The sequence below is a fragment of the Erigeron canadensis genome, chromosome 8, assembly GCF_010389155.1.
Source record: "Erigeron canadensis isolate Cc75 chromosome 8, C_canadensis_v1, whole genome shotgun sequence".
Classification (NCBI taxonomy): Eukaryota; Viridiplantae; Streptophyta; class Magnoliopsida; order Asterales; family Asteraceae; genus Erigeron; species Erigeron canadensis.
This window is the reverse complement of record NC_057768.1, coordinates 48,687,777-48,759,865: the sequence shown is the minus strand read 5'-3', so window position 1 is coordinate 48,759,865 and position 72,089 is coordinate 48,687,777. Positions and strand designations below refer to the sequence as shown.

The window sequence follows — 72,089 nt, the reverse complement described above, 5'->3', positions numbered from 1 at the left end:
GAATTAATAAATATATAGTATTAATAAAACAGATAATAATGCTAAGTGCGTCAGCAAACAAGTTATCAAGGTTACAAGAACAAGCGGAAGAATATGCAGCTTTGATTATGGAAGAGCTGGATCCTGAAAGACTTGGCTACATTGAGGTATTTGTGGGTTCCACCTTTTTCAAACTTTTCACTTTTGTAGCTTTCCTATTCCCATTATACAAAAGGCTTTTTCTTCTTAATTCTTTTTCACATTACTTGGTTTCTCATTAACATCCCAAATTAAAGTGTGTGTTGTGTATATCTTTACATAATTATATTGCACGACAACTTCTATATTGCATATAATCATGTAGATATAATGCTATAATTGTTTAATATATGACGTGTAAAAAGAATTAGACTCAAAGCAATGCCTGATTAGTTATTTATTTATGTTTAGTACTTTTTTTTCTTTTCACTTTGTTACTTTATCTATCCATGAACATTATAAAATGTTTAAGTTGATAGATCCCTTATATAATAATATACATTCTTCGGTTTTGTTTAGTAAAATACACAATAGCCATCGTGAAGTTAACACGTTTCCCCTGTATTATGTTATGACATGAGGGTGTTTAACTTAAATGTACATGTACGTACATATAGTCATTAATAACTATATATAGTTTTAAGAGCAGCCAAGGAAATCAAGAAATTTGTTTTGTGCTTTTGTTCATATCTTACTCATTATAATAGGAGTATATAATTACTTAAAAGTTATCCAAATAACATTTTAAAAATTGATTATATAACCAATATGTACTAATGTAAGGTCTTAACTCTTAACCAAAAGGTCCAAAGCATAAACAAGTATATATAATAATAATAAAATGAGTGATTGAGTGATAGACAGCTTGCTATGCCGTATGCATGAGCGACATTTGACTTGGAAATAAGTTGATGTGAGGTGTCCTTGTGTATCAGTTTTTTCTTTTCTCTCTAGAAATTCAATTAACAAAGAGTAGTTAAAATAAATTTTATAATAACATGTTTTGTAGTTCATTAAAACCAGGGCAGGTCGTCGTAATCTTTATCTATGACACATAAGTATATTTCTTTTTACTAATTTAATAAATCAAGTGGTGTGTGTTAGTTTTGTCAAAGTGGTTAGGCCATAAAGCACAGGCTAAGATCAGGTTTATAAATTGTTGTTCAACTGTCCCTTAAGCTAGGAATACTAATATTAGTTAATATATATAAAAATTTGGAATGCACAATCTCTTTTGGTTGTTCAACTGCTGTTTATAGCAAAAGAAAAATGTTGGAAGATTTTGAATTTATATTAACCGTAATCTCATCAAATAATACAGTAGTCAGGTTATTTGAAATATAAATAAAAATCAATATACAAACATATGTAGCATGTGATACAGACCAATGAAAAAAAAAAGAAAAAAAAAGAGTGATAAAAAATAAAATGATTTGATTGGTGGAATAATATGTTTTTAGACTCTTGTTTGTATTTAGTTGTAAGTCTACCATTTCTCATATATAAAAGTCTACGCAAATGGTATTTGCGAATATATGTATTTTCATTTTCAAATCGTGTCATATATCTAGTACTCGTAGTATTTGTATTCACAACTTTACGTGACAATTTAACTATCAAGTGTATAGAAAAGTGTTTTTTTTTTCTTCTCACTCCCAAGCAAAATAAAAGCAATAAAGTTTATTAATTTGGCTTACACTTAATATTAAGTTTAGGATATTTAATAATTAATGTGCTTAAAATATAGGCCTAAAAATATGACTAATAAAAAAAATTGATACATGACAAAATCAATGATAAAGATTAAAAAAATTAAAAAAATATATATAGAATCCATGTGTCAAAAATTGAATGGTTAGACATACTTTTAAACATATTTTTTAAGCATATCTATCATTACTCGTAAGTTAAAATTGACTCAAATAACGACGTATAGTGAACAAGATGATTATTTTTTGAATGTTCGTGTCACGGGACGGCTAGCCGTTATAATTATACGGACAGACAGTCACTAGCGACCGATTTACGAAGTCAAGGATCACAGGGGAGGAAAAACCCACCAATTTAACCGCTACAATGTCCAATGATGATAATGTTTTGAAAACATTGTATTTGGTTAGGAAGAAAGGTTCAATTAATTTTCCAAATATATAGATGAAGATAATGTGAATTTATTTATGTTCCAGAAGCTAGATAGGAATATTCATATTCATAATAATCATATTCCTGTTTGTAATTTCCACTTGGCTCCCATATGCATGCCTCACATACATATATGTTGAAATACAGGTGTTACTATCGATCTAGATAATGCACATCATTATGTTCCCATTATGGATTTGTGTCGTTGTATAGATGCTAGTCCCTCATTTGCGCGTATTCTCCACTATCCCCCCATGTGTCTCAAAGTGGTCAACCATCGATATTCCTATCATGAATTAATACCATATATATTGAACCATTACCAAATTATATATATATAAGTCTCATTCAGCGTAGATGTTCACTTTTCATATGTATGGAGTCAAAACAGATATTAACTAATGTCACATTTGTTAACGGTCCTACTATAATGATTAAACATCTCCGGTCTTATATTCTTGTTAAAATTGATAGACTAATGGTAGGAACATGTAGCATAAAAATAATTGTATAGGATTTAAATCGCGTCTCGTGTCTTTTTAACCATAATGTTACGTTGTATGTATACTCTCTCACATTTGCTATGAGACCGATAATGGATTGGTTATGTTCTTATGTTTTTTTTAGTTAATTCGATTTTAGCATCTTACTATTTTAAAAGATTATGTAGAAATACAAAGGTCCAAACATTAACATAGTTGTGATTGTCCAGTTATGGCAACTCGAAACACTTCTTCTACAAAAAGACACTTACTTAAACTACAGTCAAGCTTTGAGCTACACAAGCCAAGCCTTGAGCCAGAACTTACACGGGTTGAGAAACCGGAGCCCAATAAGGAGAATGAGTTCAAAATTCATTTACTATATACACGAAAACTGGAGGAGACTTTGGATTATTGGCTTATGGATTTTGATCATGATTGGTTTATTTCTTTGGAAATACTTCCAATACAAACAAAGGGCTGCATTTGATGTCATGGGCTATTGTGTTCTTACAGCAAAAGGGGCAGCTGAAACTCTAAAATTCAATATGGCTATTGTTCTGTTGCCAGTATGCAGGAACACCATAACTTGGCTGAGGTCCACCAAGTTGTCTTATGCTATACCATTTGATGACAACATCAACTTTCACAAGGTTCGAGTTATTATAATTATACGTTTTTGTCTAATCCATGCAATATTACCCGTCAGACAAGTGAAACGGGTTGGATAAAAATGTGTGCTTTTTTGAATGGTTCAAATGGGCCGGGTTGGGTTGAGCCGAAATACTCCAAACTTTTCAATTTAACTGGTACGAGTAATGTTTATTAATAGATGTTATGGGAATAGAAGTTTTTAATTAAAAAACAAAGTGATTTAGGAGGTCATATGACCCAATTGATGCAGTAACTTTGTAACCATCTTATAGTTTGATCCCCATTTTGACCTGCTAGAGAGCGACCCAAATCAATTTTAAGTTTAATATGTCACATCTGCCATTAACTATGGTGTTTGGTAACAACATTAACTTAAGCTTGTTTTTTCAGACCATAGCTGCAGCTATCGTAATTGGAGTGATACTCCATGCGGGTAATCATTTGGCATGTGATTTCCCAAGGCTTATAAACCAAGATGAAAACAGTTATGGTCTTACCATGAGCCAATACTTTGGTGAATCTAAACCAAGTTATGTTGACCTTGTTCGAGGTGTGGAAGGTGTAACTGGAATTATAATGGTGGTATGCATGACAATTGCCTTCATACTTGCCACTAGATGGTTCAGAAGGAGCTTAGTGAAGTTACCAAAGCCATTTGATAGGCTCACTGGCTTCAACGCCTTTTGGTATTCACACCATCTCTTTGTTATCGTCTACGTTTTGCTTCTAGTCCATGGATGGTTCCTTTATTTGGTCAAGAAATGGTACAAAAAGACGGTATAGTACCTTTCTTCTTGCTTCTTAGTTGGGCTAATTGCATAAATACGAAACAAGTTTGATTCAATTTCCTTTTGAGCTACAGATCATTATAAGCGAGAAAAATCTAAACAATCTCCAAGGTTTTATTTGAGGTCATTTGATATCTGAAACATGTCAAAATAATGACGTGACAACTAATGTTTAGAAAACTTTTGGCTATGTTAATCTTATTTCTTCCAGAAGTTTTTGAATGCCAGTTATCTTTCGTTATTATGAGTTGTTTAACCAAAACATAGGACCAATACTTGGTTGCTTGTTATGTACTTGGCCCTTCTTATTTTAACAGCAAAAGTTACATTGTGTGTAATATGGCTACAGACTTGGATGTACCTTGCATTTCCAGTTCTACTATATGCAGGGGAAAGGACACTTAGATTTTTTCGATCAGGCTCCTACACTGTACGGCTTAAGAAGGTTCGCAAAACCAACCAGCCTCTTAGTAGTTTCAAGTTTACTACTGTTATATGGATCTGTCATATTTTTTCTTCTTGTTACCATATTTAGGTTGCAATTTATCCGGGTAACGTTCTTACATTGCAAATGTCCAAGCCTCCTCAGTTCCGGTACAAAAGTGGACAATACATGTTTGTCCAATGCCCGATTGTATCTCCATTTGAATGGTAAATGTCATCTTATAAATGAGAGTAATTTTACTTAGAATTATGCTAAACGACATTCGCATTCAGGCATCCATTTTCAATCACATCTGCTCCAGATGATGATTATCTTGCCATTCACATAAGGCAGCTAGGTGATTGGACACAAGAACTAAAAAGGGTGTTCTCAGAGGTTTGTGAACCACCAGTGTCTGGTAAAAGTGGGCTTCTTAGAGCTGATGAAACTACCAAAGCAACGTATGTATTTATTTACCTACCTTTGTAATGACTAGGGATGGAAAGATGGACAGGTTGGGTAACGGGTCAAAACAATTCATTTTTATTAGTATAGATGCAAACGGGCTAGGCCGGGGTCTGGCTGACCCACAACCACTCTTTGTTCATTTTTAAAGTTTATTGAACAACTAATTTAGTAATTATTACGGAGTAGAAAATTATATTACTCGTATTACGATAACAATCCAATACTATTAATAAAAACTAAAGATGTTATATGTATTAGAAGTAGACTTTAGATAACTTTCATCAATTTGTATTATGTTTTTAGCTAAAAAAAGGTTTTACTTGTCTGAGATAAAACATATTCCAAATTGACTCATTTCTAAATAAACAGGCCAGATTTCCACCTTTGACTACGACATGACTCGGTTGTATATCTGTATATGTTTTTATTTGGAATTTTATACATGCTTTGTTATCAGGTTGCCACGACTGTTGATTGATGGGCCGTATGGTGCTCCTGCACAAGACTACCGTAAATATGATGTTCTCCTGCTTGTTGGGCTAGGCATTGGAGCAACACCTTTTATTAGTATTCTTAAAGATTTACTCAACAACATTGTTAAGATGGAAGAGCTTGAAGTAAGTCACTTTCTAAATGTTACATATATAGTCACATACATTCACCTTTATGTTTTTATGCGTTGATTATTTAAACATAATTTTGTTTCCAGGATTCAACATCTGGTCATAGTAGGCGATCCGACCTGAGTTCTGGGAGTGCTGATTCATCGTCGCATGGTAGAACTTCTCCAAGAAAGAAGAAAATTTTGAGGACCACAAATGCTTACTTTTATTGGGTAACTAGAGAACAAGGTTCATTCGATTGGTTTAAAGGGGTCATGAATGAAGTTGCTGAACTTGATCAACGGGTATAGATAATATCTTAAGCCGTGAAACATTTGAAAAATTCTGTTTGATTTCCATAAACTATATCATATGACTTATGTGGCAGGGTGTGATAGAGATGCATAACTATCTGACTAGTGTCTACGAAGAAGGTGATGCTCGATCAGCTCTCATCACTATGGTTCAAGCTCTCAACCATGCCAAAAACGGTGTTGACATTGTGTCTGGCACACGGGTAATATGTCATTACAATATTATTCCTAAATCATTTACCTATCGTCATTTAAAACTTTCATTAAACAATGTCATACAAAACTTTCATTAACAGGTGAGAACCCATTTCGCAAGACCAAATTGGAAGAAAGTTTTCACCAAAACTTGTACAAAACATGCTGGTGCTAGGATAGGTGAGTGCAACCATCTCCATATAGGCATATATACTTGTTTAATTTTCAAAATCATCATTATTTTGTTATAAACAAGTTTTTTTCTAAAAAAAATAAGTGTGTTTACTTTTTTTTGTGCATAGGTGTGTTCTATTGTGGTGCACCAGTGTTAGCCAAGGAACTAAATAATTTATGTCATGAGTTCAACCAAAAAGGGTCAACCAAATTTGAATTCCATAAGGAGCACTTTTAAGGTATTTAGGTGGTGATCATATACACACCAATGTACATGTATAGTTATAGCAAGAAAGGAGGACAATTTTGTTTCAAGGTAGGCAGAAAAGCATCCTTTGTTAATGAGATGAATGAAACCAAGAAAGCAAATATAGTAAAAGGGTATTGTCTTCTACTGATACATGTGGCGTAAACCGAGAGGCGACAGTTGGCACGATGGGAGTGGCGGGATCCACCACCATCAAACATCTAGAAGGTTGACTTTCGAAAGGATTGCAGTAGGACAAGTATCGAGAATTGGATGGATATGATTCTTCATTCTTCGAAGATTGATTGAAGGTGTTGTACGTAGTGAAATCCACCTTGAATTATAATTGGCTTATTATACTTTTTTGTCGTCTCTATATACAAAGCTTGTGTATAGACACATTTATTATACGTTGATCATATAATTGTATTTATGAGATCATTATATGAGAAAGCAAGAAATATTACTTTTTCAATATGAATAGATTGTAAATCTACATGGTTAAAAAAAAACCCATGAAAAAAGGACTCGCAAAGTCTCAAAAAGGAAATTTAAACCAGTTAAGGCGATGTTATACAGTACATAGTTACAATAATGAAGTTTAATACAACATGTATTTGACAGTATTCCATTACCATATATACCTCGTAGTACGAGGCTCGTACAGTCGTACCCTATCATTTAAATTGACTTTCTCCAGCATATTTCTTGTAGAACATTTCGTTTATGCTTTATGGTGTCTGCATAATATTGATTTCAAGAGTGTTGAGCCACGAACGGAATAATTATCAATTCATCAGCAAGCCGTACAATAATAACCGGATTTTAAAAAATTTTAACGACATATTTGGGGTCTCGCTACATTACGCATGATCCATTTATTATATGATCGTAGACAAACGCTCAAACGATGCAGCGACGGCGGTGGTAACGGTATATGGGTATTAATGTAAAAACGATTGATGTAAAAGGAAGTAGTATATATGTTGTAAATAATTTATATATATATATATATATATAGATATTTTAGTACAGATGTTTAAATTAGTGACCAAACAAAGTGTATTTTGAGGTTATCAACTACTTACTTGAAAAAATTGGACAAAAAATAAAGATAAAAGATAAAATTAAAAATAATGATAAAAATAAAGATATCTCAAATCTCAATAGATTAACCCGTAGTAATCCTTGCGAGGGGCTAATAAAAGTTTTCTCTCCTTTATTGGGTTCAAAAACTACATTAATCCAAACGTTTTGTATTAAATCTTATTCGTAAGATACCCCTACCCATTGAATTTTTACTTGGCTTATCTTCAGATCTTCTGACTTCTGTAATTAACTAAAGTTAAAGGCAGTTTTTTTTCAAGGAGGCCTATTGGGCTCATTAAAACTTTGGGTTTTTCTAATATATGGTTCTGGTCTATAATTTCTCAGTGAAGATCTCCATACTGTTTCTATACATGCGGTAGTCAGATTCCTTGTAAGCCCACAAGTCCCGGCCCAATCGGGCAGAAAAGCAACCAAAGAACATTCAAACACTCGTACAGTCGAACTAACTTGGTTTGGTTCAGTACGATGCATGGCATGCCTGGTGAATATTTTTAGTTAAAAAAATCAGTATAATTTGATGAACATTTTTGTTCAATATGCTTGATTATTCCCCATATGCAACTTGATTCAATTTGAGAGATCTTTTAAATATATATATATATATATATATATAAATGAATATATTAAGGCTAATAGAAAAGTAGTAATAATAAAAATAAAATAGAAAAAGATAGGAGGAGGCACGTGGAGAGACCCAAAAGTTGAGAGATTATAATTTAGTATTTTGAGGGGACAAACTTCTTCCCTTTCGCATCATCCCCACCCACTTCCGATCTCATTGTCTCAATTACATACTTTTATATCATTTGAAATTATATTTAATAGCAACTTACACAGAATCTAGTAACAAGTTCTAAGAAAATAAAATGTCGACTGAGACAAACTACAATAAAAAACTAAGATTATCTTGTATAGCAAGTTAGCAACTACAAATTTGAGGTCAAATTGAGTAAATTGGTAATCTTGAACTCCAACAATTAATCATGAACTCAAAAATAATGATAAACCAATTTAATTTGTGTGTAAATCAGATTACCCATCGGGTATTTGAAATAGGAAGGAGTAGACCTCTGCTGTCGAATCGTGACTTGAAGTTTCCAGCTAAATTCACCTTTCAAAAAAACAAAAAAAAAAAAAAAAAAAAAAACAATTGATAATCAACTCATCTATATGGTCTGGCTACTAGTTTGCCTTAATGTATATCAGGGGGAAATGTTCCTCAAGGTCTCAGTTTCGAGCATTGGTAAGCATAATTTTTTCTTTCTTTAGGGATTAAACCAGGATTTACTCGTTGAGAGAATTTCGGTTAAGATGATATATGTTAGACTTACAACAACAACAATATGACTTAGATTCCTAAATACCTAATATTAATTTTATACATTCATAATGTACAAGTTTATATAATATAGATGTCAAATAATATCTTCATTTCGTTAGACCCGAAAACATGCCATTGAGTCTCTTAAATCTTAAGAGCCAAGTTTTCTTCGAAGTGGTTGAAGCTACTCAATCATGTATGGCAGTCATATGAACCTTTATTAGTTTTTCTTCTTTAGGTATCATACAAGTCAACAAATACAGTAGATATATGTGGGTATATAGTTTAACTCCTTTAAGCAAATTCTAAAATGTTCCCTTCAAAATATGTTAATTAACCACACTTTTTTTTTTCTACCTGTTAGAATATCGATGTTTGTAAGTTATAAAAAGGCCATTTGCACCAGCTAGTTAAATCAAAGTTATTCAAAGCAAACGTAGTAAAAAGAGCTATTAATAACTAGACATCGAATTGATGGTCATAATCTTAATTAATCTAAATTATTTGTCTTATTTGATAAACTAACAAGAACACCAACATTTGATCTGGGAAGCAGCGCTTTGGTTAAACATTTATTTCAGAAATAATCTATAAGAACAACTATGATTTGTGCTACTTACTAAAAGATTGTTATTACCCACACCAGCTAGTGAGTGAACTTTCTAGTTGATTTCAGCGGGCAAGTAAATGGACCCCTTTGTTTAACGACGTGCGTACACGGCCCGTTAATTGCCACACGTATTATTATTATTAATAACATACCGCTAATAATAATAATTGAGTTCTATAATTTTCTCCAAATATAAATTAAATTATTACTACATTCATTGTCACACGACAATTTCGTGAAAGGAATGTTTTAGATATATATATATATATATGTTGGGATAAACTTTTCGTTCTAATTATGCGGAATGGATGTCGTGATAAACCTTATGTATTAAGAAATCTTAAGGGTGTTAATATCCACATAATTAAAGGAATGAATGAAAGAACCTTATGCATATAAACGTGCTATCAAATACCAATACACAAGATCAAAGGACAATTAGCAAAGTAAAAAGATGGCAAAGGTGGGCGGATCTATATATATAAAGTGGGTTAATGGACTTTGATCCGATTGAAATAAAATTTAGTAAATTATGAAAACTATGTTTGGATATGCGTTATCCAAAATTTAAAACTAAATAAATCATGAAGTAAAGTTTTTAAATTATTTAAAAGGAGAATGATTAATTCTCTTAATTCATTAGCTTAAAATTCTTCTTAATTCATGGATAGTGACACGTGGTCACATTTATATAATTTTAGGAGGATTTTTATGCTAGTTTTTAGAATGATTAATCATTTTGTTATTTAAAATACATGAACTATAATAGCATTGTACCTACGCGATGCGGCGGTTTGGTCATGACGACGACTGGTGGTGGTGACGGCGGTCGTGGTGGTGATGAACTATTGTTGGTAGTGGGTGTAAGTAATTGATGTTAAGATATAATGGAGATATTTTAAAAGATAAGAGATTGATGATGTAAATTAATTAATCAAAGATAAAGTGGTAATTTTACATCTAACACTTTTATGAAAGAAAAAGTGATAATTATTACTCCGTATAAGATAATATAGATAATCAACAAATACAATATATATTAGGTTAATGATAAAATAAATATCTTAATATTCTTGTTAAAAGGCTTAAATCAAGACAAATATAATTCACTCTTTTTCTCTTAAATTTATCCTTTAATTCCACCAAATGTATTATATTTTTCAAAAAAGATTTTTAGAAGAATTGGTTAGAATAATTAATCTTTTTCCTTTTTATTAAGTAAACCCAAAGTTCGTGGAACCTCATTTACATATTTCCTTAACCAAAACCCAAATCCGAACCAAAACCCTATGTATATAAATATTACCAAACCTCAGCTTCGGATACAAATAAATGCCTTTCTTTCTTTTATGACCCACCTATAACTTACACAGCTCTCTTTCACACACACATTCTTTGCGTTACTCACTCTCATAATAATTCTTCTTCTTTCTGAAATTTGAACTTGTGAAATAAAATAATCATCATAAAATGTCAGATCACGAAGAACACAAATCTGAATCTCTGATGGATAAAATTTTACCAGCACATAAAAAAGATGATTCATCTTCATCATCTTCTTCATCCGACTCAGACGATGATAACAAGATTTCAGCTATCAAGTCCAAGGTGTTCCGTCTCTTTGGTCGTGAAAAGCCTCTTCATAAGGTCTTTGGTGGCGGTAAACGTATGTTTCCTCTTTATTTTTATTTTTTTTTAAACATATTTTTTTTATAGTAGTTTAAAACCCTAACTTGATGTTTTCAGGTATTTTTAACTTAAATTCTACTTGATCTATATATATATATATATATATATACCAATCAGTTTGTAGCTGTAGCTGTATGTATAGATTTTTTATACTATTTATGTCTGTCTCTGTAAATATACATACACACATATATCTATATCTATATAGTTGAAAAGGAAAAAAGGCATTAATTAGTTGCAATTATGATACTAAGAGGTTTTAGATGTGATTACAAATAGGATTTTATACATATATAGATTAGTTTATGTAAAAAGTAATAGGATCTGATTACATGAAGAATTTGGCCCACTTTGTAAGGTGTGAAGGCCTAAGCGGAACCATTTATGTTCGGCTTTCTGGATCTAGAACTTGATGTGTTGTTATATCCGTGTGTCTTGTTTTATTGGTTTGCATAGTTTGGTATTTTTTGTTATTAATTGTGTAACGAACCATAAAGCGAAACAAGTGGCTTTTTTTTGTTAATTGTTATTGATTTTAAATCGTTAATGATGGTTTTTCCAGTTTATATGTTACTTTATTGCTTTATAAAGGGTTAAAGCGTTGAAATGATCTTTTCTTAATGAATGATTATGTGGGATTGTAATAAAGTAAAAGGCGGTTTTCTCTTTTCGCTTTACAAGCTGTCAAAGTCGGTGGTTTTTAAATCTTTTTTGTTGTAGGATGTATTATGTTACTTGTTCCGGGCATGCTTTGGCAATGATTTAATTTTATGTTGTGGGTACAGCGGCCGATCTGCTGCTGTGGAAGGATAAGAAGGTTTCTGGTGTGATCCTTGGTGGAGTGACCATCATCTGGTTTCTTTTTGAAGTGTTGGAATATCATCTGTTGACCTTGGTTTGCCATTCTCTGATCCTTACATTGGCCACACTCTTCTTGTGGTCAAATGCCTCGACTTTCATTAACAAGTGAGCGTTTCTTGTTTTGCAGATTGTCATCTGGCTTCATATACCTATATAGCTTTTACGTTCAGTGGTTATGCTTATGTTTGACCAAATGTTTCTATATATAGGTCTCCCCCAAAAATTCCTGAAGTTTGCATTCCAGAGAAACCGGTTTTCGAAATTGTGTCCGCCTTAAGGATCGAAATCAATCAAGGTTTAGCAGCTATTCGAGATATTGCTTCAGGAAAAGACCTAAAGAAGTTCCTATCTGTAAGCTGCAATCGTTTATAGTCACTTCCTATGTTCTTTTATATCCTTGTGGAAAGTTTTGACGGGCATGTGTGTCATTTTCTTATATAAGGTTATTGCTGGTTTGTGGTTTGTCTCGATCGTCAGCAACTGCTACAACTTTTTGACATTGATCTACATATGTAATTTCCTAACACTAGCTACTTCATATTCCCACTATAACATAATTATCATAGCCCAATTCTGATTTCTTTTTTTTCTCAATGTTAATATAGTGGTCGTGCTGCTCTTCTCGGTGCCCGTGACCTATGATAAATTCGAGGATAAGATAGATCCACTTGCAGAAAAAGCATGGATTGAGATCAAGAAGCAATATGCGGTATTTGATGCAAAAGTACTTTGTAAGATCCCAAGATCTATGAAAGAATTGAAAGATAAGAAGGTTTAAGAATGCAAGTTGGCTAGGTGTGTCTTATGTTTTACTAAAAACTGGTTTATAATTGTTTTTCAGTCTGATATGTGTTTCATGATCTAGGGTTGTGGGGTTGATTACACAGATTGATATCTAAACCCCTCTGCCCATATAGTTCCTTGTTTTTAGAGTCGTTGTGAAGCTGTTATGTTTTATACATGGTGTTACAGTTTTTCTTGATGTGGCACTTGTCTCGAAAGTAATACAGTATGATGTAGTATGTTTGCCTTTATGAGAAGACAATTCTGTTAGTTTGACCTTTATTTTTGACCTGATGAAAGTTGCATTTTGAACTGCTTTTTGGGCTTAGTATATCAACAATTTTAGGTAGACACTATTTGTTCACCCATTTCTGTGCCGTTGAATCTAACAACCAAGTTATCCTGGACCTCTGCATTTTTTTATTATGGCAATACAAGTATATCCATACGTTTGGTTGATGTTAGACTACAAAATTGACAATTGTCTAATTTTTGATTTTCTAGAATCTTACATCCAGATTCTGCTAGTTAACATCAACAAGGTTGATCAATGGAATCTATCTTCATTTATTAATAACCACGAGCACACTCATAAGAGGAGGAGAATATTGTACATCAACATATATAGCACACAAGATCATTCCTAGTACAGTGCAAACCAACTCAACTTGTTTCGAGTAATATCTAAAGATATTCAGAATTTTATGCAAGACAATAAATGGACTACTACAACATATAACCATAGTTTAACAAAAGGGGTCCAGTGTCCCTCTAATAATTTAAACCCTCACCCACCTGCCCCAGTCGACACACCACAATTTTGGTACAAACTGATTAACCACTAGTTCTTTGATGCTGATGTTTCTGTCTGCTAGTAAGCACATGAGTGGTAGAGTTGTGTCCTCTTGGAACTTTATTGGATGGTTCACATATGACTATATGAGATATTGTGGAGTAGACAGGCGGTCTATAACTTATTTGGTTGTCATTACATGTAGGCAGTAAAAACTTATAGGAAATACGATAACTGCTCTTTTTTCCTTGAGCCTCCTTCTCCGTATTGTTCGTTCCATTGCTTTAGCTCGGCCATTATTGATCCCTCAGATGCAAAACTTGCCGCCACCTATCGAAAGCGTTAACCGGAACAGATAATAGTATAAGCTTATGTATTTATTAACTTCATATCACCAGTAGTACGTAGAAACTTTGTGGAGATAAATGGTCACTGTAAAACAACTAATTTCGAGTACTAGATAGGGAGAAGGAACCTGATTCTTGGCTTCCCTAAAGTCTTCCATCTTCAGTGGCCTGATAGTAATCACCTTCTCCTCTGTCATTTCTTCTGGAGATTGTGGCTCTTCGCCACTCTCAGCTCTACGTTTCTTCTCCTGCAATTAGAGACGTGTAACAAAACAAACAAAAAAATTAGATGGTACTAATGAATGACATGTAACAAACATTTGGTCAATTACGATACTCACAATATCCTTTAATCTTTCTTGTTGTATCAACTCCCTAACCGGTCGATAAGCAGCAGTCGTACACAAATTCTGTATCAACAATAAAAACCTTTAGTTAAAATCAGTTATTCATGTGTATGTACTGTAGATAATAAGTCATTAAAGCAGAATTGCACCTTCAGATCACTTCCTGTATATCCTTCAGTCATAGTTGCAAGCTCGCTGAAGTTCAAACCTTCTTCGATATGTTCTTTTGTCAAAAGAGTTTTTAATATCTTCGCTCTATTTTCCATGGATGGTAGCCCAACCATTATCCTATATTCATCATCAAAGAAATATAACATTACTTCTCATGTTCGTGATATCAATGCTAAAGCCAACATTATCAACGTCATCAAGAAGAATCGATTACCTTCTCTCAAAACGTCTGATAATTGCCTCATCAAGATCAAAAGGCCGATTAGTTGCAGCAAGAACAAGAATCCTTTCACCTGGTTTAGTTAGCAGCCCATCCCAGTGGCTCATGAACTCATTCTTAATCTTCCTCATGGCTTCATGCTCCCCAGCTCTTGACCGTTGACCCAACATACTATCCACCTCATCCACAAATATAATAGTTGGTGAAACTTTGGCTGCAAGAGTGAACAGAGCTCTAACATTCTTCTCATCTTCACCAAACCACTTTGAAGTGATTGTGGACATCGAGACATTGATGAAACTAGCACCAGCCTCGTTGGCAATGGCTTTGGCTAGCATAGTTTTTCCAGTTCCAGGCGGCCCAAATAATAATATCCCCCGACATGGCTTTAAAAGGCCTCCAATGAACAAATCTGGTCTTCTTAAAGGTAGCATTACTAGTTCTTGAAGTGAGTCTTTAATATCATCCAAGGCACCGATATCAGAAAATGTTACACCAATCTCACTTGCTGGTATCACTTCAGGCCGTATACGCTTCTCAAACTCATTGTCTGCAGGAATTTCCTAATAGAAAACAGAGATTCCGAATTTTTATGTCACAAAAAATAGTACAAGCATAATCCTCCCCCATTATAGTATTTTGCTTCTTTATGGATCAAAACAGGGCGGGTTGAGCTAACACTATACATAACTTCTTAGAAAAAAATTATAAAACTTAATTTGCTAATGTAGGATTAGAAATTTGTATAGTTATAACAAAAATAACTATACACTTTGGACAACTTTTGACCCATTTGACTCATTTCTTTAAGATTTTAGCAACACTGTAGTTTCTATAAAGCATACTTACTGGAGCTTTAGGTGATGGGGGCACATTGTCACCACTCTTAGGAGCCAATGCTTCTACTTCACTAGGACGGGCAGTGTCAGCTTTGGTTTCAGGTTTCCGGCCAGTAGCATCTTTTCCCTTAGTATCCTATAATAATATAGTAGTAGTGAAGATGAAATATTTTCACGCAGATTCCTAAAGTCTCGTCTAATTAACTACAGAATACGACAAACCTTTGAGATGTCCTTCTTAACCGATTTACCTTCCTGGAACAGATTCAGCCCATGCGTCAAACTGTTAATGTTCAAAGGCAACAAGTAAGTAGACTTGTTTTAACTTTCTTGGAGGAATAACAAGTTCATGTACTATGCAAATCGAACCTTGCAGTTGAAATAACAAGTTTTCCATTTCGGTACTCAGGATTCTTAGTATGTGTTAGATGATATGAGATTGCTGACACCACGATTTCTTCTATATAATGGCTAAGATCAATTGTGTCCGCCACACAAATAGCGGCAAGGTCATCACAGTCAAGATCGTTAGCAGCAAGCACTTCACTGATATGATTTCTATTATCCTGAATTTGCATCATCTTCATATCTTCTTCCAATTGACTTTTCCAACTTACAAGATGATTTTCTTCTTTTGGAGGCTTGATTTCAATGATGTATGGAAATACAGAAGTGATCCTATCATCCATTTCTCTGTAATCTTTCTCCAAGTCTACAACATGTGATCCAAGGATCAGTACTGGTCCAGATAGTTTCTGTAACATTTTCTGGAATAGGGTGTATATCCTTTGGGATCTGCAAAGAAGCTTCTCAACATCTCTAAGATATAACACAACAGGACTGTTCTTGGATATGAACGTAAGAACCTGTGAATTCAAGAATTAGTATCTCAACAGCAAAACGTGTAGTTTAGAAGAAGCATATGTGACTGAAGGCATTATATACCTTGTATAAGGTTTGTACAAGAAGTTTCTCATCGAAAGACAAACTACTTGTGCGCCTAAGTGGAGCTGAGAAGAAGGAATTGCAGTAAATTTCCATATGTTCATTATATTTCCGTTAACATCGTTCATCTCAGATAAAACTATGTACCTGAATTTGGTGAACCTTTTGAAGCAAGTTCTTCCATATTAGCTGATGAGGATGCGTTTCTCCGAAGATTTGGAGGGTTTGAGAAAGATTCAGTCCCCCTACAGATAAAAAGGGAAGTGAAAAAATGTTGCCAGATACATTTATGCCTAAGACTGTATGTCAAACCTTGATCCAAAATCAGAAACACTGCTCTGTCTTCGTATGGTTCCTGTAAACATAACCGCTATCTGAATCAAATATAAACAGAACATATAACACAAACACCACGGATACTTCCAAGGATCCTAAACAATATCACTAAACATGTAAGCTTAAACATGTGCCTTTCAAAAAGGAAATTTATTAAATATGAAAGGTCTGAACATAACAGCTGAAGATGAGTACCTTTTATTTCTGGTTTGGATTGAAACATGGATAATGTTGATCCAAATAATTCGGACATTCGTGCCAAGGTTGTTTCCGAAGTGGACCTTTGGAAGGTCTGTATAATAACATGTTAGGGATTAAATGTCAAATCTTTGGACAAAATATGTTTTATAAAATTCATTGCAAATGCTTACATTTTCTTTGGAGGAAGATCCGTATTTGCTTTGGACCTTAAGTGAAAAATCATTGACATCAAGCAACAACAACTTGGCTTCAAAGTAATGAGCCAAAGCCTTGGCAAGCATTTGCTGGTACAGTTCTTAAGAACAACGATATAGAGTCAAATTAGTATAGTTAACATCTAATCACACATGATACACAGAACCGGAAATGTAACAACTAACCTGCAGGCCCTGATAACAATATAGTTCGACTTGCAGGGGAAAGGTTCCTTGTATGCTTAGAGAAGTCGATATTTTTCAAGTAAACAAACGCCGCACTTGTAAGTAAAACTCTTGTTTGCTCGCTGTTACACCCGTCAACAAGTGAAAATCATTATAATGTGGTCATCTGTGATTAAAACAAAATGAGCATTCTATACCTATCCTAATTATGCTTCTTGCCTTGAAATGTATATTGCTTTTGCTTAGTTTAATTAGGAATCAATTTCATTTTTTATTTTATTTTATCATATTTTACGACGCTGAGTAGCTAGGTTACCAAACCTGAGTGACCGGGCTACTACCACCACTGGGATCATTAGAACAAAGATTATTTTATGATTGTTCTATCTGTTTTAATTCCTTCAATACTTGTTTGATTTTAATTGGGACTTATTCATGTAGACAGAAGCGGAGACAAGGGGGACTCGATGGTGCCAAGCCTCCCCCAATAGGTGTAAACGCAACGAATGATCACTGCCAAAGATTTTTCGAAGTTTATATAGTGTGATCCTGCCTTCGTCAATGAGTCAAAAACATTGTATCCTGCCTTCACCACTGATGCAGAATAATCATGTTATAAAAGGCCACCGATAATATTAGGTAAAACTATTTTTTTCCTATATAATCAAATTATGCCATGTTATTTGGTAAATGATTTTTTAGAAGAAATAACAGACATAGCCCTGAAGTTTTTTATAATGAGTAATTACATATAATCTACACTTTATAACATAACCACATTATATAAAGGCCTTGTAGCTGGTCTCTCGTGTCCTCTTACCCAAGGATCTAGGGGGCTTCAAGGCACCAAAAGTACTAATGGATAATTTTAAGATATCAAATTCTAAACTTTAATATAAAGTACAACACCTTATATATGTGAATATATTTATTATATTTTTAAATAATGAGATGCTATATTAATTTTTATTGTTATTTTTAAACAAATCTAAATATTTTAAATTATCAACATTAAAGATTAAACTCTAATTTAAAAAAACAATAGTCTCTATCAAGCACATGTACACGTATTAAACTTTAAATTGAGTTCTGGTATTAAAGAATGTTGCGAGTGTTCCTAGATTGTGAAGGCCACAGATAGGGGGGCAACTCATCACAAGAATGGTTGATGAAATTCAAAACTTGTATACACGTGTACATAAAATCAAACATGCTCAAAGAAAAGAAACAAAAAGCTGGTCCACCAGTGCTTGATAATAACTATTAAAAAAAAGACAAACATGGTGACTCATCGTCTATACGCCAAAAATATCTATCATCACATAAATAAGAGAATGGATTTTCTAATTAAGGAAAAAACTATCGGTTAAAAATTTATATAACTAACATTTTCAATTCTTCGAAGAACGATAACTTTTTTAGCAAGAACTATTTTTAATGAAATATTTAAAAAATATATATAATTTAACTTAATCGAGAGAAGCAATGTAATTACAAAAAAACTTTTATAACACGCGGGGAATCAAATTCAATCCAAAAATGAAAATATTCCTTTATTTTCATTTTAAAACTATAGTTTGTTTTCAAAGTTATAAAGTTTTTTTTTTTTTTTAATTCTATTTTGTAAGTTACAAAAGTTAAACAATTATTTTGAATAAGGTATATTTTTTGGAACTCTCGGGCTCGAAGTGACTCATCAACGAAAAGTTATTTTTTAGCTGGTCAATTCAACCATATGAAACGCTTAAGCATTCTAAGATATTTTGAATCCAAAGAAATTCAAACCTAATAACATGTCAACTCGTCAATCTGGATTGCCTTAAACATCGAACCTTAGTCTTGAAAAGGAGGTCTCCTAAATATATATCATTAAGATTCATGACAATTAAGCTAAGCTCAATTTATTTATATCTATATGGCTAGAGCTAGGTATATATATGTTTTACATGATCATATATGTCATATCCATAATTCGGATAGGACTGTGGGTGGGTGATCTTGTCGTGTGGCACACTACCCCATGATATCATTGCCCGCTTTCACGTGGATATATACATGATAAGACATGTTACTATATATATATATATATATAAAATAATATTTCGGAAAAGGGAAATTAATAAATGGCCGGAAACACGTACGTTTAGAGTATATTAGCTAGTGAAAGATGTATATATGCATCAAAATTACAAGTACAGACTTGATTCCTAAATCATTATTATTGATGGATATATATGTATATGATTTTTGAACAAATAAAATAAAATTTGCTACTCTAATTAATTAACATACATAAATTAACATCACTTAAATAATTAGCTAGGTAGGGAGCTAGGGGGTATACCTGAGGTAGTAGGGGAATTCGTCAAAGGTGATTTTGCTATCTTTGCCATCAACAATCATACTAAGCATCTCACGCTCCATTGAAAGCGGAGTAAGTCCAACATTATTATTATTTCCTGATGATGAAGAAGAATTAGAATCAGCACCAGTAGTAGCCCACCGGCTCACCGTCTTTCCCACTCCAATCCCAACTCCAACTCCAATCCCCACACTTAAAGCCGACATAAACAACTGCTTATTACTACTCTCCATCTTCCTTCCTTCCTTCCTATTATATCTATATTCCTTTTCTTTTTTTCCTTCCCTTTCTTTCTAGCTTATATATGTGTTTATATATTCAAGCAACTAATGAGTTGGAACAAGCAAACACTTATCTAGTAATCGAGGATCCCCGTACGTACGTTCGTCGTTTGGTAATATTATCTTAACCTGGCTGGCTAGCTAGCTAGACGTACACACACTGATGAAAAATAAAAAATCACATGCAGTTTATATATATACACACAAACGGAAAGTTTGATCGATCAACAAGTCAAAGAGGGGGATCGATCAGGAAATTAAAGAGGCTAGGCGCGCTGGTGATGTATCCGGTGGCGGCGGCGATATATAGAGAGGCGGTGACAAAATGAATAAAGGTGATAGATGTTGTTGTGGATTATTAACTACGAGTATTTTTTTTTTTTTTTGGATGGGTTCAGTTCCCAACAATGGTTTCATTCAAAATGGCGGGTGAGTAGTGGCCCTTTCCTCAATTTCACGAGTAGCTCACGTGATCTGTACTACATTATGTTACTCATATGCCCGCATAATATGACGGTTTAAAGCCGGTGGGGGTAATAACGGTGACAAATGGGACGGTGGTAGTGGGGGTTGGTAGCGGCGGCGGTAGTAATTATAACCGTGTGGTTATTAATGTTAAATTAATTGATGTGAAAAGTCATTAAGAATTAAAGGTAAATACTGTAAATCAAGTTCGATAATATAGATATTTCATTTAGATGTTATAAATATTCCGAGATTTCTAAAATACATTAGTGAATAAAAAAATATTTTAAGGTTATCAACAATTTAATTGAAAAATGGCAAAAAAAACTAAATCTATATCTATAGTATATATATATGTACGGGTTGGGTATTTTAAAATAAGTATTAAAGTAAAACAAATAAGACAAGATCTTGACTAGTAGATCATGGTTAGATTGATGCACGAATATTCACGAAGCAATTGATGCATAATGATTTTCATGATGCACGGTGATTTTCAGTAAAGAAAAACCTATTGTTTTATTTGTTTTACTTTAATAATTGTTTTATTTGTTTTACTTTAATATATGTTTTATGGGCTAATAGGTTCTAAAGATATCATACTCGTCGACTTTTGCTATGTAAACAATCATCCCTAAAAACCACCTAATGTAAGCCCACTGTGTGTAAACGCGATCTATTTCGGGCATCAAAACGACTATCCGGTTTTCCAAAAGCTATTTTGTGTGTGTTTACGCACAGTTTTTTCCGGCGACCTTTTTATTCGATTTCTGTTGCTGAGGGCTTGTTCACGGTGTGATTATGAATATTTTGGTGAAACGTTCGTGTTCTAATTCGAAGTATTGAAGCCGTAATCTGCATTTGAAGTGTTCTAATTCGAAGTGTTTGTATGTTCTGGGTTCATAATCAAACAAGTTAATTATTCAAAGCATTTGATATTGAATTATTTTATTCTTCATTATATTATAGCTTCAATCAATATTTACTATTCATTTCATTTCTTGGATCGTGAAAATTAATTGTTTCACATATATATCGAGCTAAATAATCAAACAGCTAGGTATTTTGGTGGACAAAACTGCTTAAAATTTTAAGTGGTATTTGTAATCCCCTAATTAAGAATTAATTACACCGTTGGTAATTGTATTAGGAGGTTTTTAGGGATGATACCTTACATAGTAAAAATCGACGAGTATGGTATCTTTATAACCTATTAGCCCTTGTTTTATTTTACCTAAAACTTATATATATATATACAGAGACGGAATCAGGAATTTGAGTTGAGGGGACCTAACATTTTTATAATGGTGTGACATGTACACATTAAAAGTTAGGGTTCGAGTTCTTGTTAAGTATGAGTTCGGGTTGACTTTTATGAACTACTCCTGTTTTCGTTTGAAAGATGAATCGATAGTTATTTTTTGACCATGATTCCACCTAAATCATTACTATTTTAATGCACTAATCAACAACTTGCTAATATAACCAAAAAGGAAAACGTTGCTGTGACATTGTAACGAAACAACTAGAATGATCTTTGTTTATTTTGAAACTATTTTTTATTTATATATTGCTAATAAATCTGTGATCTTAATTCGGTGTCTCAAATATATAATGCTATACTGTATATAAATAAATTCAACTGAATAATACAACAATACAAGAAAACATGATCAAATGAAACTATGTTAGCATCAAAATTCAGAAGGTTAATTTGCTTAAATAATAAAAAACTAATACAGTAATAAATAAGGGGTAAAAGATAAGATATTAACATTGGAATTACTTAAAATTTGTGGTCAATTTTTAAGAATTTTAGTTTTGCTTTGAACAATCGAACAGACAGACGTCGATATTGACAATTACCTTTCTTTTACTTTACCTAGAGATAAGCTATAAGTCATTTAATAGAGATTTTTAGCTTGGGTATTCTTCCACACTTCCACAAGTATTGGACGGTAGGCACCCCCTAGTCACCCCATTCCCTCCGCCTCTATATATATATATAAATCAAATATAATTTTGAGTTCAAAATTGAGGATACGTTTGTTAAAAATAGTTGTAGCTTTTTAAAACTAATAGCTCTATCCAAACTAAAAGCTCTTGAAACACTATTTCGAGTAGCGTTTCATTTTAGAACTTTTTCTTTAAAATAAAAGCTAAATCTAGTTGTAACCAAATACGAGTAAAACTTTTGACACAATAAGAAGTTTTGTTCAAAAGTAAAAACTAAAGTTATTCAAAAACTCTTGTCAAACATAGCCTGAGTTTAACCTTTAAGCTTCAACAATGAATGTTAAGTTTCAACAATTCATCGATAACCTACACTACTTGTCGCCATTATCATCACCAAATATCGCCACCCCCACCCGATACAACCACCATCGTCATTACATCGTCACCATCACCGCCGCCATCACCATCACTGTCGCTACCTTTGCACGTCATCACAATTCGTCACCGTTACCACCACCGCCATTACATTATCGTATCACGCGGACATAATCTAGTATTTTATAATGTATTATAGGTACGTTGATTTCATTTAACTAAACCAATATTTTTGTGTTTTTAATTATTTTGGTTCGAGGAATGAGGTACCTTATTTTTTTTTCCAGAAGTGTTTGCTTCATTGTATTGCAATTACAAATTCATTGGTTTAATATTGTAAATAGATATATGTAAAATGCTACAATATTGGTAGCAGCTTTGTCGAATTTAAGGATCGAATGATTCGATGTTTGTATAACGATTAGTCAACAACATTCAAAGTAAGTATACGGGAGGTACATGGATCGATCACTTGACCATAAATGGGGTACGATATGATGGAGGATTCCATATTAGAGATCAAATATAGGCAAAAGATCAATAGGATCAATATCGAAAGGGTTATGGTCCCTCCAGAATTTTACGTTATGATTATTTTTATTTTTTTTAATATTTGAAGGTAAAGAAATTGTGTATTTATTCCCTTAAAAATATATAAAAAATAATAAAAGAATATTTGACCCCTCACTAACTATTAATTATTGATGTTATTGAACGTAACTCTTTCGATCTGACTTGCATTTTATTTTATTTATGAATATCAAAATATAAACATTATATCCGTAATTATAAGTTGGATTGGCTTCGTCTTTAATATAAACATTAACTTTTTATGAATAAAGTGTTTCAATGGATGTAGCATCGCGCAACGCGCGGGTAAAAAGACCTATCTATATCTATATATCTATTAAAAGAGTAGTTATCCTAATATTTTAAAACCTCTTTCAATTTAAAGCTATTTTTAAAAATTGACACATAAGTTTTTATCTCATGTGTCATTTTTATAAATTTTTATAATAATTATCTTATTTAAACATATTTAATGAATTCCAAAAATTCTATATATGGCAAAGATATTTTAATAAATTATCATCAAATATAAATATTAATAAACTATTTTGGGGTTTATGGAATTTGTTATGGTCATCGTTTGATTTTGACAAAAAAAAAATTATTTAGATTTTTACATGTATAGTCAACTTAATCAGGTTCAATAAAATTATTAACATGTAAGTTTGTTTGTTCCTCACACATATAAATTATACTCGGTAATTTATAAATAAATTTTTTATCATTAAACCAATTCTTTTTATTATCCGTGTCAAAATTATTTTCAAAAAATAAATTTAATAACCGCACATCGTACGGGTAAAATACGTATATAGGTATATAATTTTCTATCTCCAAGTATATATGTGGAGTGCCTCAGGTCTCGCCACATCACATTCTTCGGTGATAAGAGTTTGACATCTCATCTGTCACATTTACATATTTTCAATTATATAAAGGGGACAAAATTTTTGACGGAGAGCATCGAACCTACCTTCAATGCTAGATAGAAACACCACATGCCCCAATTAATCTAAACTTAATTTTGTTAATTTTTGCCTCTCCTAACTTGATATATTGCTAATATTACAAAATAGATGGATTATTACCACTTCCGTCTTCGTCATATTTTATTTTCCTATTTAATTAATTGATTTCTTCTTCACAAGTAAATAATTAATATCCTTAATATTTTAGTGCATATTTTATTTTTTCATTGATTGATTTTTTACTTGAGATGTAATTATTGTGCTATTTATATTGATAATAATAATAACAATAAACATGCATTTATTTAACAATGTATTTTAATAAGATAAAAAATTTCAATAGTAAGCGAAAACAACTGATAACTCGTAAGTTTTATCAGTAGTGGAAAAGTGAATGAGAGGTCTCAAAATCGATATACTTCTAACAATTATATAATTTTATCGTCCCATTAAAAGTTTTCTTATGTTGAATTTTTGAAGTCTTTATTTTAAAGCTTTAACCTTGAATAAGTGATGATATGATATACTTAGATCTTGCCACATTATCTTTTTCCAACACGACGTACATAGATTGAACGTCTTTTAAAACTTGAAAAATCATCATTCGGTCATATAAATATGTTGTTATATTTGGTTTTATTATATCAATGGTTATATTAAATTACAAGAAAGGTAAAAATGTAAATAGTAATTACCATCAACAAGCTTTATTTTAATACTAGCTTAAGCACCCAGATAATATCCGGATAGTATTAAATTAAGTGATTAATAATATTTTAATTATGATGTAAATGTTAAATATGAAAATGCGACAACAAAGCTGATTGCGTAATAAGCACACATTTATGATACCATATCTTAAAAGTTTATCGCGCTAGATTAAAAAATTGATAGAAAAGTGTCCAAAATAAACATGATACTAATATTAAATTAAATTCTAAATGTGATCAAATAACAATGAAAATCAAGACATTTCGATGTGTTAAGGGCTCCAAATATCGTTTGAAAACCATCAACGCGTTCCCATCGTCGAATACTCCAATTGCGTATTGTCTTGGAATCAGCCCATTTTCCTAAGACGGAAACATGATCAGCAGGAGACTATTTTTTTTTTGCCAGACTTAAAGGATCGAGGAGACGCTATAATTGTTAAAACTAGGGGTGAGTATGGATCGGTTTTTGGCTAAAACCGATCTCCGAACCGATCAATTCGGTTTTTAGAAAATCAAAACCGTTGGATTTGGTTTTTGTTCTGTTCGGTTTGGATCGGTTTCGGTTTTTGTTCGATTTTTTTTAAAAAAAAAAAATTTACTTTTTTGTTTATGATGTTATATATTTAATTTTCAATTATTAACAAAAAAAACTATGATATAGAAACTAAAATAAAGATATGCTTTTTAGTAACTAATTATACTTTTTAGATGTTAAAATTGATATAACTTTTATAAAACGAATTGATTTAATTGTACGTTTTCAACTAAAACATATAATTTATATAGATTTTTACATTAAAAAGACAAAAAGTTTAAATATATTAACATATTTACAAATTATAAGCAATAAATATAAATGTAATATGATATAAATATAAAATAAATTAAAATATAATGGTATCGGTTCGGTTCAGTTTTTGATCGGTTTTTTGGCCTATTAAACCGAACCGATCCGTTCGGTTTTTGGAAAACAAAAACCAAACCAAGGGATTTTGTTCGGTTTTCGGTTTGATTTTGTCGGGTTTTTTCTGTTTTTGGTTTTCCGGTTCGGTTTTTGCTGTTAAAACTTATATAACTCGAACTAAATAACCGGAAACTTGATTAACTCTACCAAATAAGTCAATCATTCGATAGTACCCAAACAAACTAAAAAATAATTAGAAACATAACTAATGATTATAGTTGTGAAAAATGTTAAAGAGAAAGAATAACATAAACTTCAATAATAATTAATCAATAAGTGGAATTGTGTGTATAGAAAATAATTTTTTTTAAAAGATATAAAATAAATATAACTTGATGAAATAGATGGTTGGTGTTTCTTCCTTTACAATTATCGGTGTATAATTTAATTAGCCATAAATAATCAATTTCGAAATGTTAGAAAAATTTGGAGAATAAAATAGGAAAAAAGTTGGATAATAATAAGTTTTACTGACTTTGAAGCAAATATTAAAAGACTAATTCAAAATGATGCAGCAGATACATGAAATCGAACTCTTTGTTTAAATTAAATTGTTTAATTATATCATAACATACGTGATGTCATAAATAGATGTTTTAAAAATAAAATTAATGAATGAAAGGGTAATAGCTGTGTCAAATCAGATTTTTTTAACTATTTTTTAGGAAGGGACTCTAACTTTATATATAAAAAAGATAATTATTTTTAATATCTCTTTTAGAAAAAATTATTCTTCTTTTAACCGCAAAAGAGTATATTTTAATATATTTAACATTTTTTTTTTGTTAGGATCACCTAAGTTTTAAATTATTTTTTTTAGTTTTAAAATTCTTTTATTATTATATATAAATCCCTATCTAATTATGATTATGTAGTTATCTTAAAGTCTTAACAAGTCAGATTTTAATTTAATATAAATTATAACTAATATCTCTTTTAGAAAAAAATATTTTTCTTTTAACCACAAAAACAAACATATTTTAATATATGCAACATTTTTTGTTATATGCAACTTTTTTAGGATCATTTTATCTTTAGTTATTATTTTTTTTTATTTTCAAATCATTTTTAACTTGAATATATTTAATATCTCTTTTAGAAAATATATTTTTTCTTTTAACCACAAAAAGTATATACTAATATATGCAACTTTTTGTTTAAGATCAGCTAATCTTTAATTATTTTTGGTTTTTATTTTCAAATCATTTTTAATTATATAATAGGCGCATTAAAAATTAATTAAACCTTATTATTTGAAATCTATAATTTACAATAAATTTATTTAATCTCTCTTTATATAAATCTCTATCAAATTATGGTTACGTGGCTATCCTAAAATATAATCAAGAAAATAATATATATACTTTCTTATTATTTATCAACTGAAATTCATCTAATAATAAATATATTCATATCAAATAATAAGAGTGGTTCATATTAATATAATAATAAATTATAATAATTCTATCAAATCTAAAATAGCCGATCATAAAATTTTATTCGGATATACACTGTACCACTTAATGAAAAGATGATTAACTTTAGATTATTGTTGGGAGGTGTGACTTATCCGAGAATGGTGGGAGGTTTAACATACGTTGTCTAAACTTGATCCGTATTACAGAACGTTTAGCAAAATGGATGCTCAATTTAAGTCACTCGATGAGAATTCTCTATCATGAAGGAAAACTCTTACAGCCTCATGTGAAAATTAAATATATGTGGTCATCCCAAATATGTTTAATGTAGAGATCAAATATGAAACTTCTTGTGAGAAAACATGACTGAATGTGAATATTGGTGTAGGTGTAAGTGTCTGATTTTAACAATCGATGTAACAATGTGTGTAAACGCTAAGGGCCCACTAAAGAAGACTTAAGTGGCACAAGTTCGAATCTTAGTCTCATATAGATTTCTTGCCTATCATCAAGTGAGCCTTGAGACAACATAATCACCGGCATTTAGGATTGTAGGGTTCCTAGATTGGAAGGAAAAATTCTTTCAGGGGACTAAGGAGTGTCAGGCCATTCACCCATTTTTTTTTGTAGTTGTAAGTGTCTCCTTAAGAGACTACGATCACTAATAAATGTAACAACTCTTTCTTGAATCGTTACGGCTTATAAGTTTAGATTACAAGAATTTCATAAAAAGTTATGTTCGTTTTTCAATAAAAGTTGTTTTTTATATCGACTATTTATTTAGTTAGTTATTAAGAATTTCTGTATACTTGTGCAACGCACGGGCCAAAAATCTAGTATAAATAAAATATAGTTAAAAATAAGTTTGTATGAAAATTAGTTTGAGAATTGAGATTCATCATACATTATCGGTCAATAAGAATGTAGGTGCATCTGAAATCCTTATATTAATGATTGGAAAAAGACCTACCATAAATTTATGCATCGTATACATAACAAAAATATGTGTGTATCACAAAGTTGTCACTTGTCAGGATGGCCGAGTGGTCTAAGGCGCCAGACTCAAGTTCTGGTCTTCGAGAGAGGGCGTGGGTTCAAATCCCACTTCTGACAATACAAGCATGTTTTTTCGATTGCTTATTCTTGTTTGATCAATGTTTTTGTTTCTTCTTTCTTTCTGGCTTTGTCTATGTACGTACCATTTTTTATATTGTTTTAATCGCTTTTTAATACAATGTTACTCAATCATTCTCTATAGGCTATAACTTTTAATCATTTATTTATGTATGACTTGCAGAAATATATAGTAATTAGCCACGACTCCTCATTCACAATCAACTAGGACTACATTGTCAAAGTAAGGCATCAAATTGATTCACACATTCTTTCTATGTTTTTACTGCACAAGTTTCTGCATTGGAATCCTTCAGTTAAGCACAATGATTAAACTACTTAAATGGTTATTTGATTTTATATTCATTATTTTGAGATCCTTTTTATTTATGTTTTTCCATATTCATTGATTTAAGACCAAGTAATTTAACTAAGATCCGGTTCTTTAACAAACAACCAGTCAGGATGGCCGAGTGGTCTAAGGCGCCAGACTCAAGTTCTGGTCTTCGAAAGAGGGCGTGGGTTCAAATCCCACTTCTGACAATATTTGTTTTCGTTTTTTCAAATCTACTTATTTTCAGCTTTTTTGGCTTAGCATGTGTATTGTTTGTACAAATTATATTTCTAATTTCAATTTAGGCTTCTTAGTTCTGATTTTTTACCACTAAAATTGGGCCTTCCAGTTACTAAAAGTATCTGCTACCAAAGGCCCAACAAAAGATCTTTCTTTTGGGTTTAATTTCCAGAAAAAAACAATATTAACTTATTACTCTAATTTCGGGTTACTATCTATCACTGTATCATAGATTAAAATTCTCATTCTGAAGTTTTCACATTTTATTAAATTTTTCTCATTCTGAAGTTTTCACATTTTATTAAATTTTTCTCATTCTGAAGTTTTCACATTTTATTAAATTTGTTTTTAAATTGATTTAGGGGTAAGTTTCACTTTTTTAACTTCATATCATCTCATATTTTACTTCTATTCGTATATTTTTCATGAAATTGAACGCTTTGCAAATGTAAATTGAATCTCAAATCAATATTCGATAAATGTGTTTAAACATCAATTTTCAAATGTTGACATGCCAGTGGGCATTTGAAGTTTCAACATTAACCCTTTCAACCTTTTGCGCACGGTAGCGATCATATTAAAATCTCGTAACACATTGTTTTAAAATGATGATGATAAGAATAACTTTGTCAAACGCTGTATAAGTTCCATACAAGGGTGTCCCTTGAATTGCTACCGTGATAAACCAAATTCGTTTCGAACTCATGAAAACAGCATATGTCTTACTTCAAAGACGGTCTCGTACAGAATGACATTTGATTTTTTATATGAAATCAACTGCCCTGACATACCTGGACAAATATCATTGCCAAGAATCTATTACAAAAATCTTTATAAATTCCAACATGAGATACACGCGTTGTGTGTTACAACAGTCTGATACATATCATGCATAAACATCAAAGTATCATTTGATTTTTGTTTGAAGATCTTGAAATGCCTCAAGGATCATAACGGAGAACATATTGACAAAGAACATGGTGGTAAAATAGACATATATATACAAGGAAATGGAAAACGACCGACACTCAGAAAACGAACTACTTGGCTAATTTTCACTTATTCATACATGACCATTGACCACAATCACACAGTTTCTATGCTTAAACAAACTTCAAAAAAGATTAACAATCTACAAGAGCATTCATACTACTAATGAACCGTTTCATATCCATTTCTGAGGCATTGCATTAACTTTTCCTGGACTTGATGAGCCACCAGAACTTCCTGCAGCTAGCAAAGCAATCAGACTTCCACCATGAACACGCCCTTCTGCACTAGTCGACTGCCTTGGTCCAGCTGCCATATCCCCGTTCTGAACCCCAAAGGGTTTAAACCCAGAACCGGAAAATTGGGGAGGTGTCACTGATGTCGTCTGTGGAGGGAAGAACATTTGTTTCATTTTATAATGGTGATCTGGAGTGGCGTCATGAACCAGGGTTCTCAATGTGGCACCACCATGAACCCGTTTATCCTGAACCAGAGCACCATGAGAAGTACATAACCCGCTCTTGCCCCTGGCAAACGCATTACAAACATGATCGTTAATTCCAAATTCTGAACCTGGCTGGCCCCACGAGCATCTCTTCCCACCACCATGGGCCTTGCAGAAGTCGGTGCTACCTTGAGCACTTTTCCCACACCCACTAAACTGGCATCTCTTACCGCCGCCATGACGTACACAACAGTCTGTGCGACCCCTTGCACTTCGTGTGCAACCAGGAACCACACATCTCTTACCACCGCCATGTGCCACACAAAATAAGGTTCCACCATGAACACTCTTTGGGCAAACACCGCCACCATCAAAGGCACATCGTTTTCCACCACCATGACCTTTGCAGAACGGGGTACTTCCTTCTGCACCCTTGGTGCACCCTTCAAAAGTACACCTTTTTCCACCACCATGTGCCTTGCAGAACATGGTGCTTCCTTGAGCACCTTTAGTGCATGCTGGAAACTGACATCTCCGTCCACCACCATGGGAGATACAAAGACCAGATAACCCCTCGGCACTTTTAGTGCAATTATCCATCTGGCACCTCTTACCACCACCGTGACGTATGCACAACCCAGATTTTCCTCTTGCTGCACGGGTACAACCATCATGACTGCATCTTCGACCACCGCCATGAGCTATACAGAAATCGGTCCGTCCTTCTGAACTCTTGGTGCAACCCAAGAACTCACATCTTCGACCACCGCCATGGGCTTTACAGTAAGCAGTCCGACCCTCAGCTCCTTTATGACACCCAGGTTTTTGACATCTCCGACCTCCCCCATGGGCAATGCACAGCCCAGAAGCACCTCTTGCACCCTTTCCACATCCCTCAAACTGGCATGTCTTTGTATTACTGGTTCGCTGATGTGGCTCGCTAAGCCCAGATGAAGTGACTGAACTTGTTGGCAAAGTCATAACGCTGGATGATGGATTCATTTTGTTCAATGAATTCTGCAAGAGAGGGGGGATGTTTCCTGATTCCACATGTGATGACATGGAGCCATCGTCCATATGAGAGTCACATCCGGCAGCTGGTGAGCTCAAGTGTATGGTTGTCACACCAGACTCGGCCGGTACAGAGAAGAGACTTAACTCGAGGTCAACCAGTGATGATTTATTAGTGGTAGACATTTTCTTTTTGACAGGTGCCTTCTCACCACCAAGATGGAGGCTGAAATCCAACTCTAGATCCATCGAGGACTCTTCATCAGTTTCTTTTGCAGAGGACATGGTGGTGCACCCAGTGGCTGAACTTGCCTTACTATCTGAGGAGCTTGGAGAGCGTCCTATCCATAGGCTTAAAGGCAACCCAGATTGCACATCCATTGACCCGTTTACTGAACCCCATTTCCTTTTAACACCTTGTGATGCAGGATAAGAAGAATTCAAAGAACCAGGGAAATCCAATCTTAAAGTAGTATCTGCAGAGTTGCTCAGGTTTCTAAAGGCATCAGACACACAATTTGCAACAAACCCCATATTACCGAACCGGCCATCCATTGAAATTACACACAATCTCTTATTATGATTTGGTCAAACCTTATTCACAAAAGAACGTATCAACAAACTATCGGGCTATAAATAATATCCACAAAACTAAAGTACGCTACTTCTTCTAAGCTATAGATTTAATGTTAGGTATTTCTCAGCTACGATACTATGGTCAGCTGTCAACAATTGCCGAGTCTATCGGACCCCCACTGACAAAACCTGAAGTATCACGTCGATCCATTTGCTATTGTTTTAACCTATATTTATATCAATCAGCTATAGCGACCGATACAAGCTCCACAAAAATGTTCCGATGCAGCCTATTGAATAGTTCATCCTGTTTCATAGACATCGCATAAGAGATTAAGCAAACGAATTAAACTAAGCAAATGCAATTTATAATGCTTCTAATTTCCCGATAAACAAAGAGAGCCATTACATTGCCTTTCCGATCAGATAGTGACACGGAAATTCAAGAAGCAAAAAAATATACATCAGTCCATTTCTCAGATGAAAGATTGAAAAGCGTATAAGTTTATTCACACATTACGCATAAACAATACAAACTCCGGTACTTCGCAACAAAAGGGCCATTTTTTTGTTGTTATCTACAACTTATTCAGCTTACTTATATTAGAAAACATATGTAGAACCCATGTCAGATCTATTTTGATAAAAATTTTGCCATTTTTATTCTTCTTGAATACATTACGGAAAAAAAAAACATAGTTAATTTTATATGCAAAACAGATTTCACTTAAATGAGCATCGAGTTCTCTTATATATATGATATGATATATAAAATCATAAACAATTGGAAAAAGTTTCACATAATTTTTTCAAAAACCTTTTGCATAAGTAAATTAAACTCTGGACCTAAAACAACAACACAAAACAATATTTACATGAAAACACAATTTAAATCACATATATTATAATAATTGAAATTAAATAGATAAAACCAATAACATACCAATGAATACAATATTTGTTCTTCTTCTTCCTCAATCCAAACAACTAAACCTTGCACCGAATCTGTCAAATATAAAAATACAAAATTTAATCACAATATCAACAAAATATAACCTACAGTTCAATAATTTATCAATCCAAACACATGAAATCAAATGATATTTGGACAAAAATAAACAAATCGATTAATATATAATATATAAAAACAAAAAGTGGATAAAACATGAAGAAATTAACTGAAGCATAGAAATTGAGAAATTAACCTCGAAATCAGGTGGATTGCGGCAAAGATTAGAAAAAGAGGGATTTGTTTTTTTTTTTTAATTTATTTTTGGTGTGTGTTTTTAGGGCTGTTAAGGTGCCGGCTATAGATACAGGGTGAGAAAATTGAGATTTGTACGTGTATATATAGTCATACACACACACCCACCCACCCAATATGAGAGTGCGTGTGGAAATTTACTCATTATTACTGGAGTACTATTTCTTATGACCAGATTAATTTAAGTGGCACACCATAAATAACTCACTAGTTTTTTAAAGGTTTTGCTAAGATAGCACAAAATAATTATGTATTTACTAGACTTATGCACGTGTAATGCGCTGGTGGTAGAGTTAGTAATGGCAGAAGTGGTGGTGATGTAGTGGGGGCGGCAGTGAGGATGCCAGTGGGGATGGCGGTGGAAGCGGCGATGGTGTGAACGTAAAAATAATTGATGTTAAAGTTGGTAGTGTATTTATTTTAAGTCTTGAGGGATCTATATTGTAAATTATTTCATTAAGGGTATTATAGGAATATTAAATGGAGATTTTTAAATTACTCGTAGTAAATTTTAAAAAAATGGTATTTTTGATTTTTCAAATGTAAAAGTTTTTAAAAAAATGAGTGTTTTGTTTTATTATATAATATAGATATAGATATAGATTATAAAATTTAGTTGACTTTAATATAAAAAGTGTAAAATTTTCATGCATTCGAAGTGCAGCCCTAAAAACTGTTAAAGTTATGTTTAACATTTTCCTTTTTGATATAATAATTTTTACAATAACATATAATATTGTATGACATGATTTAATATAATATCTCAATAGTATAATATGTTGAAAATGACTATTTGCAGCTTCCTTTTTAAATATACCTCTCAATATATAAATAACAAAAAATGCATATTGTATAACTCTTTATTGTATAAAAAGATACATATAGAGAAAAAAAATACTGGAAAAAATATGGCCTAACTATGAGTAGTTTTTTTAAAAAAGCATTCAAATCATGATATGTGATAAAATCAAAATATTAGATTAAAAAAAAGTTAATGAAATATGAAAAAAAGTCAATTGATTTTCGTAACTTACACACCATCATCATCATCTACTACGATATACAAGACTTTTTTTTGTAAAAACACTAAGACTTTCCGGCGATGGGCCTACTGAAAATCATGTGTAAGTTAACTTACACATGATTTTCCGGCGACATGGTGGCCGGAAAATCATGGTGGTGGTTTATCTTTTCCCATATTATATATATATATTTTACCTTACAAAGCATCAATGTCGTCATTTGTGTTTTTACGTCAGATTTCCTTTGTGGTGTGTTATTTATTTTCGGGGAAACGATTAATCCGCCTAACCAAATAACCTAAGGGCGTGTTTGGTTCACAGAATGTTTTGGGAAGGAATTAAATCTTTCAAAGGAATTGGAATTTGAAGGAATAGAATTTGACAGAATATTTTTGATTTTTTGAAAATTCAAGTGATGAAAGGAATGAAATTCCTTCCTCCATCCCCAAGGAATGGAGATTCCATCAAATGATGGAATGTTTACATTCCTATGGAATGAGATTCCCTCTTCTTTGTGCAACCAAACGCACTAAGGAATGAAATTCAATTCCAATTCCATCAGATTCTGTGAACCAAACGCGACCTAATAATTCTTCTAACTATGAGATGATGATATGTGGAAAAATCAAGGGGCACGATTAGGAAAGAAAACTAGTATATACCACATGTCACCTTCTTAATGTTTTAGGTGAATTATTAGGCTATTTAATTAAGAGGATATCATTTTCTTTATTTTCGATGTTTCATAAATTAAACAAATGTTAAATAGCAATGTTGTACCCGGAGCGACCATATAATGCCAAACTAATCGGTGCATGATCTTCCCATCATGTCAAGTTTTGTCTTGAAATACTATACTAACTGATGTAATAGATGTATGGAGCATTGGTGTGGTTACATCAACACTATACATATTAAGTATATCTATTAATAAATATGGTATTGATAGTATAATTTTTAGTTTGATTGTCGTTAATATGATAGAATTGCTTATTCATAGTCAAACTTTTTGATATCTTAGTGGGTAGTTATGAAAGTCATTACAAGCACACTGATTGCTTTAAATGTATTTCTAAGTATTTAGATGATTCATTTTGTTTTATAATATTATGAATTAAAGATGTCATGATTTTTTTCTATAGTTAATGATGTATAACTTTTTATTACTTCATAGATGTTTTTGCCTTTTAGATAAAACCAAAATTTAATATTTATTAATGGGTAATTTAGTATTATTTGATTGCTAATGATGGTCATTCTATTTGGTTAGAGTCATTATCTGTTTTATATCCAAGTTCTTAAGTTTGATTTTTGTGGATGACAACTTTAAGATTTTTTTTCTCTGAATAAGTATAATGACCATGATTAATATTTCATTTTTATAGTACGTGCATGGCTTAATCATTATGTGACGAAATTTCTAATCCTAGTTGAATGTTAGAAAAAGAAAAAACTTTAACATTTGGTAATTTAGTAATATTACCGTCAATAAAATACGAGTACTCCGTATATGATTTCCATTTGATTGCTGGGAGATGGGAGGTACCTAGCCTCATAATTAGTCCAAATACACGATCCAACCAAAGAAGTTGTCGGAGGCCCACCAGAAAATATCAAAAGCTATATTTGTTTACTTTTCATGAAAAACAAATTGGTTTCATTGTTACAGCGAAAGCTAATCATTTATATAAAGCTTTTTTATATTTAAAAGCAAATATAGTACTTATAAAACATTATTTTTTCCGTCTTATATCAAGTATCTTAATTTGAAGTCTTGAGGGTTTTTTTTTTTTCTGTTTTAAATTTGACTATATATATATATTTTTTGTTATATAACACTTGATACACTACAAACAATATTGAGTGTCAACAAATTAAAAATTTTGTCAAGCTTTTTTGTATGTAAAAATATATAGAAATAAAAGTGTGTAAAATTTGTCCACAATAAAAAGTGTGTATAATTAAAAGTTCACACTTTTTAGTATGAACTTTCATAATTATTTTGTAACACATCATTTGTCCACGGTAACTAAAGAGTTAGCGTGGACAAATGAAGTGTTACAAAATCACACTTTTTAGTGTGAAGAAATTTTTACACACTTTTATTTCTATATATTTTACTCACAAAAAAGCGTGACAAAATTTTTAATTTGTTCAAACTCATTAAAAGTGTGTACTAATGCAATATTGTTTGTAATGATATAACATATATGAATTGATTAAATTTTAAATTACTTTTTATTTATATAACTTTCATCAACTAATACATAATAAAAACAAAAATATTTACCGTCAAAATCAAAAAAGAAAAAAAATTGACCATTTAGAATAAGACAATTAAAATAGGATGAAAAGAATAATACATGTAATTAAAATTTAATTAACTTCACAACATAATGTTGTTGGATGATCAAATTTACGGTTATTGATAGCATGTGATCAATGAACCTGACTACCTGAGCGTCATTACCTTTAGTATTTGTCTATACGTTGAAATTAACTATACAATTCTACGTAGTACAAGAGTATTTAAAAACCTTATCAGCTTATTTCTTTATGAAAGTAAGATAAGTTCCTATTTAATGTTTGATCGCTTGATGTGCCTGAATATAACAGTGTGTAACCATGAACATCGCCTCTTTTTATTTGAGGTCTTAAAATTGTAAACTCAATAATATAAATTACGTCTAAAAGAACTATTGCCGTATTTAGTTAGAGTTGACGGGTTAGCAATTTGAATCAATGGCGGAACTTGAACACTTGTTATGGAGGGGCGGAATTCAATGACACATAAAATTTAGTTTTGTTAGATAAACTAATATGTATCATGAAAATTATTTTTGAAGAATATATAAGTAAATTAGTATTAAAAATAAATACTTTTGGAGGGACTGGAACCCCCTTTGACCCCTTAAAAGTTCCATCCTTGATTTAAATCTAAGTATTCCCGTATGTTATTTGATTATTTTTCAATGCTTGATATTATTCTTTTTATAAATTAAAACATGTTACTAACATTTAACATATTTTAGCTTGAACCACTAGAGAATTTATAGCTTATAAAAATTAAGTTATAAGTTGCCTTTTGAATAACCATATACTAACGATAAACTAACCCAAACACCTCCTAATGCATCCTCTGTCTCAATAATCTTTTCCCACCAGATAAAAATATAGAAAAACATGAGTTGGAATTTGTGGTATTCAACCTTTTACTTGTTGCTACTTCGATGCCTCATAAAAAATATGACAAATGTTATACGCATAAACGTAAGTACATAACCTTAAATATTAATATATTTTTATTTTTTTTCATAATAAATTGTTTGTTTGTAAGATGTCAAACTAAACTTTCATTTCTGTAGAAAGTCTATTCTAAATCCGAAACTCAAAATAAGACCACATAAATAGATTTAGAATATTGGTCCTTTCATTTCTTAAAGTAGAAAATAAACAAAGAGAGAAGTAAAGATTAAAGAAAGAAAAAAATTGTGAGAGACAAAGACTACTCCTTCAATGTAATGAGTGGACGTACGTGGAGACACGAGATTGGAAAAATTCTTAAACAAAGAATCTATTTTTCCAAACCCGTAAACACCAAACCCAGAACAAAAACGCAGTAAGAACATGTACGTCATGGTTAGATAGTTGTACATGTTTAGTGACACAAATAAAAGTGGTGGTGGTTTTTAACGAGATCTGATTCCGTAGGTAAAAGCAGTAAATTAGTGTGAGTCGGTGGGATCGGCAGCGGCTCGTCACCGCTCGTTGTGCCTCTCAACGTCGTCTTATCTTTATTTTTATTTTTTTCTTTTTCTTTATACATCTTGTTAGAAATAGAAATGTTTGTGGGCCACATGTGAATCGATTCTTGATCGTCTGATCCGCACCATGTCGAAAACCCGTACACGGCTGCCCCCCATGCTTTTTCATTTTCCATAATATCTTTTTGACATTTCCAAGTCAACTACCAAGTTCAATGTCAAATAAAAATTGGCCTATTAAGAAGTTAGCAACAGTTAAACAACCAGGTTGAAATGTGTCTTTTATGATTACTAATACGGTACCTCACGCAATGTAGTGGTTCTGATAGTGAGATGACTGTTTATACTGGAGGCGATGTTAAATGGTGTAAATTATTGATGTAAAAAGTTAATTGTATATTTTAAATAAATAAAAAATTGATAGTGTAATTTATTCAAATATTAAAGGAGAAGTGTACGTAGGTGAAAATATGTTAAGAGGTGTTTAATAAAAATATTACAAACTTGTCAACAGTTTCAAAAATAAGTTGTTTTTTATTAGGTAATATAGATTTATACTACTATATCAAACACCTGATATACATAATTTATTTAAAATATCATTAATTAAATAATTTACATAATTTCAACTTCTAAAATAACTAAACTATAACATTTTATGTTAATTATATTTACATAAATAATATAAACAACTCGTCGTCACTACCAGTGCCCCCCCCCCCCCCCCCAAAAAAAAAAAAAAGAGAGAGTTGTCGTCTTCCCAATCACTCGTTGTATCGCACAAACATTACTTCAGTTCGACCTATTACAATCTAGGGGAAAAACCTACTAAAGTACACTAGCCAACACGTACGTCAATTGGATGTGTGGTCCGTCTTTTTTGCTTTTGTTGTTTTTGTTAGAATATATGAACATAAACACATAACAAATCACGAGTACGCAGCAGAATGGAAACATATATGCAATACTATTAATTAACAAAGTAATGAATAGAATATGTGTACCTTTGTGCAAAGCTTCCAATAAAGTTGATAATAATTATAATTATTATAGTAGGGTCTAAACTAAAACTCCTCTACGATCGAACACTTGACACCCCTATATCGTATGCTAGTACCCGATCACGAACTCACAAACCCGTTGTGTACCTCAAAAAAATTGAAACCGAAAACCAAAATTCTTTTGTTGCCATCGAACAAAACTTAAAATCACACTTTAGAACAAGTGATTTAAATATAATATATAACATTACTTTGAAAAGAAATTCAAAGACTAATGTCTTTGGTTTTGTGATTTTCGGCCGAGAGAGAGATAGATTTTAGGGTTTTCACAAATCTAATTGTCTTAATTAAATAAAATCCTTAACTCTTGGTCTCTATTTAAAGGGATTAATTAAAAGAGTTTTCTAACTTGGTGGACAAGTTAGAGTGGGATTAGGAAACCCCATAGGAACTTCGGCCCCCCTCCCTTTCATTGTACAATTAGGAAACTTCTAATTTACAATTTAATCCTTTCTCTTTTAATTAATTAAACACTATTAAACCTTTAACATAGTTTAATTAATTATTTAAGTGATCGTTTAATTAATATATTACTATAATACACTAATTAAATATTTAAAGTTCACGTGTCATTTTGTGTAACCCCATAGGCTTAAATGATTTCCGGACATGCGTTTATTATAACTCGATCATATTCCAACAGTTTTATTTAAATGCAAGTCGTTTTTGAAACTTTTTAGTTCTAGTCAAGACTTTGATATTAAATCTCTATCAAGTAGCAAAGCAAAAAATGGATGATCTTAAATGGTAGTCTAAGATGCCCAATTTTATCTTTTCAAATATTCCATGGCAATGGTGATTATTTGTTTTGCTTTGCCCACCCTTCTATATGACTTAGAATATATACCCTTGTATAAATAATAGTATGATAAACATTCCTAACACATATTAACATTAAGACACAATTCATTAGAACCTCCCATTCCCAAAATTTATGTAGGTGTTGCCTAATTAGATAATCCCTAACCATTGCAAAATGCAAACTATGATAAGTTAACGGTAAAATTTTGCTAACTTCTGTTTCCGGATACATTAAATGAACTTTATATTTTTAAATAATCACAACTGAAAAATTAACGTTGACTTAGAAATCTAATAATGATTCTTAAGAAAAAAAAAAGAAAAAAAGGAAAAAATAATGATTCAATTCTTTTAAGTGAACCATATAAATACGTATTTTAAAAAAGTTTTTGTGTTTCAAAGCACAAGTTAGTAATAATTATATGGGTTTTGTTAAACGAAGTCGTTTTCGTTAAGGTGCATTAAATAGTTATATACTTAACATAAAAATCAGGAGTGAACTTTTGATATGGAAATATACAACTTTTTATTGCACATTAAATGAAAGCCTAATGACTTCATTTAACATTTTTCATATTCTAATCAACTTATATGTTATTTAAAGTTTAATTGTATGACTACTTTACTAGTAATAACTAATAACAATAAAGGTTAATTAATTTGTTATCCAAATTAGTTCTAAAAAGCCTCATTAAAACAGCCGAAAAGCTAATGAATGTCAGCCCAACTGGTTAGAAGCACTCTCGATTTTATCCAGGGTCTTGAGTTTCTTTAGAGATGGTAAAACCTTGGGATTTTTTCCTCTAAATACTTGTAACGGCTCATCGTCAACATCTCGTTGTCTAGAGTACGTGCAAAACTTCACCATTGTACGGTGAGGTTTATCTGATGTCATATGACGACTGAATGTTCGGAAAAAAAACAGCCGAAAGTCTAATTTTAATGACATTATAATGTTTTATTTAGAGTTAAATGCAAGAATGGTTCCCGTGGTTTGTCACTTTTTGCAACGGCGGTCGTGGTCCCTGAAGATATGTTTCAGTTGCAATAGTGGTCCCTCATTAACGGATCCGTTACTTAGTGTCGTTAAGTTTCTCATGTGAGTAACACATGAGAGGTATTAATGTCCTTCCTCCTACATAGACAAAGGGGTGTTTAAAAGTATCTGTATCTGAACCATGATTCGAAAATTCAATCCTATTTTCTATGAAAAGTTGGATACAATAAATTTTGGATTCAAATTCGAATAATGATTTTTGAAAAGTTTTAGATATTTTGGATATCTAAAAATATCTAGAAGTTTTTTTTGGTTAGATTTCAATATCATTTTTTTAAAATTCGAAAATATCAAAATATATCGAAAAATCCTAGTTTCAATATCTGAAAGTATCCAAAACTTTAGTCTCAATATCTAGTAATACGACAATATCTATGATATTTATTTTTTCCTAAAATTCAGATACTTGAGATATTTTTTCCCCTAAAATTCGGCTATCCGAATTAAAGATATTCAAAATTTCGGATAGTGGATTTGAATATTCGAACATATATCCAAAGGTTTTGGATATCCGAAATATCTAAAACTTTAAAGATAAGATAGGCAATATATCCATTTTGGATATCCGAAATTTGATTTAGAAATTTAGGATATCCAAAAGTCGAATATCAGAATTTTGGATATTCAAATATCCGAAGTTTTCAAAAATCTTTACCTAAATATAAATCCAAATTTGAACCGAAATTTGAATATCCGACATTTCAAATAATATTGGATTAGATTTTTTTAATAACGTGTTTAGATACAAATACTTTTGAACACCCCTATGTTTGTGTAGGTGGAAGGACATTAATACCCCTCATGTGCTACTCACATGAGAAACTTAACGACACAAATTAATGATTCTGTTAGTGAGGGACCGCCGTTGCAACTGAAACATATCTTCAGGGACCATAATTGCTAAAAAATAAAGAAAGAGACTACCGTTGCATAAAGTGACAAACCACATGGACCATTCTTATATTTAACTCTTTTATTTATTAAAAAGTTGACGGTGGCGGTACAATATGCCTCTCTGGCTAAAATTTTGCTTTAGTGAAACGCTATATGAAGTCATCTTAATAAATAATACTATATATGTTACTTTCATCTAAAATATTTTTTATCCCAATTATTGAAACCCATTAGTTAAGTTACTTGACATTATATAGAAAAATAAAATTGCTATGCTAACACATATATAAACAGGGTAGACGGAGTTAGTTTTCTTTGTTTACGTTTCTAAAGATGACAAGTCTGTTAACTCATATGCATCATTTTTTACTAATACTCATACATAATACTTTTGTTTTGTTATTAGTAACGCCGTAAAATATAATATAAGACTCGTAGCAGTGGTCACCACTAGTCATGTGGTGGACTCTTGATCGATGCATCACACCACGAGCACACACCATTGTGCTTGTGACTGGTGGTGGACATGTGTTTGGGTGGTTTGTGATGCGTATAACAAACATAAGTATGATTTTGTCTATCCCATCTCACATGTTGATATAAAAAAATAAAAATATTACGTCGTATATATTTACACATGTATTATTAATATTATTATTATTATTATTATTATTATTATTACTATAAAATATATTTACTTTTTGCTAATAAAATAATGTACATCGTTTACTTTTTGCTAATTTTTATTTAAACGCTAAGTTTTATTTATATTTTTTTGAACGACATTACTTTATTGTTGTTAAACGTTTGTTGTTAAATTTGTTTTTAAGACATCAGTTTATATTTACATTTTATAACTATTATTTGTTAAATTTTTAAATTTTTTATTACGCTTTTTTTTAAAGACTTCATTTACTTTTATATTTTATTAGAGTGTTTATTTTGTTAGCTCATCTGGAACTTATCATTGAAAAAGAGTTTTTCTTGATATATAAATGAGTAGATCTATTTTTAATGTCATTATATTAGTTATTGTTTCTAGAATATATCTTCATCAGTTATGTTATTTTTGGACTTCTATATAATACATAAGTTTTGTTTTGTCAATAATATTTAACAAAAATGTATAAAGATAAAAACAAATAAATTTTATTAAAATAATATTGTAATTAGTAAAAAAAATAAAGCATTTAATGTATGGTTAGAAAAAAAATAAAGATAATAAATGATATAATTAAATAAATAAATTAAAAAGGCATTTAATGACTTAATTAATTAATTAATGATTATATAGGTGTACCTTTAGATGTACATTAATTAGTGAGCGGCTTATACTTGATGGGCCTCTAATACTTAACGAGATCATCTCTTGGGCGGGGAAAGAGAAGAATAAAGTTGTTTTTTTCAAGGTGGATTTCAACAAAGCATATGACAATGTCAACTGGAATTTCCTAGGTGACATTATGGGTCAGATGGGTTTCCCTCAGAAGTGGTGCAACTGGATATTGGGGGTGTTGTCCTCGGCTAGATCGGCGGTCCTGGTCAATGGATCCCCTACGTTCGAGTTCAATTGCACGAAAGGAATGGGACAAGGCGATCCTCTTTCACCTTTTCTTTTTCTTATTGCGATGCAGGGTCTTTCAAGTATGATGAAAAAGGCGGCTAATAATGGGGATTTTACAGGGGTGTCGCTTCCTAACCAGGGACCTTTTCTTTCCCACTTATTGTATGCAGATGATTGCATCTTCATGGGTGACTGGTCCCGTGAAAACGTAAAGAATTTAGCAAGGATTATTCGCAGTTTTCACATTTGCTCAGGTTTGAAGATCAATTTGGCAAAGTCTCAACTGTATGGGGTCGAAGTCGATGAAGAAGAGATTAGAAGGATGGCTGATGTGGTGTTTTGCAAAATGGGTTCTTTTCCTTTCACCCACTTGGGAATTCGAATCGGAGCAAACATGAACAGGATTTCCAACTGGGACTTCCTGTTCGATATCTTCAAAAAAAGACTATCACAATGGAAAGCCTCGTGTTTATCCATGGGAGGGAAAGTTACGGTAATTAAGGCGGTCCTTGAAAGTCTCCCGACTTATTATCTTTCCTTGTTTAAAGCACCTGTCAAGGTGATAGAAGAGTTGGAAAGGATAATTAGACGGTTTCTATGGGGTGGGTCGGAAGAAAAACATAAGATCCATTGGGTGGCGTGGGACAAAGTGACTACTCTTGTTTCTATGGGAGGGTTGGGGTTAAGTAGAATGACGGATTGTAACCTAGCGCTCCTTGCCAAGTGGTTGTGGAGGTACAAAACTGATCATGAGGGGCTTTGGAGGAAAGTCATTGAAGCTATCCACGATACTAAAAGATGCTGGGAGCCCCTGCCTAGTAACAAAGAGATTCCAGGAGTGTAGAGCTCCATTGTCAGATTGATAAGTAAGGTCAAGGTGGCGGGTCTCAACCTCAATTCTTTGATTAAAGGTAAATGTGAAGATGGTAGAAACATTAGGTTCTGGCTCGATACTTAGATCTGCAATGAACCATTGAAAGAAGTTTTTCCAGCATTATTTAAAAAAGAAAAGGATAAGAAGTGTTTAGTGTTCAAGAAATTCGATTCAAATATAAATGGGTTCACCTGGTTTGGGGGGGATAGGACCAGGGAGCTGCTGGCTCATATCCCCGATAATGGGGGATACGCATTGGATTGTTTACTTGAAGGTAAAGGAATGTCAGGAAGGAAAGATAATTGGGGGTGGATTGGGGGGAAGAATACCAGCTTCAGTGTAAAAGGCGTGAAAGATTGGCTAAGGGGCGGAATAAATAGTAACAACAGGTTCGTGTTTTCTTGGTTTAAATGGGCTCCTAAAAAATGTAATATCCTTATGTGGAGGATTGGCTTGGAACGTATTCCTACTATGCTTGCTCTTAGAGACAGAAAGTGCCGCTTTAATTCGCTTCTTTGTGCCTTGTGTGAGAAGGAGGAGGAGGAGGACGTCAATCACCTTTTCTGTTATTGTGAAGTTAGTATGGAAATTTGGCAGAAGGTTTCATCTTGGTGTGGCATCCAACCTATATTCTTGTTCACCGTTAAAGACCTGTTCGAAGTGCACTCTAATGCTAGGTTGGAGAAAAGATCGGCTTCAGGATTACAAGGTATTATCTTCACCACTTGTTGGTGCTTATGGTTGGCTCGGAATGAGAAGAAGTTTGATAATGGGAAGGTCCACGTCGAGAAGATTTTTCAAGATGTGAAGACTTTAGGTTTTTTATGGTATAGGAATAGAACCAAGTTTTATTCAATTACGTGGGACGATTGGTGTAATTTCAAGTTGATGTAAATATTTACTTGTAAGGGGCCTCATCACGACTTGTTGATGTAGGCAGTTTGTGAATAAAAGTTAATTTTCAAAAAAAAAAAAAAGTAATATATCCATTGAAAGTTTTGTTAGAATAAATTTTAATAGTTAAACTTAAGATTTTAAAAATTTGTAGTAGTTAGTGGTAGGGGGGATCATTGTGACTTGCGGGAGCTCTAATCAAGAAGTTTGTAGGGGACAAAGGTGGATTTTATATTTATTTGGTATTAGCGAATAGAGAATATGCGAGGAATAATTCGGTATATATTGTGTTGTCCCTCTCTTGGCACGTATGTAAAGGTAAAGCTAACGGTTTATACGTGGAAAATTGTGAAAACCATACAAATATTTTTATAATCAATATATCATGGGATTAACATTATTAATGATTTACAGGTCATACTGTCATAGCATCATATTTTCATAGGACTAGTGGGTAAGCCATTATTTTGAAACAGGTAATGATCGATTCTCCTAAGTTATTAGTTTACAAATCCTTTTAATTAGTAGAATTGTGACATGTGGAAAATCAGAGGATGCAAATTAGTGGATTACATGTGTTAACAAGTGGATATATTATGAAGATTTTTAGAAGGATTTATCATTTTCCTTATGAAAGATACATTTATTGAAATTTTTTATACTTTGTTATTGTCTCCGTTGGATTAGCTACCAGTCAAATATGTCCGTGTCTAGTTTATAATAAAACGTACTGCTGGATTGGCATGTCATAATGATGACAAATGACATGGAGTTTGAACGTCAATGGAGTACGATCTTTGTCCACGGTTACTTTGGTATGTAAAAAAGGATTAATGTCGATCCATGTTCTGTTTTTTATATTGGTATATATAATACCATGACTTATATATATATATATATATATATATAAAAGGAAAAGTGAGTATGAGGCTGTTATGCACCCAACTTGGGTGAAAAACCCTCCACATATTAATATTTTAATATTTTAAATAAATACATACCCCCATGATTTTTACCTTTTAAAAAAAGGTATGTGAGGGGTTTTTCACTCAACTTGGGTGCCTAACAGCCTCATATTCCCTTCCCCAATATATATATATATATATATATAAAAGTTTTTCTGACACCTAAGCTTAGGTGTAAACCCTGCACATACTAATATTTTATTATTTCTTGTTTAATAAATAAATGCATGTCCCCCTTGATTTTTATGGATTGAAAAAACAATATGTGAGTGTTCCACACTTAAGTTTAAATACCCGACAACCTTATATTCTCATCCCCATATATATATATGTATATAATTATTAAAACAGTAGGAATCCGAACGATTCTAAGGCATCCTCAACTAAAAGTTATCTTATAACATTGCCACATAGGATAAATCTTATGTGTCATCTCCACATATTTTTTAATAATATTTTTCTATTCTTAAAATAAATTTAACTTAAATATTAAAAAGTAATGACTTACCTAATTTCTAATGCTATATAGGTATTAAAATCTATTTATTTTAGCTAAACATTGTTTTTTTTTCCTAACCAAAATTGAAGATCACGTGTAATTAAATACATCATCGATAGCTATTTTGATTATTGAAACATGGACCTACGTATAATATAGTGTATATTAGAATTAAAAATTTTATTTATCTAACTTTTTATTTTATTAAAATAAGTATTGGGTTGTTTTTAGATTTTTATGTATGTAATTGGTTGGTTTTTTTGTTGATTTATAATCATTTATAAAAATTGATTACCATTTTGACATACATACAATAAGACATATTGGGATATTTTTTGAGTTTCATTGTTGCTATGTATTTTATTGGAAATATGTTATAATCTTTCTTTATAACGTATGTAGTCGAGTCCAGATTCAACTCATGTTGTTTAATGTTTTTGTTGACCGGTTTTACGATATTTTAATTAGCCGAACATCGTGCGGGTAAAAGACCTAGTATATATATATATATATATATATATTTGGTAGTAGTAATTGAGCATCATTACTCATTCCAAAAAATAATAAACTCCGATCCTTCAATGCCCGAATGATAAGGTTTCCCTATTCAGGATATCAGGAAATATGTAAACTTGGATATACTCGGTCCAACTAAAGTACCCTGTGACTAGTTCTGAACATTTTTCACAGGCAAATACAAGATGTTTACATAGTGAGGTTCGAACCTGAGACCTCTTAATGGACAGCAGGCGCGCCTCTAACTCTAGGCCACCTTACAAGTATCAATCAAAGAAATAAATACGAATTTTGCCATGCTAAAAGCTTAATGGTATATGTGTGAACTCTATATAAGCATATGAGTGACAAGGGTCCATAGCATTCTTATATCGAATAAAAGGTAAGAAAAATAAAGATAAATTAATTTTTTTAGAACGGTTATAAAGCCGTTAGTGAACCCCCCCCCCCCCCCCCCCCCACACACACACACACACACACACACCCACACACCAAACCAACCACCAAACACACACACGGTGAAGGTAGCTCCCCGGTTTTCCCTTTCTCTCTCCAGCGGCAGTTTACCCGCGCGGTAAACTCCCACCCCACTTCCACTCCCTCTTAAGGCTGTAATGTGCTGTAATGTTTTATCATGTTAGCAATTGAAATGAGTGGCATAACGAAACCACAAAGAGTGACAGATAGAGATATCCCAATGGAAAGTTGAAACTGAGCCTAAAACCTTGAAGGGCTGCCATATATATAAGTCACTCCTTAGGATTTTACATAATTAGACATCTGAACACTTGTGTTAATTCCCCCCCAAAAAATACAAATATGGAGGAGCCATTCAGAACGTAATCTCTAAAGCCCCTAACCGTGTAACAGTCTCATAATGAAGCAACCGAGTTACAAAAAAATGAAATGTTTATCAGAAGGAAAAAGGAACTGGTCTAACTCACAATCTCAACGACAGTAACCGCGGCAAACACTAGGAAAAGAACACCTCCAACGTATGCAATAACCTGTACAATATACATATTCTTCATAAATTTGCTTATTCGTCTAAAATAAATAACAGCCAAACTATTATTGTACAAGATATAAAAAACAAATATATCTTATCAAGAAAAATACTATTAAAAAATCCAACAATTTTCTGTCCAAATGTAGCAACTACCTCCACATAATCATTTAATAAAATAAGAAAGTAGGCAACATTAACTTTGCTAGTCTAGACTCTAGATCCAAGCAATCTTGCCTGTTTTGTTGTCTTATTGTCAGGAATATATGTGTTCCTTTAACTTGCATTATATTTAATTACATCCACATTAACCTTCTGCTTTTGGTTTTGGCAGCACATATCATTATGTTGTATGATGAAAAGATTATGATAATACACGAGAAGATAATGATAAAATAATGTTAGGTTATAAGTTGTAATGACTAACCTTTTCAGACAAGAAAGTTCCGAGTAATGAGCCTCCAAGCACAGCCAGCTGCATGCAGACATTGTAAACATTAGTTTCATTACATATTAAATAGTTAAGCTCTATATATCAAAGAAACAAAAATATGACTAGACACAGAAAAGCCAGTCTTGTGTTCATGCAACAAAAAAAGAGATGCAGGGCAAGTATATTTAAGGGTTGAAAAAGATCAGATTTTGCTTATAGTTGGTGGGTTTATTGTAGCTTCAGTACACATTCAATCCCTTGCAATTTGCACATTTAGGAATTTTTTTACTTAAAACATTTAAGATTGATAACAAGTTAGAGGAATCATGAGGACCTTGGACTACTTCTGTTGTGATCATAACAGGGAGATAGGTAACTATAATTTGTCCTGAGCTACATTATTGCATATTCAATGAGATAAAATGAGTTGTTGTTTTGAAAAACTCACTTCTTGTAACAAGTCGGCAGCAATTCCAACACTTTGATAAGTTATGGGTGCATTTGGCCATTTGGGTTGTATTTTATCTCAAACAGGTCAAAATGAGTAAATCAAAACGCTTTAGGTAAAATGGGACTGGGTCAAACGAGTTGAAATTTGCCCGAAGTCTATATTCAATTTACAACCTTTAAATTGATTTTGTTCAAATATTTAGATTATTGTTGCACTAGTAATATCTTTTTGTAATCTTATATAACAAATTAATCATATATTATCACTATAATAATTTATACATGAACAAAAACGTATCTGTGGATCAATTTAACCCTACTGGGCGCTTAGGACTGGTGCTTAAAAAGTACATGATTTAAGAATTTTTCATGAAAATTACCAGAGTTGCAAGTCCATGACCAGCTAGCGCCCCTCCAATGACTCCAAGAGGTGAAGAGGCTGCAGCAAGAGCTAAACGTAGACAACAACTTGAATTACAAAAACACGCAAAGAGTGTAATGCATGAACTAAAATATAATGTACTGGCATTACACAATTTACAAAGAAGTTTTCATTTGAAACGGATTTCTATATCTCGGGTACCTGTGAGCATTTGAGAAAAGAAATCTCAAGACCGTTACTTACCAATTGTGGAGAAAAATGATTTATCACCCCATTCAGCTACAAAGACTAAAAGGAAAGTGCTAACAATTGTGCCAGCTGCAGCCAAAATCCCAGCTCCGTTGCCCAAAACTTCAGACACAGCGATCTCAGCCTGGAAGGAGTTTTGACACATTTGAAACAACCAAGATATACACTAAATCTCAAAGGTCACAAGCAAAGCCTCAGAATTCAAAGATAACATTTGTTTAATTAAATGAAGAAGGGTTTTTGAATTAGCTGTCCAACTACCGAAGACTTGCAAACTTATGATCCTAACTTCAAACATATAGGAAAATTTACTGAAAACTTGCCTCCTTTTGTTCTTCTTCTGCTTTAAGACCATCACCAGAAGAGGCATCAAGCAAAGTCGAAACACCAAAATAGACCTACAATAGATTCACTTAATATGTATAATGATAATACCAACAAAAGCCTACAATTGATTTACTTTAGATACATATTGATTTCACAAGATACCAGAAGCAATGCTGCAGCAATATCATCAATTGGCAGGTCCATATCACCAAATCTGGCATTCAAAAAAATTATATTAGGACAATAAGAATCAACTGATTTTACCATTCACTGGAATCTACGAGGAGATGGAAACGATTATTCAAGGCATAGACCTGAAGGGTAGGACTTCATCTACATAGTGAAAAGTTCGTCCAAGAACAACAGATATGAAAGTCATTACCCTGATCAAGAAAAAATAAATACAAACATGTCACAAAGATCTACTTGTTACCAAAGCATACACAAGAAGTATTAATAGTTCACAAACTATATGATGAATAATTCAAAGCACACACCATTCATATGCAAAGAATTTGGAGAAGAAAAATTAATATACATGATGCGTCTAAAAAAAGGTGATAGATCCCTTACCCAAGTGCACCAAAAGTTCCCAGGAAGACAACTGCAGCAGAGTTTCGGGCTGCCAGAAGTGCCTGCAGAAGTAATTTAGAATGGTTTGTAAAACCACTTTAGATCTCGTAATTATGAGAAAGCATTGTATCTATCGATGGGAAAAAATAGATAAGATCTTTACATACCGCAATGAAGAAGGTTTTGTCCCCAAGTTCAGAGAAAAATATCAACAAGAATGCCTGGTGAAGAAAGTTACTTCAGTATTTGGTCTTAAACATATTACATTCATGTATGTGTGCCATATAACAATGACCATGATTGATAATATAATGTAAATATTGAAAGAGATCGATAAAAGTTTTGAGTATGTCATAAGTCGTAGGGAGATCATACTAACTGAAGCAAAACCTGTGCTTAAATCATTGAGATCCCCAAAAAATGAGCTAGACTGCATGAGACTGGAAACATCTGAACCAGCAAAGGCGTTTGGAACATCTTGAAGCGTTAAGATCCCAAACGAGAAGATAAATTTTAGGTAGTTGTTCCATGACGTATCAAGAGATAAATTATTAAAAGTCAGCGGTGCCAGATTATCTGTTGAATGTGGTTTGTTCGAAGTACTGCATTCCATATCCTCCACATTGCGGGTGAGTTTTGTTACATTGTCATGATCATAACGAAGTACCTTAAATTTTCAAAATACATGTCAGTATGTTAGAGTCAGAGTACTAAACAATGTACAAAAAGAGACTAACATTCAAATGGGATCTGGAATGCTGAAATTGTCTGAACCGTCTATCATGTACTTTGATGCAATGTTGCCTGCAAAAAATGGTTCATGACTTGTAAGCTATTCCACTCTTTCAACAATAAAAGTATACTTTGAGCACAAATTTAGGTAGGTTTTTATTTTCTTATCGTCATACACTACCCGCAATCTTATATTCACACACGAGCGTGCGCACACGCATGCACACGCGCGCCCGCACACACACACACACATACTCTAACCCATGCATAGACATTTGTTTTCTACATACACTCATGCTGGAGGTATGACTGTATACATCATGGCTCTCCCATACCCAACCTTCAACAGGAAAGAAGGATTTGTAAGTATATGATGTGGCAACTGACGTGGCAGCTAAAAAATCTCTAAGGATTCCTTTCCCATTAATTGGAGATTGTCTAAGTTAATACCACTAGCTAAAACACCAGCAAGATGTCAGAAATTACAAAGACACCAAAATGACTATTCCAGACACTTGTGGCCCTAAACCAACATCGACACTAAGAATTACATTGACGAACTCAACAAACTGACCCAAAATTATTGCAACTACAAACATGAAACTACTCCAACCAAAAGAGAGTGGGAACCCAACCATTGAAGGTGAACCACCGGCATTCAAATCAAGCACTTGTTGCCACACAACCAAACCGAGAGGTAGCACGTACACATTTCATAAAATGTTGCTAGTTATTACACATGGTTTAAGATCATATCAGTTTCTAGCCAAACAACTTTGTGGCATGACAGGCAACCCAATGCTTTGTGTTAGTTTTGGCAAAGATGCGTATAAATGATATTCAAATGACATATATACTCATTTCTTATCTATGAAAAACTAGAAGAACCAACTTCATTTCCAATTATAGACAAAAACTATACGAAATTCCTCATTACAAGGAAATATATACATGTGATGTGTGTCATATGTGTAAGAAAAAAAAGGAGTGAGAGAGAGAGAGAGAAATGAAAACCTCGAGGAAAGGCAAGTGTGAAGAAAGGAAAGATTACAAGGATCTTGAAAAAATGGTTTGGCAGAAAATGAAGGAATCTTGTTGTAATTCCTGATCATGGATGATGATGATGATAACATGTACTCTGATGATGAACACATACACAGTCTTGTCATTCTTCTTCACCTTCACTATGTGTAATGTGTTAGCATATGTGTGTGTGCATCATCGCCAGACTACTTTTCATTGGTTTCAATTTGTTAGTTTTGGATAAGCGAATATATCAGTTAGAGTACTTTCCCACCTCTCAACCTACCTCCCTTTACATGACTATATATATATATATTTAAATAATAAATGTAAAAGTGAAACCTATAAAGTTTAAAATAAATCCTTAATTTAAAATTATAAGATATTAAATCTTTTCGTATAAAATAATTTTGAGAAAAAATAAAAATAAAAAATGTTAAATAAATTTACAGTGAAAAAAACTTAACAATATTATTAAAAAGGGTAAAAATTACTTTTGTGTGAAAATGAAACTCATGCAGTTTAAATGAAATCCTTAGTGTAAAATTGTAAGAAATCAAAGCTTTTGGTGTAAAATAATTTAAAAAAAATTAAAATAACATAAAATGGTTTGAAAAAGTTATATAAGTTTGTGATGATAAAAATTTAACCATTTTAATAGAAAAAGGTAAAAAAAAAATTAACAGTATAAAACACAATGAATAAAGTTACATAAATTTGTGATGATAAAAATTTAACCGTTTTAATAAAAAAAGGTTAAAAAAAAATAGGAGTATAAAAAACAATGAATATGTGGACCCTACCAAAATAAAATGAAAAAAAAAACAAAGTTACTATTCTTTACACGTATTACGAGACTTTGTTTTTTAATATATATATATATATATATATATATAACTTTGCTTATTAGATACCAAAAAAAATCAATTTTTACAATAATTTATCAACACATTAAAACATGAATTTTAAAGATAAATCAATTGTACTATATGTATATATAAACAATCTGCACATTGTACGGATACTAAAACTACTAGTAGATATAAATCGATTTTGTTAGGCATGTAAATAGGCATGCATATTATAATGTTTTATGTAAAAGAAAAAAAAGAAAAGAAAAATAGTAAGTCCTCAAAGACATTTGGAGTCACCAGTCACCGCTAAGTCCACAAGCAAATATAAACCTCAATGATGCATTGATACACTATAACAAATATGTTATTATTTATACTTTTAAAAATTATAAATTTTTTTGTTAAATTAATCATATTTAAAAGTGTATAGAAATAACTTAAATTTAAAAATGTGAAGAAATTTAAAGAATCACATTATTTTACAGACTTATACATGCGAAAAAGAAAAGTTCACACTTTCAAGTGTGTAAAAATATATTAATTGTTCACACTTAAGAGTGTGAATGTTAATTAGTAACACCTATATTCTTCACACATAGAGAGTGTGAAGAAATCATGTGTTTCAAATTAACTTTCACACTTTTAAGTGTGAAAATATTTGACAATTGTTTACATTTTTATGTGTTCACATTTTGTTTACACATTTTATAAGTGTGAAAAACTTATAATTTTTAAAATTTAGTCACACTTTTAAATGTAATTTTTTTTACACATTTTTATATGTAATTAAATTTATAATTTTTTTTTTACACTTTTTATAATCAAGTGTGAACAAATGAACTTTTTTTTTGTAGTGATATATCAGAAAGGTTCCGGTTATTTTTTTTAGTAACCGATTCCGGTTATTTAAAAAAAAAAAAAAACCGATTACGGTTAACCGGTACCGGTTAATAACCGGTTTGGGTTTTAAAAAACTATAACCAGTGTAATCGGTTTCGGTTAATAATAACCGGTTAACCGATACCGGTTAACCTAATAGGTTATTTTTTTAACCGCCCACTATCAACCAAAAGGGGTTTTCTTTTTCAACATAAAACAAGTTGTTCCGTCCGGATCTACCCACAAACACCACTGATAACACTACTTCTCTTTCATCATCATCTACCCCTCATGACCGCCACATATATCGATGTATATATATATATGACTGGGCGGTTAGTGGAACACACATACACACACAGGCACACAGCTACACAGTACGTAATATTTTTGATGATCTTGAAGAGGTGATTCAGTGGAGGATCTTGAAGAGGTGATCAGTTGGTTTTTTTCTCCGGTCTCCAATGCTTTTTTCTTTCTTTCTAGATGTATGTGACTTCATTTTTCTTTTTATATCTCGATGTATATATATATATCACCCAGTAAGTGGTGAGTGGTAAGTATAAAATAGAAAACAATCCCAATTATATATAATTAATCGATTAACCGGTTAAAACTAAAAATAAAAACCGATTAGGAATCGGTTTTTGGTTTTGAAAGTGCAAATCGATTACTAACCGGCGGTTTTTTCTAACCTATAATCGGTTTGTACTGTATCGGTTATTAACCGGTTACGATTATAGGTTAACTTTCGAATCGGTTCGGTTAACCGGTTTTTTTGTGCACCTCTAGTCCTTTCATGAGGGTTTTGGGCTTGGGAACCCAAGTTCAAATTCTGAAGGGGCAAAGTACTTCTATTAATCGTCGTGCCGTTTGGTGGATTGAGTTCCCTCCGTAGTTCCTTAAAAATTTGAATAACATCTTGTCTGAAAGACGTAAGGGCCGATAAGTGAGACAAACATACTCTGATCATTCAAATTTCCAATGTAAAAAAAGAAAAAGTCCCCAGAGGCATTTGGATTCACCAGTCACCACAAGTCCACACGCAAAAAGGAAAAATAAGACTATACCAAAATCTAACGAACCCAATTCGAAGGTAGGTGGAGATAGTCTTGGCCCAACTAGTGGCCCATAGTCCCATACAATGCACAACTTAATTCTTTCTAATCATATTCATACTGATGCATACATTCAGCCTAATTTGCTAGCTCTTCTTTCTTCGAACTTTGAAAGTTGAACAGAATAGGCAACCATGATATCTTTTGATGTAATTTCACGCCTTACAGCCTTAATTCATATATGCAATTCATAGTTAATATATCAATCTCAAGTTCCATTCGATTTCTTCTTCACTTTGCCTTTAATTTTGATAACTTCATATTGAAGCTAGCACTGCCCCCACACTTCCACGATTTCACAAGCCAAGTTATCTTCTCTACACACCTATAACCATTCTCCAGTATGGTCTTTGACAATGACGATTCGCAACGGGTTCTTCAATCTTCGTATTCAAGATATTTTGCATCATCTGATGTTACACGTGAATTGGATTTTCTTTTGATAAACGTTTTACTCTGGTTAACTTGTTTTTTGTTTACAAAAAAAAACCCAAATAATCTACCTTTACAAAAGTAAAAAATGAGATTTAAATTCTGGCTAATACCCCACGGTCAAAAACTTTATTTATATGCCACCACAGGGGAGGAACTACATAGATATTAGGGGTATCCCGGACTACGGGTTCGCTAAATTCATGTAATTTAAAATTTTCAAAAAATGATGTATTTTTTATTGGTGTTACGGGTCAAATAAATACGGGATACCGGTCAATGTAATTTACTTTAAACTTTTAAAACATTTTTTATTAATAAAAGTTATAAAGATGTATCTGTACAACTAAATGATAAAGAAAAACTACTAAAAGTGCCAAAAATTCTTAAACCAAAAATCTTTTAAAAAAATGCCAAAAACCATAACAATTCAGTTTTTATCGTTGTTGTCGTTACTTTATGCCGATAAAAGGCTAGTTGAAAAAAATTGTGCTACAGGTGACTTTCAATTCTGATTCCGGCACTATGCCACCAAGTCACCAACCTCATTGGCAATATGGTTTGTTTCAATACTAGTTCTCATTCATCATCTTATATTCTTATCATTTATTTTTGTCATGTATAGTTATTTTGTTGTTAGAGTGATTATATACTGGGGTTAACTAGTATGCTTTTAGCAGCATGCTTTCACTATGATTTCTAGGGGCGAGAGATTTTATATTCAAACATATGATTTTCATGGAGGGAAGTTTGTGAGAGAGATATGCTTCTTCCATACTTATAGCAACATATTGGTTTTTCCCTTATATATTATGAGGTTACTTTCGAGAAAAAAGATCTAAACTTGAAAGAAAATAAATGCAAACTCTAACATTGAAAACATCAGTTATAAAGTTAATTAGCTTTATCATATTCCATATGAAGAGTTGTTTTTTCTTAAATTGCTGATCGAATGTGAAGCACATTCAATAACGAGTCTTGACCAATAATTATTCTTTTCACTTATTTTTGTCATGTATAGTTATTTTGTTGTTAGATTGATTATATATTGGGGTTAATTAGTATGCTTCTAGCATCATGCTTCCACCATGATTTACAAAGAGAGAGATTTCAACTCATTATACTCGCATACTGCTGGGTGATTTGAAAGATTCGAAACGACTGTATTTTCCTGGACAAAGCCCCTTCACTATGCTTCGCCATCAAAGAGATGAAGGGGATCAGCTTCCAATGGCTTATTAATAGATCCAAAACCGCGATTGATATCACAGCCGCAATGGAATTACTTTCAATTTTAAGCCTTGTAATCCCATCTTTGTTAGTTTGTGATTCTCCATAAACACTGTATGAACTTTCTAGCATAGATTACATATAATCAGCTTTTAAAGTTTTGGAATCATTAAGCTAAATCATATATTGCTTTGTGACCAATCCTTGAGGCTTTCCACTTTTAGAAGAAAAAAAATTAAAAGCTGCATATTAGAATGTTCGCGAAATGATTAGATCAACTTCAATCCGGGAAGCTGCAAGCCTGCAACCCAATGGTATTTGTCCTGGTAAAATGGTTGTAATTACTAATTAGCGTATTACTGAATCGGTGACATTATATATCTTTCGAAAATAAATAAATCAAGCTTCATGGTATATATCTATCTTATCTTATCTATGCTACGAGTGTATTTTTATTTATAGTATCTCTATCTCTACTACATTATAAAACATCCGTTCTCTCCAAATTTTTTTAACTTTCAATTTTCAACTACTCATTTTCATTTCTCTCCTTAAATCTCAACTACTCTTTTTTTTTTTCTCTACTTCATAAATCATTTTATTCCTCTTATTCATTCAAAATCTTTTATCTCAAAATCCTTACATCGATAAATTATAAAAATTATATGGGTGTTTTTAAAATATCTTGCTCTTTCATTAGATTGGCCATTTGATATACTTTTGACGAATTTTTAAATCTGGGGCGGAACCCGCACGACTAAAACATTTGGATATGACACTCTATGACCTATCACTCCCTATGAGCTATCACACTGTATGACCTATCACCCCACTTTCTTACCGCTGCAACACGCGGATACTTTGTCTCATATTATAAAGCAAATTCATTTTTGAACTTTCAACTTTTCAACATTCAACATTCATATAATACCCTTAAAAGAAATCCCAACTACGTATTTTTTCTCTCTCCTCAAATCTCAACCACTTATTTTTGCATTCCCTCCATAAATGATTTTATTCCTCTAATTCATTTAAAATCTTTTATTTCAAAAACTATACATCGATAAATTATAAAAATTATATGGATGTTATTAAAATTTCATGCTCTTTCATTAGAGATGTCATTTCTATATACTTTCGACGAATTTTTAAATCCAATGGTGGAGCCTGAATGGCTAAGACATTTGGCTATTACACTCTATGACCTAACACCTCCTATTATCTATCATACTCTAATGCGCGAGTACTTTGTCTCGTTATAAATAAAAGAGGAAGTTAATTGGAGTCTTGGAGATAGCTAACACCTTTTAAAATTCTAAAAATTATACTATTTTTCATCCTCTCTCTCGTATTCTTTTCCATAATTTTTTTCTATTTCTATTTTTATCTTTTTAAAAAATAAACTTTATTATTAATAATATATATTAAAAGTCCAATCTATTACATTTTATAACCACTAAAACTATTTTTCTATCGGTTAGTTTTTTTATATCCATAAAATCATTATGATGTATTGAATTTATCCGTTTATCAGACGCAATTGAAGACTAGTTTCTTATATTATTATATCTGTAAAACTTACTTATTAACTTGAGCTATAAGACAATTTATTTCATTAAGGTATATTTCTTTTGAGGCCCTAATAAAGAGTTGATTGCTTTAAAGGTCAATTTTACCAACCAAATTAAACATGCAATTTCAACAAGTTTTCACATATAAAGAGTTTTAACAAGGTCAGAGTACCACAAACTTTAGTTAAAAAAAACAAAATTTAGTACTCAAGTTCGGTTAAAAAACATACTAAAAATAGAAACAACAAAGTTTAGTTGCTCGTAGAAGGTAACACAGAGCGAACAAATATTCCTTGACCAAAAAAAAAACAAAAAAAAAACAAATGTAACATCATGTGATAATTTGAAAGCATGGCATTTGTTTATGCCTTCTTAAAGAAAAAAAAAGATAAATTTCCGTACATTGAAACCAAATAAGATAAAGAGCAGCATTAATTGATGACAAAAAAAAAAAAAATCTTGAGATCGAGAAAGGGTTCTCGATGGATCACCAACATTCATAGAACTTAATGTCAATGCGGAGCCTAAAGTAAACCTCTCCCTCAAAAGCGTCTGTCATGATGGTAGCCACGCCTCTGGTCATGAAGAAATCACCGGTTCCACCAATGACCGAAATGTCTCTTGTCTTGTTCATTATAGGATCAGCCCCTGCAAAGTTAATGCTACCTTTATGGGCAGTTGAATTAAACACAAATGAGAATCCAAGCCATGATGTAAATATATCTTTTTGGTCATAGATATAGAATCCTTGGGCTCGTCCGACAGATGGAGAATGCAAGTTGTTGTCTAGCGTTATGGGATCATCGAAAACAACTATGTTCCCAAAATGGTTTTGATTTGCCAAAATCGTGTGATTGCCCCAAGCTGGGGCACCTACAATGGCTGAAGTCGCGTTCTTAGCGTTCTTGCCATTGTAGATAATGTCATGAAAGTAGAACACCATTTCTTTACATGGACGACGAGAGCGCATGTTTTTTCTAGGCGAGGCAGAACATCCTAAAAGAAGCACAAGAAAGATTGCAAGGAAAAGAGTTGAAATTTGAAGCTTTGATGTCATTTTTGCGAAAGAGATAAGAAAGAATGGTTGTTAGAAGAAATTTTGTGAAGATAAGTGTTGTTTAGGTCTCCTTATATAAGTATTTCGAAGTTATATTTTTTTTTAAAAATGTGAAGCTTTTTGACTGGTAAGACTTAAAGTGTACGATTATATATCATGATTCGTTGCACTAAACAATGGGGTCCATTTCGAGAATTTAACTGCGGCAGCTATAATATTTATGCATTTCATTATACTCCGTATCATTGTTGTTAAAATAAAAGGTTAATTACTTGAAAAAATCCTTTAATTTGTCACTTAAATCTTTTTTGGGGTTTGAACAAAAAAAAATTCTATTCGGGGAAAGAAAACCGGCTAAAATAATTATTATGGGGCTCCGTACAAGTTGCCTGTTAAAAGTATTTGAAAGTTATTTTTATTTTCTTTTATTCCATTTATTGATTATATGTAATTTTCATGTCATATTATATATACACCTATATTTCCATGTCATTATATATACACCTATAAAGGATATTTTTGTTTCTCAATTTATATATACATACAACGAATCATCCTAAAAAATCTAGAATTCATCACGCGTGGACATCATCAAAATACATCGTATCAAAAATCAAACCGTGAACATCATCATTATTCGCGGGAAATAACTAACTGTCATAAAAAATCATCGTATCAGAAAACTCAAACTGTGAACATCATCATTCATCACACGAATATCGGATCTGCTAAAAACGAGATCTGGTCGTTTTTTGGGCAAGGTGGCGGCGTCCCGGCAGTGGGGTGGCCGGAATCTGAAAAAGGAAGAAGGAGGGAGAAGAATACAAAGTGTACAATTGCAAGTGTTATATAACTATATATATATATATATAGAGAGAGAGAGAGAGAGAGAGGGGGAAAGATAATTTGAGACCACCATTTAAAAAAAGTCCAGGGGACTAATTTTCGTCCGTCCGATCAAATATTTTTAGCGGCTCAGATTGATGATGCGCGCTACCTTAAAAGGGTATTTCTGTCCTCAATCTTCACATTTCTAACACACAGTTCGATTTTCCCAATCACCTTCTTCGTTCTCCTCTCTAATACGAATCACCGTCTTTATTTTCCCGATCACCGTCTTCTTTTCTCCGATCACCGTCTTCATTTTTCCGATCACCGTCTTCCTTTTCCGTTTTTCCGCCGTCTGAATCCTACATTTTTGTAAACCCTAACTGTTATTCCGATTGAAGGATTGAATGATGGGTAAAAAGAATACGAGTTCGAAAAGGAAAAAGAAAGCCATACCTATTCGTAAGTTTACATTTTTTGAATTTTATCAAACCCTATTTTTTCATTTTATTAATTATTTAATTAATTTTTATTTATTTTAGGTCGAAGTGAGAGATTAATGTATCGTAAAAGGCCTGGGCGAGATGTTCCATTAGAAGAAGCAATATCTGTTTCTTCATCGACAAGTATGTATTTTTTTTTCCTTGATTTTTTTCCATATTTCTGTTTTTTACATTTTACTTGCAATGTTGATTGTAAGTTGTTAATATTAAACAATTTTTAAATAAAATGTATCAACTTTTAATTAATACAGTGTTTTGTGCATATAGGTTGTTTATCTGAGAGTGTGATTTTTTCTCACAAAGTTTCTCTATTTTTGTTTAAAAGTATCATAATAAATTAGTGGTGATCTGCTTTCATTTCTAGTATAATAAATTTGTAGTTGAAAGGTTCAGAAAACTTAGAATTGATGTTGGAGACATATAGAGATTGAATAATGATGAATACCATTTTGACCACTTAATTAATTTACATACCCAAGATTCGTAATCCTGAAAGTGGAAGTATTCTGAAATTACGTAAAATAGTATAACCACAACGTCAAGTATACGACTTTTACGGTACCAACCTTTTCACAAATTGTTAGTAATTCGTTATTCTTATTCTGCTGTCACAGTAATTTCAAATTGATTTATGTAACTAAAGTTATGTCTTTTCTTTAGAGTTGATCAAAGAAGTTGATGATGCCAGTGTTGATAGTTATACTTCTAAAAAAGAGTCTGGTTATGCTGATCAACACAGCTATGAGTCAGATGATCCTGCTTACAATGAAGAAAGTAGAAAGGTAATATTATAAATCAAACTGAGTTATAAACATGAATATCTTTCCTATGAGTACTCATGTGTCACAAATTTTTTATATTCTGCCTTGTCACGTTTTTACGATGTAGATATTTCTTGAAGGGGCGAGTGATTATTATGACGCTAAAATACGTGGTCTGCATGAACAATTTTATGGTCGTTTAAGTTGGGCTTTAGCTCAATATCCTTGTGATCAAGATATCGTGACAGAAGTTTATTCGGTAAAAAAGAGATGGCTTCAAGATGTAAACATTCTTAAACAAACTTTAGAAAAAGATTGTGGGAAATATGATAGAGGTGAAGCTGATGTTTATATCCCCGGAAATGATGTTGATGCTTCACCTTCTTCTGCAAATGATTTAAATGAGAAAAATGTTGTAGAAGTCGTGGCTGTTGAAAAGTTAAAGAAGGATAAATGTGATGGTCATACGTCTTCAAGTAAATTGGGTGTTTTGCATAAAAAGGTTTTCTATTAGCTATATTCTTTTGTTATATATATATTTTATTGTCAATTTTCTTAATAGTTTCCTTACAGATTTGTGTATTTGTTTTTTTAGGTTTTACTTGGTAATCCTGGGGACATGTCCAAGAATATGAGTCAGCTTGAGATGGATAAAGGAAAAGGAAAAGTAACTCGTAATAATGATGGGGTCGCTGCAATGGATGTTGATATGCCTGTAGTGGGATTAAAAGGGTGTAGCAAAAGGTGTTCGTACCCTGATGTGCTATCTGAATATGAACAATTCGTTGATATAAAAAACAAGCCAGCAAAGAAAGATGTTGTACTTTCTGATACAATCTTTTCTGCACATAAATCTCCTATGTAAGATTTCTAATTATGTCCTAATAACCGTTTTTAAAATTTATGGTTTTCTCATTTTATGGTGTTTAACTTGTTTTTGTTCTTTTTTGAAGTGACATTTTATTTTCAACTCAGCTGGTTGTTGTTCCGCGTTTTGTGTTTGAGAGTTTAATTCCTGGTTCACATCCACTTTTTGTACTTGTTGACAGTTGGGGTTTGTATTTAAACCTCATTGAAGGACTGAAAACTGAAAAACCAATAACACGAATTTTTTTCCCGACAAATATCATGGTACCTTTGATAACACTAGGTCTTACATCTATTAGTTAACGTTATTTTATATATAATGGTTTTTTCTCATAAGAAATATATATTTTCAAATTTTTACAGGTCACATCAACGACAATATCAAATGTTCATTACATTTCTGAGGTTGATACATTATTTATCAACCAAAAGATAGTCGGTGACTGCCTGATACGTTTTGATTAGTTGCTTTTAATATTGTTGTATTTAATACCATTTAAATATACAATTTCTCCATATTTGTATGTTCTAATAACCTTCTTTATACATGTATATGTATTTTTTTTCAGTTGTTTTTCCCTATCCTTCAGTACGACCATTACTTTCTTATGTGCCATAACATGAAGTTAAACAAATGTTTTATTATGACAATATTGCATCATTTGGTCAATCTTTGGAGAGATATACTGCACATATCTTTGCTTTGGTAAGATATATTTATTTACTTTTATTTACTGTCTTGTTCTTTGAAGGCATATCATAGTAAATATTTTTTTATGTACTCATTTTTTCAGAATTCATTTATTGAGAAGTACCTAGCTTTTAAGAATTACCCCAATTTAAACAAAATCAGTATTTTGGACACTGAAAGACTGAAGATGCCATGGCAAACAAAAGCCAATCTTGACATAGATTCTGGTGTTTTTTTAATGCGACACATGGAGACCTTTGTCGGAAACGGGCTACTGGGGTTCAATGCTGGATTTAAACAGAAGGTCATTATCAGCTGAAACAACTGGATTGTTTAAGGTTGGTTTACCTGAGAACAATCCTTCTTTCGCCATTAAATGGTATGAAGCTTAAAGTGGTAAATGAAATGACGTGGTTTGAGAATTTTCCTGAAGAAAAGATGAAAGAAATCAAGGCAGGTTCGTTTGAAAGAATTCTTGAAAGGGTTAAAATGCTGAAAGAAATCAAGGCAGGTTCGTTTGAAAGAATTCTTGAAAGGGTTAAAATGCTGAGGGATGGTGATTGCTTTTATCGAAATGATAATGTTGCTGCAGTTGTTGATCCTCTACATATTACAGGCAAGAGTTTACAACTTGTTATTTCTCTCTAAGTAGTGTATTAAATTATTTGTTCCTCCCTTTTTGTATATATATCTATCTATTTTTGTATATATAATGTGATCTGCAAATATTTGACTCTGATTCTGTTTTTTTAGTCGAAGCTCTTGCTGATGCAAACAAAGGAATTGAATTGGATTCCTCAAGTCTCAAGTCTGTTGATGATGATCTTCATAAAATTTCTGTTAACAAAGAAGATATGATACTCAAGAGAAAAATGAGTTTACGAAGTTCAAAAAACAAGATTTCGGTTGATACCAGAATGCCTATTCACGAAATACTTGAAATCAAAGCCAAACTATCACAGTTTGAGTTCGATCTCGCTAACGCAATCTTTTCAGGAGTATCTTATCTTTAGTAAGTTTTTTTTAATAATTATCTCTTATTTTTTAGTATCTTATCAGAGAAATAATACCTTTTTTTAAGTGATTACTTGTTTTTCACGAATCATGTAAAGTGTCCTCGTTACATCTTCGAGAGCTTAGTGCCTAGTTTACCCGTACATGAAGAACTTATTACTAGTTGGGCTTACTTTTTAAACTTCAATGAAGATCTTAAGAATGAGGAATCAATGATCCGAATATTTTTCCCATTAAATATCATTGTAGGTTTTCTTAAAACCATGTGTAATATTTAATTTAAAATTTTAATAAGTTATATTTAATTTCTTTTTCTTTTTTTTACTTTAATTGTACAATTAAGGGGAAAGAATATACGTAAAGTTGAGTATGATACAATTCTTGAAAAATCACTGTGTTTGAGACCAAAAATAGTTGATGTATCACTGGTATGTTCTCAAGCAATCATTGTCATCACACACACACACACATATATATATATATATGAAGTTCTGGTAACAAACAACATTTTGATTTGTGTATTTTGTTTTTCATTTTCAGATGTTTTTCCCATTACGATGTCTACACAACCATTTCTATCTTATTTGCTATAAGTTGAAGACAATGAAATGCTATGTAATTGACAGTTTTGCACCAGCTGATGATCATGTTCATGAATATGATAAAGATATCCCCGAGTTGGTAAGAAAATTCAGTTATCCATCTATTAAATTAATGCACATCATAATAATTACCTTTATTTTAATGTTTTTTTTTCCCTTGTAGAATGAATTTCTTTGTGATTTCTTGTGTCTCAAGAGGTATCCATATTTCAACGACATTACTTTTGAGGAAATTGAAATCGTAAGCATTCCTTGGCAAACAAAAGAAAGTGGCATAGATAGCGGTATATTTCTTATGAGACATATGGAAACTTTTATGGGAAATAGTCTTGTTGATTTCGCTTCTGGTTTCAAAAAAGAATGCAAGCTTCAGGAAAAAAAGCTTACTTTTTTAAGGATAAGGTACTTGAAAACATTCCTTTTGTCCAAGATTAATCGTTGCAAGGATAAGATTGAAAAAGAAGTGAGATGTTATGAAGAGTTATCTGTTGAAGTGAAAGAAGAAAGGAAGTTGCATTCTATTGAAAGAATCCAACAACAGATAAAAAATGTGTGGTCAGATTATTATATGATATATTTTTAAGATTGTGTAATAGGTAATCTAGGTTTGTATTTTGGTATAATCAGTTATGTAAAAGTATCTAGATAGGTTGCTACTTTTTGTAATTTTGTGTTTTTTGATATCAATGTAGTATTATGGACATGTAATAGTTAATCTAGGTTTGTATTTTTGTATAAACAATTTAAGAATAATAATAGCTTTAATGTCAATGTAGTATAATTCTTGTATTTTTGAAGAATTATATGGTCATGTCTTTTTTAATTAAACTGGATACTTTTTTTTTTAGTTGTTGATACTTTTTTGAAAATTTTTTGAAATAGCATGCGTCTCTACAGGTCACTTTGAATAAAAATAAGAATACAGTTTGTGCACCTACCTGAGAATAATAGCCTTTCATGTACAATCAAATGACAATGATAAATTAACAACAATAGCCTTTCTTGCAGAATCAAAAGCAACAAATGAAAATAATTGTTTTTATAGAATCAATAAACCAGTCTTACAAACCAAATAATTAACATTCGATAAACAAGTCTAAAACCAACTTGTGTCTAATAAAAATAACCTTCTAGTGGTTTTTACATAATCTGTTAATATATGCTTGAAACCAGATCTCAATTGTCAACCTTCTTAAAAACTGCATTATGTGTTCGAATCACTTTCAACTTACATCTCACAGCTTCTTTGATAGCATTCTGTCCTTGTTCATGGTCAAAATTTTCTGCAAACCATTTCCCGTAATCCATCATCTTCTTTTTGTGCATGTTTCTTTCATGTAGTAAAATCTTTGCACAATATTTTCCTCTTAGCCTTTGCAACTGAACTTTTTGACTAACGTTTGTTGTAGATACTTCAGTCACAAAACTAGGATCCCACTTTGAAAGTGGTTGGCCAGTATATGTGTCCATATGACACATCAGAAATATCCCACAGTCAACCTGGTTATTTAATGTTCTCCACTTCATTTTTGCTATTTTGGGTTCTGCCTTACTCACTTTTGATGCTTTTGGATGCTTATAATTCCTCAAATAACAGCAAAACATTCGTTTCTGAAAATAGATAACGAAATTTTATATTCAATTCAGTCTACATTATATTCAATTCAGTTTTGCACTTACTTATTCCCTATCTTATACAACATGTCGAATTAAGTTCAAACATTTTTGTACCTCATCTTCAAAATTTTAATCAATCAGAGAGCGACGCCCATACAATAATCCTATTTTTCATTAATCATTCCTTATTCCTTAACCCTATAGCGTAAGCTTGGTACTACATGTTGAGCAGCAAAACAGTGTTACACCATTAGCCAATACATGACCCAGCAAAAGTACTCAATACTAACCTTAAAACTATGTGACCTTTTACACAATGGTTCCTACTTCTACCTTAAAGCAGGAACTTAAATAACTGAAGCTTTAAAACTTAAATAAACTCAAGTTTCAACATCACAAACTTCACTGTACTTCACGTTGTATTCATATGTAGCAGCGCTGTTGTCGATTATGATGATTGCTATCCTTTTAAGGTTGAACACTACAAGATAATAGTGTTCATGTGCAATTATTGGAAAAAAAACCTGCATATATAGTTTCACCATGTCATTTTAAGCACATTTTAAATATTCAAATATATTGTTATCAAAATAAAGACACTTACAGTTTCAACACATTTCATTAATAGAACTTCGTCATCACATCCCAAAGCATGCTTCATATTTTCCTCAAAAATCTGATATGCTTTATCAAATGCCAAGTAGCCATCCCATATATTTTTTGACTGATTTAAAAATTTATGTTATTACTTTTTAAACTAGGTATTATGTAAATTAGTAAGATTTAATTTAAATATACAACTTACAATCGTTGATGTCTGTAAAAACAGTCTTTTCATTGGTCCACCATTCATCTTTTGTTCTTCATTAAGGATCGAACTCCAAACATCAACCACAACCGCGTCTACAGGGATTAAAGGTGTTAAGCTTTCAAAAAATGCACGATTTAGTCTTATCCCGCATTCTGTTTCATACACCGTCTCCTTAAGGAATAAACAATAAAAATAATCAAGTTATAAAGATAAACTAAAAAAATGTATCTAAGTTCTTTAACTTTTATAAAATTTCACATATGTAAGTTAGTTGTGAAATAAGCTAATACATTTTGTAAATAAAATTAGAAAGAACTTACGATTTATCACCAAGTTTCATTAGAAATACACTTCCAGAGACCGTTTGTTCCAAATAGCTCGGAGGTGCATTTACACCAGTCTCCTTAAGCTTGTATGGAGACTCAAAGTACTTTGAAAGCTTCGGGTACCTTCTTCTCACGTATTTATATTTGAGACTCTTGGATCTTCATTTTGTCCATGCTGTTCCAATTCACCTTGTTTTTTTTAGTATATTTCATTACCATGTTCATCATAAGAGCTTAAGTTTATGTGGGGTGTAGGAGTCAAATCTGGAAACGGTATAAGTTTCCAATTTTGTGGAGTCTGAAAATCCTGGCAATTAAGATATTATAGTCACAGATGTTAGATTTAAATTATAATGTTTTAGTTTTTTGTTAAATCAAAGTTTTTATTTCAATGCATTGACTAACCTTTTCATTAGGTTCCTGATTCAACAAATTATTAGAATCATTATATGCTTCATTACTTGGCTGATTAACCCAACAACCTTGAGCAGCTAGATCATCACCATTCTTATCAGCAGTACTATCTTCTCGATCATCAAACTTCATCACCGAACAACCTTGAGCAGCTAAATCATCAGCATTCTTATCAGCATTACTATCTTCTCGATCATCACAACCATAGCCATTATTATGTTCTTCATCCTCATCCTCATTTTCGTTTGTTTTTTTTTCTTTAGCCATCAAAAGTAAATCTTGCAACTTCTCATTCAAATTTAACATCATTAAATCATCAGGAAAATTTGCCACTCCGTCTTGTAAAGTAGATTCAAGATTACTTAAAAGCTCTTCAATATTTGAATGGTATTTCTGAAAGAAAAATAAGAAAAATCCAAAATGTAATGGTTACTAACATATTCAGGCCGTTTTATCTAAGTAATCTAATAAAATACATATGTTTTTGCACAACTTTAAAATTACACATGGGTTAACATAACTTACATATGGTTTGAAATAACTTACACATGCGTTAACATAACTTACACATGGTTTGAAATAACTTACACATGGTAACATAACTTATACATCGGTAATACTAACTTACACAAGGGGTAACATAACTTACACATGTTTCAAATAACTTACACAGGGGCATAGCTTGTACATTTTACATATGGTTAAAACTAGCTTTTACATTAGTTAACGTAACTTACACATGGGTTGAAACAACTTACACAGGGTAACATAACTTATACATCGGCAATACTTACACATGGTTAAAACTAACTTACACATGGTAACATAACTTACACATGTTTGAAATAACTTACACAGGGTAACATAACTTATACATTGGTAATACTTACACATGGTTAAAACTAACTTACACATGGTAACATAACTTACACAGGGTAACATAACTTACACATGATAAAACTAACTTACAAATGGTTTGAAATAACTTACACAGGTGGGTAACATAACTTACACATGGTTTGAAATAACTTACACATGGCATAAATTTAGGGTAACATAACTTACACATGGTTAAAACTAACTTACACATGGTTTGAAATAACTTACACAGGGCATAAATTAAGGGTAACATAACTTACACGTGTTAAAACTAACTTACACATGGTTAGAACTAACTTACACATGGTTAGAACTGACTTACACATGGTTTGAAACTTACACATGAGGTAACATAACTTACACATGGTTAAAACTAACTTACACAGGGTTAAAACTAACTTACACATGGATAAAACTAACTTACACAGGGTTAACATAACTTACACATGGGGGTAACATAACTTACACATGGTTAAAACTAACTTACACATGTTAAAACTAACTTACACATGGTTAAAACTAACTTACACATGTTAAAACTAACTTACACAGGGTAACATAACTTACACACGTGGTAACATAACTTACACAGGATTAAAACTAACTTACACATGGTTAAAACTGACTTACGCATGGATAAAACTAACTTACACATGGATAAACTAACTTACACATGGTAACATAACTTACACATGTGGTAACATAACTTACACAAGGTTAAAACTAACTTACGCATGGATAAAACTAACTTACACATGGTTAAAACTAACTTGCGCATGGATAAAACTAACTTACACATGGTTAAAACTAACTTACGCATGGATAAAACTAACTTACACATGGATAAAACTAACTTACACATGAATAAACTAACTTACACATGGTAACATAACTTACACATGGTAACATAACTTACATAGGGTTAACATAACTTACACATTTTGTATATATAGCTTACACATATCAGTATAAAGCCTGTCTATTTGGATGTGTGTACCTCTCTTAAAGTTGGAGATCGACGGTGAATGAATTGATGATGTTCATAATCTGGAATTATAATCCCTTCATGACGTTTACAACTTGGAAGTATAAACGCTTCTTCATCATCATCTTCATAAAAGGCAGGCTGCAGATCCAATTTTCCAAAACTTCCTTTTGCACCAAGTTCAGCTTCTATGCGATTCATAAAGTATATCTGTTGCCAATATTTGATTGCTGTCCGTTCACGATCTATTGGATACTCTTCACAGATTGTGGAGTCGACATAAAGTAACTAAATTTTAATGTTTATGTGAAATAGTTAAATATTCCATTAATAGTTAATATAATAACATTTACACTATCTAAAACATTCAAGATATCTGAATTTTACCTGCAAGAAGGTCATAGGTCCATGATACTGATAATTTGCATTCTTTGGTGGCCATTCACACTTGTGTTCTTTCATACCGTCTATTAACATTCCACACCAGTCTAGTTCACTAATATCGGTATCTTCACAGATCCTATCAACTATTGCTTTTTGTGTCGATCCAAGGATTCCTCCATTTTGATCCGTACCAATCATTAAAGATGAGAAGAGCATCAAGAAGTTAATCTTGAACATCAATCCAGATTCTCCAGATTCCTTCATAATTTCATAAAGTGGTGTTGGACGAACAGCAGCCCCGTTGAATTGAAATTTCCATTTTGCTGAAAAAACTTCTTTATCTTCTTTCACTGGTAATGACATTATATCGATGTTCCCAATTAGTATACCAAGTATTTCATGAACAGTTTTCCTATCGATTTTGATACTACCATTTGTTAACTTCATCTCTAGATCTTTTGTATCAAGGTTTTCAGCAATAAAATAACCTAAACTGCCACTAACCTCTTTTAATAGGCATTCCAAGTAGGCAACCAAATCCCATTTCTCTTACAGTTTGTTTCTGTTCTTCATTCAGTTTCTTTATTAGAAGATATAGCCGTTTCGGTGATCTTCTAACTCTAAGAGATGAATGAATTGTTTTTTTTCCTTTACACAACTTCCTTTTACTTCCCACTCCTTTCTTAACTTGTTTTTTTCCTTTTACCTTTCTCAATGACTCCTTTGCATTTACAGTACGACATTTTTTCGACTGTCTACTGTTTTCATTAACCTCTTCTTTATCATTATGATTTGATCTTTTTTTAGAACCTTCTACAGGTTTTGTATTATCCATTGAATCTGATATCATAAAAAGTACACATATATTAAAAACAGATACATCAATTTAAGCCACTAAGCCAAACCATACTAACCTAATCACAATTAAAGCACATTTTCAAATGTTAAACCCTACGCAAAATAATATCAATGTGACAAGTTTTCAATAATTTCACAATTAACCAACCCTAAGAAAATTTAATTGTAAATCAAATCACAAACACACATTATCAAATCTTATACAGTATTTCTACACATATTTATAAAAATTGGTTATATATGCATTGCATTTCACACATAAAAAACATTTAAATCTAATACATATAATAGAGACTGATATATCAAAAAAAATGTTATTAGTGAATTACATATAGATCTGATACAGTATTACAAAATGTTATCATAATATATTCATCAAACACATTATCAACTACAACAAATTAAAAAAGTATCGACAATTAATTAAGCACTAAAATACATTATTATGTTCATATTCATAAAAAACTCATAAGGAAATTCATGTATATATAATTAGAAAAAATGTTAACGAAAAAAAATTGAATTGAATTAGCGTTTGTTGTACCTTGAAATTCAGGAAAATTGGATATCTGATGATTGTGAATTGAATTTAGGGGTTTTGTAACTTGAAATTCGATATGTTAAAATGGATCCATTTGAATACGTTTTCGATTCATTTTTAATCCGTTTTTTTTTCCTCTCTATCTGTTTTTTCGATTGTGAATTGTTTCTCTAAAAAAAAGAATTTTGTTGATGATGGGGTAAAGGTGTATTGGTGTGTATGGATTTATCTGGATAATTGCCTAGTAATGATTTTTGAATATGGCCCAATATTTC

At 32.0% G+C, this 72,089-nt stretch overlaps 7 protein-coding genes and 2 non-coding genes across 9 annotated transcripts in view; 5 read left to right on the top strand and 4 right to left on the bottom strand.

Moving 5' to 3' along the window:
* LOC122610048 (respiratory burst oxidase homolog protein A-like) overlaps positions 1 to 6,985 on the top strand; it is a 9,645-nt gene extending 2,660 nt beyond the window's left edge. Inside the window, exons 4-14 of the mRNA XM_043783030.1 lie at positions 33 to 146; positions 2,873 to 3,295; positions 3,687 to 4,073; positions 4,434 to 4,529; positions 4,620 to 4,735; positions 4,802 to 4,969; positions 5,434 to 5,593; positions 5,686 to 5,883; positions 5,967 to 6,095; positions 6,189 to 6,267; positions 6,390 to 6,985. Of these exons, the coding sequence (XP_043638965.1) occupies positions 33 to 146; positions 2,873 to 3,295; positions 3,687 to 4,073; positions 4,434 to 4,529; positions 4,620 to 4,735; positions 4,802 to 4,969; positions 5,434 to 5,593; positions 5,686 to 5,883; positions 5,967 to 6,095; positions 6,189 to 6,267; positions 6,390 to 6,499 (1,980 nt within the window). The 3' untranslated portion in view covers positions 6,500 to 6,985. The remainder of the gene's footprint in view (positions 1 to 32; positions 147 to 2,872; positions 3,296 to 3,686; positions 4,074 to 4,433; positions 4,530 to 4,619; positions 4,736 to 4,801; positions 4,970 to 5,433; positions 5,594 to 5,685; positions 5,884 to 5,966; positions 6,096 to 6,188; positions 6,268 to 6,389) is intronic.
* A 3,934-nt stretch (positions 6,986 to 10,919) lies between these two features.
* Positions 10,920 to 13,081, top strand: LOC122611212 (reticulon-like protein B1). Its single transcript, XM_043784195.1, has 5 exons — positions 10,920 to 11,215; positions 12,024 to 12,204; positions 12,309 to 12,450; positions 12,542 to 12,611; positions 12,705 to 13,081. Exons 1-5 carry the CDS (start codon positions 11,020 to 11,022, stop codon positions 12,875 to 12,877), a joined length of 762 nt encoding a protein of 253 aa, XP_043640130.1. The 5' UTR covers positions 10,920 to 11,019; the 3' UTR covers positions 12,878 to 13,081.
* Positions 13,082 to 13,425: 344 nt separating this feature from the next.
* Positions 13,426 to 20,155, bottom strand: LOC122579080 (spastin). Its single transcript, XM_043751171.1, has 15 exons — positions 19,806 to 20,155; positions 17,462 to 17,583; positions 17,252 to 17,376; positions 17,076 to 17,172; positions 16,857 to 16,899; positions 16,692 to 16,789; positions 16,545 to 16,609; positions 15,969 to 16,465; positions 15,822 to 15,882; positions 15,610 to 15,735; positions 14,755 to 15,323; positions 14,519 to 14,657; positions 14,364 to 14,432; positions 14,151 to 14,270; positions 13,426 to 14,005 (listed from the first exon to the last, which is right to left on the bottom strand). Exons 1-15 carry the CDS (start codon positions 20,054 to 20,056, stop codon positions 13,892 to 13,894), a joined length of 2,496 nt encoding a protein of 831 aa, XP_043607106.1. The 5' UTR covers positions 20,057 to 20,155; the 3' UTR covers positions 13,426 to 13,891.
* Positions 20,156 to 28,562: 8,407 nt separating this feature from the next.
* TRNAL-CAA lies at positions 28,563 to 28,646 on the top strand. The gene has a single exon. It is a non-coding gene; the product is annotated as a tRNA-Leu (tRNA).
* Positions 28,647 to 29,105: 459 nt separating this feature from the next.
* TRNAL-CAA lies at positions 29,106 to 29,189 on the top strand. The gene has a single exon. It is a non-coding gene; the product is annotated as a tRNA-Leu (tRNA).
* Positions 29,190 to 30,185: 996 nt separating this feature from the next.
* Positions 30,186 to 33,577, bottom strand: LOC122578052. The gene is made up of 3 exons (XM_043749920.1): positions 33,448 to 33,577; positions 33,186 to 33,247; positions 30,186 to 32,549 (listed from the first exon to the last, which is right to left on the bottom strand). The coding sequence occupies exon 3, from the start codon at positions 32,219 to 32,221 to the stop codon at positions 30,386 to 30,388; it is 1,836 nt and encodes a 611-aa protein (XP_043605855.1). The 5' UTR covers positions 32,222 to 32,549; positions 33,186 to 33,247; positions 33,448 to 33,577; the 3' UTR covers positions 30,186 to 30,385.
* An 11,248-nt stretch (positions 33,578 to 44,825) lies between these two features.
* LOC122611031 lies at positions 44,826 to 45,437 on the top strand. Its single transcript, XM_043783983.1, has one exon. The coding sequence runs from the start codon at positions 44,826 to 44,828 to the stop codon at positions 45,435 to 45,437; it is 612 nt and encodes a 203-aa protein (XP_043639918.1).
* Positions 45,438 to 48,129: 2,692 nt separating this feature from the next.
* On the bottom strand, positions 48,130 to 52,858 carry LOC122611261 (GDT1-like protein 1, chloroplastic). Its single transcript, XM_043784259.1, has 12 exons — positions 52,584 to 52,858; positions 51,575 to 51,641; positions 51,217 to 51,504; positions 51,005 to 51,058; positions 50,838 to 50,899; positions 50,579 to 50,647; positions 50,427 to 50,478; positions 50,261 to 50,335; positions 49,932 to 50,061; positions 49,687 to 49,757; positions 48,851 to 48,898; positions 48,130 to 48,424 (listed from the first exon to the last, which is right to left on the bottom strand). Exons 1-12 carry the CDS (start codon positions 52,736 to 52,738, stop codon positions 48,353 to 48,355), a joined length of 1,143 nt encoding a protein of 380 aa, XP_043640194.1. The 5' UTR covers positions 52,739 to 52,858; the 3' UTR covers positions 48,130 to 48,352.
* Positions 52,859 to 59,015: 6,157 nt separating this feature from the next.
* On the bottom strand, positions 59,016 to 59,761 carry LOC122579764 (disease resistance response protein 206-like). Its single transcript, XM_043751992.1, has one exon. The coding sequence runs from the start codon at positions 59,731 to 59,733 to the stop codon at positions 59,164 to 59,166; it is 570 nt and encodes a 189-aa protein (XP_043607927.1). The 5' UTR covers positions 59,734 to 59,761; the 3' UTR covers positions 59,016 to 59,163.
* Between the last annotated feature and the right edge of the window lie 12,328 nt (positions 59,762 to 72,089).

Bases quoted from the DNA above. Each gene is read 5' to 3' on its own strand.
- LOC122611212 (XM_043784195.1), top strand. From the start codon at position 11,020: ATGTCAGATCACGAAGAACACAAATCTGAATCTCTGATGGATAAAATT. The intron at 12,451-12,541 runs GTAAGCTGCAAT...TTCTTATATAAG, and splicing joins ACCTAAAGAAGTTCCTATCT to GTTATTGCTGGTTTGTGGTT. The intron at 12,612-12,704 runs GTAATTTCCTAA...ATGTTAATATAG, and splicing joins TTTGACATTGATCTACATAT to TGGTCGTGCTGCTCTTCTCG.
- LOC122579080 (XM_043751171.1), bottom strand. From the start codon at position 20,056: ATGGAGAGTAGTAATAAGCAGTTGTTTATGTCGGCTTTAAGTGTGGGG. The intron at 16,610-16,691 runs GTACATAGTTTT...CCTTCTTCTCAG, and splicing joins AAAAGGTTCACCAAATTCAG to CTCCACTTAGGCGCACAAGT. The intron at 14,006-14,150 runs GTTCCTTCTCCC...CGCTTTCGATAG, and splicing joins TTAGGGAAGCCAAGAATCAG to GTGGCGGCAAGTTTTGCATC.
- LOC122578052 (XM_043749920.1), bottom strand. From the start codon at position 32,221: ATGGATGGCCGGTTCGGTAATATGGGGTTTGTTGCAAATTGTGTGTCT.
- LOC122611031 (XM_043783983.1), top strand. From the start codon at position 44,826: ATGTCAGGAAGGAAAGATAATTGGGGGTGGATTGGGGGGAAGAATACC.
- LOC122611261 (XM_043784259.1), bottom strand. From the start codon at position 52,738: ATGACAAGACTGTGTATGTGTTCATCATCAGAGTACATGTTATCATCA. The intron at 50,479-50,578 runs GTCTATGCCTTG...TTTGAATGCCAG, and splicing joins GATGAAGTCCTACCCTTCAG to ATTTGGTGATATGGACCTGC. The intron at 50,062-50,260 runs GCAAGTTTTCAG...AACTCCTTCCAG, and splicing joins CAGAAGAAGAACAAAAGGAG to GCTGAGATCGCTGTGTCTGA.
- LOC122579764 (XM_043751992.1), bottom strand. From the start codon at position 59,733: ATGACATCAAAGCTTCAAATTTCAACTCTTTTCCTTGCAATCTTTCTT.